The sequence below is a fragment of the Lycium barbarum genome, chromosome 9 (assembly GCF_019175385.1).
Source record: "Lycium barbarum isolate Lr01 chromosome 9, ASM1917538v2, whole genome shotgun sequence".
Classification (NCBI taxonomy): Eukaryota; Viridiplantae; Streptophyta; class Magnoliopsida; order Solanales; family Solanaceae; genus Lycium; species Lycium barbarum.
Genome location: NC_083345.1, coordinates 106,522,245 through 106,593,663, shown reverse-complemented (window position 1 = coordinate 106,593,663; position 71,419 = coordinate 106,522,245). Strand labels below are relative to the sequence as shown.

Below are 71,419 nucleotides of genomic sequence, written 5' to 3'. Positions count from 1 at the left end.
TATATATATATATATATATATATATATGTATGTATAAGCTGCAGGCCACATCAATCAACGTAGAACTGAAACTTTCAGAATTCTAAATTAAAATCTCTCCGTTCCTTACAAAGCAGCTTGTACATAACTTCTACAATATTTTATTAACATCATTTGCTGAAGAATATAATTAACATTTCTAAATATTTCTTCAATTTAAAGATCTAGCTAATTAATGACTAAAGCAATATCTGAGAACTGGCAACTCACATGTTGATGTTTTACTCAAACCAATGCATTCTTGGCGTTCTTTGTGGATCTTACAAAGACCATTAATCTTAATCTCGTGATCTTTCTTCTAATTTTGAAAAAATTATGTCACATTAATTAGCTACACATCCCCCAAGGATTCATCAACTCCATGTCCCACACATATTGTTTGAGTACGCGCAATGTATATTGTTTGAGTACGCGCAATGTACGTTTGACATTTGATTTATCACCTTAATGGTTGTCTCCATTGGATCCAAACTAAGCAAAAGAACTAATCTATATAAATGTACACATTACTAACCTTCATGCTCATTACAACCTTAAACTCCTCACATTACACTCCAAAACAACATGGCCAACTTCAAAACATTTTTCTTTTTCTCTTCTTCCATTCTATTATTGCTTATACCTTCTTGTTTAGCTTACAATGTGGTTAGTTTTGGAGCTAGAGGAGATGGAAAGACAGACTCAACCGCGCCATTTCTTCGTGCGTGGATGTCTGCTTGCAGCTCAACTAGTCCTTCCAACGTGTACGTTCCTAGGGGAACATACGTTATAAGGCCAGTGACATTCACTGGCCCATGCCGGAGCAGAATTGAGTTCCGGATTAATGGAACTATCGTTGCTCCGACAGATTATAATGTCATTGGAGGTTCTAGCTTTTGGATTTTGTTTTATAAAGTTAGTAGGCTTTCTGTCTATGGTGGAACAATTGATGCCAAAGGACATAGTTTTTGGTCTTGTAGAAGATCTGGTCATTCTTGCCCTCCTGGAGCTAGGGTACGTAATTATGTTTTTAATCAACTCATATATAGTTATCTTGGTTCCTCAACTTAAACATGTGTTTATCTTAGAATAACAATGTACAAGGATTTGTATAATATCATTTCATTTAAAATATGACAAGAGGAAAATATCTCATAATTTTTATGGGATAATTACATTTTTAGTCTGCCCTAATAAACAATAGCCAACATATGTATATGGTTTGAATATTATATATATAATCAGTATATATGGTTTGTATATTTTAACTAACACCCGTAATTAATTCCCGCCTATGGGCCAAAAAGGAAAAAAGAAAACCAAAGCTTTTTACATTGTATATCATATTTTATTTTCTTGGCTTATAAATATGTTTATATGTGGTAGATTTTTATTTGGTATAATATTGTCTTGACATGAATTTAAGTAAATATGGTCAGTGATGATTCATATACCCAACTCAATTTATTTAGGATATACCCAACTCAATTTATTTAGGACTGAAGTATAGTTATTATAATTGTATTAAAGAATTAAGATAATACTTTACAAAAGTTGCTATATAATACGTAGTACCATGGGCAAAGCTGGGGGCATAAGAGTTTTCACCCGAATCCTCTTTGCGGAAAACACATAACATTAACAACAACAACAACAAGCCCAGAAGAATCCCACCATGTGGGGTCTGGGAAGGGTAGAGTGTACGCAAACCTAACCCCCACATTGAAAGGTAGGACGGCTGTTTCCGAAAGACCCTCGGCTCAAGAGAGGAAAACAAGACAAAAGGTTAGATAGGGCCAAGCATATAAAAAACAATATCAAAACGAGGAATAACAAAAGCGAGGAAGTCATGGTAGAAAGGAGCATTAACTACCATAGATAAATAAGATAATCAAAGTACAAAGGCCTAACAAATATAAGCAGAAATCAAATACAGAAATCAACTGGCAATACATGAATGAGCAAAACTACAACTACTATGGTGAAAGGATAAGCAACCTAGCCTTCTATCCTAATCTGAGTCCTCCACAACCTCCTATCTAAGGTCATGTCCTCGGTAAGCTGAAACTGTGCCATATCCTGTCTAATCACCTCTCTCCAATACTTCTTTGGCCTCCCTCTACCTCTCCTGAAACCGTCCATAGCCAACCTCTCACACCTCCGCACTGGAGCTTCTGTGCCTCTCCTCTTCACATGCCCAAACCATCTCAGTCTCGCTTCCCGCATCTTGTCCTCCACCGATGCCACTCCCACCTTGTCCCGGATATCTTCATTCCTAATTCTATCCCTCCTAGTGTGCCCACACATCCATCGCAGCATTCACATTTCCGCGACTTTCATCTTCTGAACATGAAAGTTCTTGACTGGCCAACACTCCGCCCCGTACAATAAAGTCGGTCTAACCAACACTTTGGAGAACGTATAACATTATATATACAAAATCAAAATTAATTTTATGCATATATAGTAGAAGATGTTGAATTCCCTTAACACATCGTGTGTTTACTTATTTATATTTGGAATCTCCTTAGTAAAAATTTTGACTTTGCTATTGCGTATTACTAATTACTCCTATAATTTGATACTATTTCATATGTTCAATATTTTCTGACACTTGATTATCTCTTTGTTTGGATGCAGTCAATAACATTCTTGTGGTGTAATAATGTACTGCTAAGTGGATTAAAATCAATGAACAGTCAGATAATGAATATGGCAATTGATTACAGCAGCCATGTGAGAGTGGAGAAAGTGAGAATAAGAGCACCAAGTGGAAGTCCAAATACTGATGGGATTCATGTAGAGAATTCAAGGGATGTTACCATCACAGATAGCATCATCCAAACTGGAGATGACTGCATTTCTCTTGGCCCTGGATCCATGAATATGTTGATTCAAAAGATTGGTTGTGGCCCCGGACATGGCATCAGGTAAATTCAGAGACGCATTCAAAATTTTAAACATATACTAGTATATATTAGTGTTGACGTTCAAGGTTTTGCTGAGAAAATGACAAAAATAATCACTTATGTTTGGTGTGGATTCAAAGTAGTCTCTGAAATATATTCATGAGTAATTTTGATATTTTAAGTTTGCCAAAAGATAGTATTTTTGGTTTCTGTCAAATACTTTAACAAACTCTGTCTGTTAGATTTGACAGAAGCTATGAATAAAAATTAATTAGAAATATCAGAAAAGATCCATCAAACCATAAAAACTGCAACACCAAAAACAATACTATACACCAATATCTGTCCAAAAATATGTTAAAAGGACTACTTTGAACCTAATCAAACATACGAGGTCGTTTCTGTTATTTTCTCAGGTTTTGCTCGTCTCTTGATTCTCTATTTGGAGAAGTATATGCTTAGTCAAATTTGATATCTTATTCAAATTTGTGAATTTGAATTCATTAATTCTAAAATAAAAGATAGAAGTCTATTCTAATTGAGGGTCGGTTTTTGTTTTGAGAACTTCAGAACCAAAAAGAAATTTTAAATTCTTTTCGATATGAAATTATAGCCTATACGTTTAAAATTATGATTCAAGAGTATCTATAGGAAAAATAATAATCTTCGTCCATCTGTTTTGTAATGCAAGTTGACTTGGTCAAGTAGAGTTGGTAGATCTTCTAATATGGACAATTTTTTGAAAGTAGAAACATTTATCGAGAGAGTCGTTAGTAGATTTTGCTGCCACTTATAATGCATTTGCATTTTTTATTTTTATTTTTGCCCTTCTTCCGCTCTCTCTTTTCCTTTTTGTATAAAAGATAGAACTGTGAGCTCGGTTAGATATGATTATTTTTAAAATAATTTTAAATAATCTTTGGTCATATATAGAATTAATATTTTTTTTTTTAAAACCAAATTGAAAAATGAGTTTCAAGTTTAAATTAGAGATCTTGATCAGTTTTTGTGGTTAATTTTGTGTTTCGCGTACGAAACTTCTACTTTTTCCAAGTTAAATGCATGTTCAAACAAAGTTTCAACTTTCAAAGACATTTTTTTCACTTGTTTTTTTTTTTTCTAATATAACATTTTCTTACGTCCAAATGCCTACTATATATCTTGAAGATTTGGTTGTCAATTTGCAGCATAGGAAGTTTGGCAAATGGTTATAATGAAGCTGGAGTCCAGAATATAACAGTGGCAAATTCAGTATTCACCAAGACACAAAATGGTGTAAGGATAAAGTCATGGGCAAGGCCAAGTGATGGCTATGCAAGAAATCTCATGTTCAGAAATCTTGTTATGAGGAACGTTGGCTACCCCATCCTCATTGATCAAAATTATTGCCCCGATAACAGTTGTCCTCACGAGGTATAATTCTTTACACTATCGGTGTATAGAAATTAAATTCTATTACAAGTTATTATTCAAAAGATTTTGTTATTATTTATATCCATCTATTAGTTAAACTGTTAAAGTAAATAATATGAAATTAAAAGATGACTTTTCCCACAAGTGAGGAAGTCACTTTCCCACATTTGATAAAAAATATCTTCAAAAATACTTTTCTTATAATCAAAAACCAGAAAATAACTTTATTATGAAAACTATTTTGGTGGAAAATGACTTCTCCCATATACGCAATTACAAACAAAGGGAATACTCTATTATACATATGTTGTTTCTACAGGCTCTTATAAAGTTGAACTCATATTGTTTAATCTAGCAAATTTCAAACTTAAAAAGTGCTAAAATTGTAGTAGCAGTAATGTTCCTAGAGTGGACTTTAGGAACTTGTTTTAATAGTATTTGTTTTGATCTTACTAAATTCGGAAAATATTATTGCAGAGTTCAGGAGTAAAGGTGAGTCAAGTGACATACAAGAGTATAAAGGGGACATCTTCAACACAACAAGCCATAAAATTAGATTGCAGCAAAACAAATCCATGCAGTGGTATCACATTACAAGATATAAAGCTCACTTTCGTGGACTATCGTTTGAAAAGGCCAGCCTTAACCTATTGTAGAAATGCACAAGGGACACATCACGGCACAGTTATGCCCAAGAGTTGCTTCTAGAAACACCATATAATATTATATGGACTGGTGGGAGTAATGACTAATGATAATTAATTAGTTTTACTAAAATAGATTTGCGTTACGGAAAGATACATATACTTGCTGTGTATATATTTCCGACTTCCCAGTAGAAAAGAAAATAGGAAAAGAAGCTCATTTCTCATGAGTCTTATTTTCTTGTATTACTGGTCATTTTTTTCAGTCTTGTGGGGTAGTTTTGAAATAAAGAGATAATTGTAACTATTGATTTTCTCATGATTGCAGTAGGTAAGGAACATTTGGGTGACTTTTTTGTTACGAAAAATATCTTACTTATTTTGGTGGTACTCAAGTATTCCCTTCGTTCACTTTTATTTGTTCAATATTCTAAAAAATACATTTTTACTTTTGCTTGTCACTTTTAGCATATCAAGATAAAATAATTTTTTTTTATGGTTTACCCATAGGATTAATTACTCATTTCAAAACAATTTTTAAATCCATTAAAACTATACAATAATTAATATGGGTATCATGGTAAATTATACACTTTATTTATTATTTCTTAAAGTGTGTGCAGAGTCCATAGTGGACAAGTAAAAGTGAATGGAGGGAGTAATTATTAATTGAGTTTTATACCTTTTTAGTAACAAAAAAAAAATATTTTAGTGACCTTGATGCAATAAAATATAAATTGAGTTACACCGTTTGCTTCTCTCTATCAGTTTTAATGAGCTTGTTCTCGTTGAGAGTTGGTCTAGAAGCTAAGGTTTCTAGCAATTATTATTCACTAGCTAAATTCGATATAGTGAAATCTTCTTTTGAGGAGAAGCAATTGGCTTGTTATATACTCATTCACTTGGTATATATATAGTATCAAAGCTGATACATTGTAAAATGAATTCATACAACATTTCGAAGCCTATCGGTTAACAACATCCATCAAGTGAAAAATTCCAACTAGTTTGATTAGCCAACCACCCCTTTTGCACTTTGCCTTATCTAGCTGGTGATTCAGTAGTGGAGAAGGTTAATAAAATCTTGTTAATTAGGCATGGGGCTCAACAGGGAATGACTGACCAAACCAATAAGCATAGAACTGATAGGAACTTTCAGGTGGGGGATTGGGTTTCTGTCAAAATTCAACCCTACAGGCGGATCACTATGTCCCAAAGTCACTTCAGTAAATCGTCAGCAAAGTACTATGTGTTAGACAATTGGGATTTCTATTCCAGCTCATTGTTTTTACTGTTTTTTACTTAGTTTAATTTTATTGTTTTCCTATTTTCAATCAAAGACTTATCAGATGTAGTTGCTTAATTTTATGAGTTAGTGACCTTTTATTTCTATTAGTGGACACATTTTCTTATCCAGTTCTCAACCCACTTTGTAAGTGGCTGCTAGATAGGAAGTTGGTTATTTTTTTTTCTTGTTTAAGTTTTGAAGTTTCCATGTTTAATGATATACTGTAATTTTAACCCTTTCTTACTTTTTTTACTTTTCAATTCAATTTAAGAGCTTTTTATGTTCTAACAGTGGCATCAGAGCCATAGTTGATCTTATAGAGCCAAAAAGTTTTAATCTACCACACAAATGGCATCCAACAGCCTACCTTTAAATCCACCTTTCACTTTCACCAGTGAAAATTATCAAATTTGGTCTGTGAAGATGCAAGCTTTTTTGGAAGCCTGTGACTTCTGGGAAACTGTGACAGAGGATAAACCAGTAGCTATTCTACCAGCAAATCCTACCTTGGCTCAGATCAAATCCAACAGTGAAGTTCAGGCAAAGAAATCTAAGGCCAAGTCGTCAGAATTTTGTGGCAGATTCTGTGTTCTATAGAATCGTGGCTTGTAATACAACAAAGGAGGCTTGGGATAGATTAAAAGAAGAATATCAAGGCAGCGATAGAACACGTCAAACGCATGTGCAGAACCTGCAAAAAGAGTTTGCGTCTCTGAATATGCAGGAGGATGAAACAATCAGTAAGTATGCTGATCGAATCTGCTTAATTGTTAATAACATTAGACTTCTTGGTGAAGAATTTATAGACAAGCGGATTGTGGAGATAGTTCTTATAAATCTTCTTGAGAGGTTTGAATCTAAGATTTCCTCTCTTGAAGAATCCAAGGACCTAAGCAAACTCTAATTATGTGAACTAATTAGTGCTCTTCAAGCACAAGAGTAAAGAAGGACTATGAGACTGGAAAAGCTCATTGAATGAGCTTTTTCTGTGAAAAACAATATTCTGGTAAAGAAAAGCAGCAGCTCAGCCAAAAGAATAAGGGCAAGCATGAAGGGGAAACAATATTGGATATTTAAAGCAAAAGTTTCCTCCGTACAAATATTGCTAAAAAAAAGGAACATCTGGAAAAATACTACTGGTGGAGAGCCAATCCTATATGCGGCAATTGTAAACATATGGGGCACATATCTAAGGTTTGCAAACCTAAAAAAAAGGCCTCTAGAGCTTTACAAGCACAACTGGCAGAATATGTTGATGCACATGAGGAGCAACTCTTTACAGTTTCAAACTTTTCAGCCAATGAGTCCTCTGATGCGTCGCTTCTCGATAGTGGTTGCACACATCACGTGTGCAATGATGATGAAATGCTCAAGTTCCTTGATGATACTTATAAATCCAAAGTAAAGGTGGGAAATGGTGAGGTTGTAAAAGTCGAAGACAGAGGTACAGTGACTATTTCAACAATCTCAGGTATCAAAACTATTCCTGATGTTTTGTACACACCTGATATGAGGCGAAATCTGTTGAGCGTTGGACAAATGCTTGAAAACAATTACTCACTGCATTTTAAGAATCTCAAATGTGTTGGTTTTTACCCTTGTGGAATAAAATTATTTTGTGTTAAATGAGCAACAAAATGTTTTCATTTGATTGGGAGAAAAGAACCGCAGGCTTATACCAGCACTTCACAGACATGTACTGACTATGGCACAAAAGGTTTGGTCACTTCAATCGGAGAAGCATTGTAGAGATGAAAAAGAAGGAGTTAGTCGAAAATATGCCTAAAACTTTTTCTAATACTTAAGTTTGTGAAACCTGTCAACAGGGAAAGCAAACAAAATTGCCATTTCAAGAAAATCAAGCACGGAGAGTAAACCAGAAGCTTCAGCTCATTCATATGGACGTGGGTGGCCCAATGAAAACATAGCCCATGAGTGGTAACAAATATTTTCTCATCTTTATTGATGACTGCACCTGGATGTGTTGGGTTTATTTCATTAAACTGAAGAGTGAAGTCTTTAATGTTTTAAAACAATTTAAAGTTATAGTGGAAAATCAATGTGATCTTAATATTAAAGCTTTCAGATCTAGACAATGGAGGAGAATATATCTATGCTCAGTTCATAGAGTTTTGTAATAGCACATGTATAGAACACCAACTAACATTAGCATACATGCCACAACAAAATGGTGTGTTTGAAGGAAGAACAGGACTGTAATGGAGATGGCCAGGTGTCTTTTGTTTGAAAAAAATATCTCAAATCAATTTTGGGCCGAGGCAGTCGATACCTAGGTCTATTTGCTGAACATATTGCCCGCGAAGGCCTTGCAGGACATGACTCCATAAGAAGCTTGGTGTGACAACAAGCCATCAATACACCATCTCAAAATCTTTGGGTGTATATGTTATTACCAAGTTCCAGAACCTAACAGGATTAAACTAGACAACAAAGCTCAGAAGAGCATATTTATGGGCTACGGTTCATCATCAAAGGGCTATAGTATTTTCTATTTGAAAACAAAAAAAATAATTCTCAGCAGAGAAATGAAGTTTGATGAAGCAGCTGCTTGGGATTGGAAAAATCAAGAAAAACTCTCATTCTGATTTACTTTCAAAAGAGCAACCTCAATTGCGGAAGATAAACTAGTGGATGACGTACCAGTGCGGGACACCAGAACCTTAAAAGACAACTATCAGCGGTATAACTTGGTTATCTCTGAACCAATAAGCTACGTTGAAGCACAAGGCTCTCAGCATGGAGGAGAGCTATGCAAGCTGAACTGGGCATGATCGATAAGAATGGAACCTGGCAGCTCACTCACAAGCCTAGAAATCGCAAGGTAGTAGGTGTAAAATGGATTTTCAAGACAAAACTCAATCTTGATGGCTCAATTTGCAAACATAAATCTAGGTTGGTGGTAAAGGGATATGCACAACAATATGGTGTGGATTACCAGGAAACATTCGCTCCAGTATCAAGGTATGACACAACCAAGCTTCTTCTCACATTTGCATCTCATAATTCCTGGCAGATTCATCAGCTTGATGTCAAATTAGCTTTTTTGAATGGTTTGCTTGCTGAAGAGATCTATGTTGAGCAACCTAATGGTTTCTCACTTCCCGAAAAAAAGGATCAATTTTATCTCCTAAAGAAGGCCTTGTACGGACTAAAGCAAGCCCCAAGGCATGGTATGAAAGGATGGACAACCATCTCATCCAACTTAGTTTCAATAGAATTCAAAGTGGAGCTACTTTGTATATGAAAGTCACTAGTGGTGAGTCCTTAGTGTTTCAATTTATGTTGATGACATGTCTGTGATAGGAAGCAAAATTGAACTAATCCAGAGGTTCAAGGATGAAATGGAGAAAGTCTTTGATATGACTGATCTTGGAGTCATGAAGTACTTTCTTGCCATGGTAGTGTTGCAGTCCAGCAATGGAATTTTTATATGCCAGCAAAAATATGTTTTGGATATTCTAAACAGGTTCAAGATGCAAGAATGCAAACCAGTCAGTACTCCAATTTCTACTGGTGTGAATCTTGGCAAGGATGAGGATTCTAAAAAATTGGATGACAATATGTATAGCTTAATTAGCAGACTTTTATATCTAACTGCGAGCCAACCTGACATTCTATTTGTTGTAAGTTTTCTCTCTAGGTTCATGCATTCGCCTAGAGACACACACTTCATAACTGCTAAAAGAGTGTTAAGGTATATTAAAGGAACCTGCACGTTTGGAATTGTCTTCTAACATCTGCAGAAGAGATGATGAATCTGGTTGGTTACTTTGATTGTGATTGGGGTGGCTGAATTGATGATACGAGAAGCACTTCTGGATTTTTATTTTCTTTGGGCATAAGTTTTTTGTAGTTAGAGCTCTAGAAAACAAGAAACTACAGCTCAATCAACCGCAGAAGCTGAGCACATTGCTGCTGCATCTATTGTGACCAACCTATCTGGCTAAGGAAGATATTAAAAGACTTGGGCCATGAACAAACAGAAGCTACCAGGATCATGTGTGACAACATTTCAGCAGTCACAATCTCAAAAAATCCAGTCTTTCATGGTCGAACTAAGCACATCAAGATCAAGTTTCATTTTATTCGAGAAGTCCAACAATCTAATGAAGTGTTGCTTGTTCACTGCTCATCTGAGAACCAATTAGCGGATATTTTCACCAAGTCACTGCTAAAGGAAAGGTTTGAAGATCTGAGCCGAAGAATTGGTGTTTGTCAAAAAAAAATGCCAAGGAGGAGTGTTAGACAATGTTACACTCCGCCTTTCGCATACGTTAAATTTTCATCTTAAGTCGGTTGTCGTAGGCTTGTATTGGGAGTCGTTTGCAGAATTGTGTATGAGGCTTATGGGTGCATCTCGGAGTTATATAATCCCTTAAGCATGTTTGAACAAGATAACAGAGGTTACACGCTAAACGAATCGGAAAGAATACGTTTCATCGAAAAATCAAAAGAGGGCGTTTTCACGGTTGGTTTCACGGTCCGTGGAATATTCCATGGCCGTGAAAAGGAGGAAGCACCATCGTGAATTGGTGGTAGTGGGGAGCAGCCACTGGAATAATTTCATGGCCACTTTCACGGCCAGTGGAATAATTCACGGTCCGTGAAAGGAACTGTGGAATTTCCCCTTTTTGTTATAAATTAGGTAGCACGACTTGGGGCTAATTATTTTCACCAAAATAGATTCCTATGCCTCTTCAATCTCTATCAAACACCCATAAACATCCCAAATCATATTAAGAGGAGATCAAGCTCTAAAATCCTCAACTAGTTCATAGAAGTGTATGTTCTTGCTTCTAGTTGGAGTTGTGGTGACTAAGTCTTAGAGCAAGTTGTGTATGGCTAAATTTATTCAATTATAAGGTATGTTTTTCATCTTATTTCTTATGTTGAGTTGATTTGAAGGTTTATCAAGTCTTAAAAGTGAAGAGAATCATGGTAGAGAAGTCATAAGGTATTAAGTTGAAGTTGATGGCTATCGACTGATTTTGAAAGGGGGTTTGGACTGATTTGAGTCTAGTTTGAATATAATCTCTTGGTTATGGTATTTTTGATATTGTTATTGATATTTTTAGAGTTGTGTTGGAATTTGATGGAAGTAGACAATATAGGGGAAATGCTGCCCAAATTTCATTAACTCGCCTAATAGTTTAGTTTGACCTTATAAGCGTTTCAACGACTTAACCTTAGTTTAAATCATCTTGCATGTAGATTTTTCAAGCTCGGGGTGGATAGACGTTGAGTGGTTAAGTAGACAACGAGGTATGTTAAGGTTGTCCCTTTCTTTCTAATAGCATGATCATATTGGTGCAACACTTATACAAATGATATCCATGATGATCCTATTCCTAGAAATACTATAAGCTCATGTTTCTTGATGTTCTTATGATATTATTGATCTTTGTCTCATGAATATTGATCTTGTCTTATGGTTATTGATCTTGCATAGTGTTTTTTATCTCATCTTATGGTCATTGGTTCCTTCAAGGTGAGATATGACGATAGTTCCATAATGGTAATCGGAGGTATATCGACCTTACGTCACTTCGATAGAGTCATAACGTTTCTTTGAGCTCGTGCATGCTTTATATATATATATGTAGCTATTTGCTGACATCGAATAGTCGGCCGGGTACGGTACCTATTGTGCACACCACTGCAGTTGGGTAAGGATGACCACGTGCCTATTATGGCTGGGTACGGATGACACCGAGCCTATAATGGCCGGGTACGGTATTATATAAAAAAGGAAAGCAATGCATGTTATCCGCCTTAAGAAGAATTCAAATGTACAGGTTGTTTCTCTCTTATCTCATATTATTTTCATATCTTTATTATGTTGTTCTTTATGCCTTACCTACTCGGTACATTATTCATACTAACATCCTTTCATTTGTGGATATTGCATTCATGCCTGCAGGTAGACAAGGAGACGGATTAGACCCTTAGGCTGCCTTCTCAGCGATTGTACAAGAGCACTCCACTTGTACCAGAGTTGCAATTCAGTTCGGTATGATTCTTTTATGTACATATGGGCATGGCGGGGTCCTGTCCCGTCCTCATTATGGTATGCACTCTAGTAGTGGCTCGTAGACAGCTATGCATAGTTAGATGTTCTATGACCTTCTCGGTCCATATTGTGTTACATCATTTTGACATCCTTGCCGACTTGTATACTTGGGTTCAGCTTAATGACGTATACATAGATCTTATGGGCTTGTGTCCCTTACAGTTTATGATATTTATTAGTTAGCATTATGGCCCACTCAGATATGATTATGTGATGCATATATGTCATGTGGTGCTCGGTAGGTTAGCTCCGGGTGCCCGTCATGGCCCTCCGGTTGTGTCATGTCAGACAATTGGCATTTCTGTTCCAGCTTATTGTTTTTACTATTTTTTACTTAGTTTAAGTTTACTACTTTCCTATTTCAAGCAAAGACTTGATCAGATATAGCTATTTAATTTTCTAAAGTCAGTGGCCCTTTATATCTGTTAGTGGGCACATTTTCTTATCCAACTCTCAACCCACTTTATAAGTGGCTGCTAGATAGAAAGTTATTTTTTTTCTTGTTTAAATTCTGAAGTTTTCATGTTTAATGATATGCTGAAATTTTAATCCTTTCTTACTGTTTTTACTTTTCAATTCAATTTAAGAGCTTATTATATTCTAACACTATGGCCCATACTTGATTGAGCACAAGATTGGTTCAGTAGCTTATAAACTCACATTGCTTGCTGGTTTGAAGAGGCATTCTACTTTTCATGTTTCTACGTTGAAGCCTTATCATGTTGTTTCTTCTACTATTATTGCACACCCTTCTATTTTGAATGTTGCTAGTCCTTTTTGTGCTCATCCTCACAAAGTGTTGGATAGAAGAATGATCCAAAGGAGCAACAAGGCTATTGGTTAGTTCCTCATACTATAGTGGGATCAACTACCTGTTGATCAAGCTACTTGGAAGATGCCCGCACTCTCAAGCTCAGATTTTCTGCCTTCCTTCCTTGAGGAGAAGAAAAGATTGTATTGTTTACCTTAAAACGGCTCAGTGGGTTGGGTTCTCAAAATTGGGTGAGTTTTAATTATTCTGAAATTAAAATGTGGGACAAATTATAAAATGTCATGTGACATTTTAAAAGAGCCAAATTTGACCGGTTAGTTTAAGGAGTATGTTTGAGCCCAAAAATAAAGTTTAGGGTTATTTTTAGACTCAAAAGATAGAAGGAGGGGTATCTTTAGACGGGTCATTTGCACGATTACTCTTCAAAGGCACTGACCTTTAATTTTTTTCCCCACAAATTGATAGTCTTTAATTTTTGCCCTTCGTCTAATACCATGAGGTTTGGGGTTCGAATCTCGGCTTAGTCAAAAAAAAAAAATCGCAAGGCACAAAGTTAGGCCTAAGGTATTCAAAACTCTGCCTAAAGTTTTGCATGCAAAACCTTGCGAATTCCTTCTTTTTTTTTTTCTTTTTTTTTTTTACTGAGCTGGGGTTCAAGTCCAGAACCTCGGGGTATTAGGCGAAGGGCAAAAATTAAAGATCAATGCCTTTGAAGGGCAATCCGCACAAAAAGAAGAATATTTATGAGTCTTTTTTCATAGATTAGGATATTTATGATCTTTTCGGAAAATGTTTGACTTTTCAAACAACAACATTTTCACATATATTGGACGGGAGAGAGTATAGTTTAGAAAGAAAATAGCAATAGCCCATAATTTAAATATTAACTGATAAAAACATGGAGTAATTAATTTAAGGGGTTTTAAGTATTAACCCAATTTAAATTTGTTCAAAGCCGCCAGTCTACGTGCAGATTTCTTTGACCGGATTTTCTAGAAGTTTGACTGCTCAAATCATGAAAAAGATGCTAGTAGTCAAATTATATCAATTTCAGGACTCCTTTTTTGGTATGGGTCAATTTTTTTTAGTGAGGCAAATGATTATAGAAGTAGAAGCACTTACTAAATCAGTGGGAAGTTGCGGGAGTTTTACGGAATAAATTTCATATTCTTTTTAATTTGTGTCATATATTTTATAAATTTATTAATGAAAAATAATATATTTTTTATTTAGATTCCTCATTTTATTTTTAATATCACATAAATATTTATGTCTTGTTTTAAATTATAATTTCAAAAAATTTCTTAATAAGGTAATTTCTCAGTTAGTCACATGAATAAAATGGTAATACTGCAGTAATTAATTTCATAATGTCACTCCTCCCATTTCAATTTGTATATTCTTTTCACTTTTGGCTATCTAAAATTTTTTTCACACCATTTCTTAGATAGTTTTTCATTCGAATTCATTTACGCATCCAAATTTCAAACTTTAATGTGATATTTTATTTACTAATATGCTTTTAAAATTATTACTTAACGTTTTGTTTCACCACTCCTATTTTATACCGTACAAGTTTTATTGCATCTATCTAACTTTAGTTCGCCTTTGATTTTAATATCAGTGGCGGCCAACAATGTGCATCTTCCACTAACTAACTTCTGTACTTTAGCATTCTACTAGAAAAAGCAAAAAATAGTAAAATCTTATCAAGTGCACTAAAATATTAAAATCTTATCAATATAGTAACAATCACCTTAATTCAAATTAATTTTCCTAAGATAATTATTACTTTAAAAATTTAAGATTAAATTTGATAAGGCATAGGTTTTAAAAGGGAAAAAATAATTTATTTGATCAAACAGATAATAATTTAATGAAATTATATATTTTTAATGAACGTGAAGGCACGGAGGAATAATAGTAAACACTTTTAAGAGAGTCTGACAAAAACAAAAAACGAGAATAAAACAATTTTTTCCACTGATTGACTGGGATATGTATATTACTTACTTAAAAGCTACTTACAAGAATTATAACATGTGATTTTATATGTCACCTGGGACGGAAGTTTCCTCTTTAACTGTTTCTGATATTTTTGGTTTTCTCAAGAACTCAATAAAGTAGCAAACTATCCATTGCATTAATGACCAGAAATCAAGAATATCTCTGATTTTAGTTCTCGGTTCCATCAAGTGTTTTTGAGCTTAGAAATGGGAGAAAAATGTCATCTTTTTGCTTAACTTAGTGCTTCACAAAATCTTGATAAGAAAGAAAAAAAATTCAAGATTTCCAGCAATTTGAAAGTGGAAAGAAGTTAGTAGTGTCTTGGATAGAACAGTCATATCTTTTTGGTTTGCCCCCGGTGTCTGGTTACCTATATTGGGGCCGATCAACCCCAATTCGCGTCACGTCACGTGAGGCTCATTTTGAGGGTAAAGGACTCCTAACAAGAATTTTTTCCATACCTGCTCTTCGAACCTGAAACATCTGGTTAAAGTTGGAAGGATCCTATTCATCACACCAGGTTCCTTGTTGGTGATATATACATAACTCTTTTATGATTAGAATTGAGTGTGTGAGGTGATGGAGAAACAAGTTAGTTTCAAAGGTGCAAAAATGGAAAAACAACAAAGTTTTCGAAACGGGGTGATGGAAAAGCAGAAAAGTTTTAAGATAGTAATGGAGAGGCAAGTTAGTTTTAGTATTGAGAAGAAAAGGGGTAAAGAATCACCAGGGAAAAGAGGGGATTCACCTCTTCACCTTGCAGCTAGATCAGGCAACTTAGGAAAGGTGAAAGAACTTGTTGGGAAGTTTGATGGTAATAGCAATCAAGGGATTAAAGATTTGCTGTCTTTGCAAAACCAGCAAGGTGAGACTGCATTATATATTGCTGCAGAGAATGGGCATACTTTGATTGTTGCAGAGATGTTGAAACATTTGGACCTTAAAGTTGCTTCTCTTGTGGCAAATAATGGATATGATGCATTCCAAGTTGCAGCAAAGCAAGGTCATCTTGGTAAGTCTTCTAGCATTGAAAAAAAGATCATGTTTCAATTATTCATATGAAGTTCTGTTCAAAATATCTTTCAGATTTTGTTGTGATGCAATTAATCTTTCAGATAAAGTGTGTATACTTCATTGGGTTGGTGCTTTGCTAGTAATTTATGGACTGGACCTTGACACTTTGAATGCAACTTCATCCCGGATTTTTGCTTCTGAACCTTTAAATTAAGATTACTATTTACATAACTTTGTCTTCCTTTTCATCTTATTGCCAACCTTTGGTTAATTCTGTACCCCAAAAATATATAAAGTAGAAGTTTTCAAAATTACTTGAGTTTAGAATAAATAAAGCATTATTATCAGTTATGGTGATAAAGTCTTTGTTTTGCTCTATTATTCTCAATTACATGGTAAAATTTTTAGAAGAAGTTGTGAAACTGTATTGTTCAAGACCAATATAACAATACATGATGGCAGAACACATCTCTCTGCATCAAGAATGGGCTTGTACCTGCCATCAAGTTAATACTATTGCTCAACAGTCTTAACTCCAAATTATTAGAGCTTAGGTATTTGTTAGGACAAGTAAAAAAGAAAATTTCGGCGGTCGTTGCTTGAAGCTTGTTCTAGTAACACATGTTAAATAGGAAATTCAGAGCGTTCTATCCTTATTTCAACCCTAAGTAACTTTTTTTTTTTTTTGCTTTTCTGGTTATGACATTGCAGAAGTACTGAAGGAACTATTGCATTTATTTCCAAACCTGGTTATGGCCACAGATTCATCAAATTCTACAGCCTTACATACAGCAGCTGCTCAGGGACACGTTGATGTCGTAAATCTTCTTCTAGAGATTGATTCGAACCTTGCTAAGATAGCTCGGAACAATGGGAAGACTGTGCTCCATACAGCATCAAGAATGGGCCACTTGGAAATAGTTAAATCCCTTCTGAACAAAGATCCTGAGATTGGCTTTAGAACAGATAGTAAAGGCCAAAGTGCCTTGCACATGGCTGTAAAGGGACAAAATGTTGACATTGTGCTCGAATTAATCAAACCGAATCCTGCTGTATTGTCTTTGGAAGATAACAAAGGAAACAGAGCTCTTCATATTGCAACAAAAAAGGGACGGCCACAGGTTTGTCTCTTTGTATTTACGCTTCCTGTTAAGCCAGTATTACATAATTCATGTGTTTTTGTGGTGGATGAGTACTGTGTTTATGTATTGAAGATCAATGCAGCTAAATTGAGTCACAAATGTTTGTTACTACAGAATAAATTTACAATCTTTCCTTTCGAAAAGGTGGAGGGGCCGGAAGGAAGTTATTATATGTGCATCACAGAAAATGAGTTACTGATAGTTCCAACAAAAAGCAGCATATCTTTAATTATCACACGTCAAGTCTTCATAGATAAGATCTGATTTCTCTGTTTCATTTGCGGTCTCTGTGTGATTTTAATTTTATTTGAAGAACTTTATTGAAAAGACAAAAACACTCTTATAAACTGTACGTGCCTATCATTTTGCTTGACTTATGTGACTGACTCCTCGTTCATAAGTAGTGACACACGAGCAACCAAAAAGTTGTTACTGCACAGGGATAGCGTTGTGGTTTAATTTTTCATTAAATAAATTCTTATTTCATAATTTTTTGCTGAAGGTTGGATAACCGTTTAATTTTATGTTGTTTAGAATTTTCTAATTCAAAGTGAAGCCATAGATCTATATTTTAGGAGAAAACTAATGTTCAACTTGCTTTGTCACCATAACGTCCTTTTCCCTTCAAAAATTTCTTTTGTCTCAACTTTCACTTTCTGACTTAAACCTAGAATCCAAGATAGCCTGAGCTAAATGGCTAACCAACTTTGATGCCTCCTAAAACAAGAAAACTCACAAGTACATTTGCAACAGGCTGCTATTGCGGTGATGCTAACAAGTTTTTATTTTTGCTGAGATTAAGAATCACACTACTTATTGTTGTCAATAGTTGAGTTTGATACTCCCCATGTTTAAGAAACAAAATATTAGGTTCTTTTGTTGATAAGTGCTCCATTTAGGCAATCCAGTGTCCTGCTCTTGCTCTCTCTGTTTTAGCATTCATGTTGAAACTCTGTTATGTTGCCACTGCAGATGGTACAATGTCTGATATCACAAATTGGATCCATCGAGTTGAATGCCATTAATAAGGCTGGAGAAACAGCTCTTGATATTGCTGAAAAGTTTGGAATGCCAGAGCTTGTTTCCATTTTGAAGGTGGCGGGAGCTGCCCATTCCAAAGATCACGGGAAGCCCCCAAATAATACGAAGCAACTCAAGCAGACTGTCAGTGATATAAGACATGATGTTCAGTCCCAACTCCAACAGAGTCGTCAGACAGGCTTTAGAGTACGGAAAATTGCAAAAAAGGTGAAGAAGCTACACATTAGCGGTCTCAACAATGCCATTAACAATGCCACGGTTGTTGCAGTCCTTATTGCTACTGTAGCTTTTGCTGCCATCTTTACTGTGCCTGGCCAGTATGTTGAACAGAGAAAAAATGGCTTTTCGCTTGGTGAAGCAAATGTAGCCAATAAAGCAGCTTTCATTATCTTCTTCTTGTTTGACAGTATGGCCTTGTTTATTTCCATTGCTGTTGTTGTTGTCCAGACCTCTCTGGTTGTGATTGAACCGAGAGCAAAGAAGCTACTCGTGTTCTGGATAAACAGGCTCATGTGGGCAGCTTGTCTCTTCATCTCAGTGTCCTTTATTTCGCTTGCTTATGTGGTGGTTGGATCAAAGGAAAGATGGCTTGCTATCTTTGCAACTGTGATTGGTAGCACCATAATGATCACTACAATTGGCTCCATGTGCTTCTGTGTGGTTCGACATAGGCTAGAAGAGTCAAAGATGAGGAATATAAGAAGAGCGGAGACAAATTCACATTCGTACGCAATGTCTGTGGCATCAGATACAGAGCTTTACGGTGAAAGCTACAAGAGGATGTATGCAGTCTAGGAACAAATAAAAGTCAGCTAACTTTTTGTCTATGGATGAAAAGGACCAAGCTAATATATGCAGTTCTAAACCATGAAGTTTGATGAACTTATATCGATGACACCAGGTTCCAAAGGTCGAGCATACAAAACATTTATGCTAGTTAGGAACAAATAAGGAGAATATTTCAATAGTGCATGCAATAATATTGCAGTAATATGGCAATTCTCTGATATGGTGTTCTTGCAACCACTGGAATGTTGCAACTGAGGCAAGTCTTGGTAGAAGTTCAAGATAGAGGCTCTAACAAATCTCAGTTTTGTTTCCTTTAACATTTAGTAGTTCAATGGCAAGTTGTCATGGAGTTTCCTGTCTATATGGTTAAAGCAGCTTGGCAACAAGAAGGTGCAGATGGCTAATATTATTTTCTTTTTCCTGTATACAACCAACTTCTTAATGAAAATGTACTTCATTGTAGTTCTTCTCTCTTCATAAAATACATGTTTCTTCAGTTTTTTAGTCACTGTTCTTCGAGGCGATGAAGTAGAAATATTTCTAACTCCAACTTGACAGTAGCATCTTTGCATGATCAAATACTAACTTCTCACTCTGCTGACCTTTGATTTCGTAAGCTTCTGATCAGTAAAAGATGAGAAGTTAGTCAAAACAAGAAATACCACCTAAAGTGACAACCCCAAGATACACAGTAATTCGATCTTCTAATCACTCATTTTCTGGAAAACCATTTTCGTAAGAGAATTCCATAATTGTGTAATCTATACATCAATGTCCTATTTATATCGACTGCTAACTCAACTAACAAACCGAATTAGTTTCTAACAACTTTCCCGCTAATTCTTCCTTCAATTAACTAATATGTTGAACTGCATCGTTAGCTGGGCTTTTGTGTATCAATTATTGTATTTTATTTTTGTGGCATGCATATGTCCTGGCATGACAGAGATTTCAATCACAGGTTGGGAAACAACTTAACCAAAAATGAACTGCATGATTCAGAGTCATCTAGCATTATGCATATCAAGAACAAAACTGTCTTTCTGATAATGCACAAATAGATCTCGGATGATCAAACTGCAAAATTGATCATAGAAATTTTCAGTTAAAAAGTAGCATATCAATACAGAAATTTAAGATATGATTCTACAAAAAATGGGTGGGCGACTTTATACCCCTCTATCAAGATTTGCGAGGTGGAGCCTCAGCTCCATACTAAATCGTCTATGAGTATTTACATCAAGATCCTATCAAGTAGTAATGCCAGCAAAGAAATCCCTACGCTCAAAACATCTGAGCAATTTTTGTTTGTCAAGCAGTATTTCATGTAGCTATCAAGGACCCCGAAGGCTTTGATGGTCAGTCATCATTTCAGAGCCACTTCCTGCATGTCGAAGTGCAGATCTATGGTGGGAGCTACCACCACCTTGGCTTCTTCTCGAACTGCTTTTTGAAGTTGTGCGAACTGCATTAGCTGAGAAGCTGTGGCGAACATGCACCTTATGTGTTCTTGCCTCTGTCGAGCGACTGGCTGTCACATTGATCAGCAAAATCACCTCCTTATCTCTGGTGTCCTCGCACCACCAGCTTTGTGGAATCCCATCAACAGTTTCTTCTAATTTATTGAACTCTTCATGACGTATCAAGATTTCAGCTGATTGATCTGGTTTGATGATGCCAGCAGCAGGTGTTACCTGAATAACAAAATCATAAGATGGCATTGCTTGCAGAAAGAAGCTTATTTGAAGTTATTTTTATTAGTTTAAGAGGAGAATCGAGGTGAAGTCAGATTCTCTTAATGATACCAACGAAGGAACAGATAGATTTAGGCATCAACCAGGAGAAAATGGCTGCTTGGCTGATCAGATTGGCCATTGCCTTCTCCATCAGTTTTAACTGTTGTGTGACGTTATATCATGCAGTAGTATATAGCCTTTCTCCAAATTATGATGCCAAAACTCTCTGGAATCAGTTATGGACAACTATCTAGCTTGCATTTTCTTATGAGGGCTTTCCTCGCATTTCTAAAGGATCCGTGCTTTGACCAAAATTACAATAATAATACTCCCTCCGTCCCAGTTTATGTGACACTCTTTCCTTTTAGTCAGTCCGAAAAGGAATGACATTCTTCTGTATTTAGTAGTAATTTAACTTTATACTTTCTATTTTGCCCTTAATGAGATGATTTATAGCCACACAAATATCTATGACTTATTTTAGACCACAAGTTTCAAAAGTCTTCCATTCATTCTTAAACTCTGTGTCCAGTCAAACACCTTCATAGAAATTGGGACGGAGGGAGTAATAACGATGATAAAATAAACTCATTGGATACAAGAACAGGTGTTAGAACTTGGTTAAGCATGGACAAACATGGTCTTCCATGGCCTTGAAACATGTAGAGTCCAGTAGGAAGAGAGAGTGTAACCCTGACTTAAGAGAATCAAATCTAGGAAATCAAGAATTACCTCAAGCCACCGGGGAAAACCAAAGGACACTCTGGGACGATATTCTGATGCTTGTTCATCCTCTTTGATGGTGGATTGACCTCCACAGGTTATCTGGAAGAAAAGTTTGTCTTCTCTGCTTCTGCTACTGATTCTTAAGTTGTATGTGTCTTGATTCTGAAGAACTATCTGGCTGGTGCTAACCAGAGTTTCAGGAATATAACGGAATTCGTCTAGTAAAGACTTGATTTTTTCGTTGTTCTGGAAAATCTTCCCAAACAGTTGTCTCCTAACTGATCTATCAACATGGGCAATTTCAACATTAAACTTGCACCTTACAGGTTTATGGTCACTTTCTGTCACCTCCATGCAAGCCTCATACCTATCCATGAGAAAAATAAAGTTTCAAGATGAAGCGAGAAAGGTTGATGTGACGAAAGCTCTGAGGAAACTTACTGTATAATGGAGGCAACTACAGGGCATTGTAAACTGCATTCCACGGAAGGAGTTGCCCTGTTGTCTCGATATAGTACTCGGTCACACCAAGCCGGAATTCGTTTCTTCTCCCCAGAATCATATCCTAAAAGTGAAAAAAGATATGTATCTTTTAGTTCTTTTTAGTATCTCATCTATTAAGTTGGACATATTCCACAAGGGAAATCTCTAACTGGTCCTCGAAAACAACTGTTTGGAAAGGAAAAGTAAGAAGATGAGTTACTTGTTTAATTACAAATATGTCTCACCTCCTAATCCTGGTTTCCCCCTTTCAAACTTGTAAGTTGGAGGAAATCTGATGATTGCTTCCCGCATTCCTTGGAAAACCTTACCAGCTTTCATTTCTGCTCTCAATTGATCTTTTTCTCGAAGCCAATCGAAGCATCTTTGTGAGACGAAGTCCCTTGCTTCATCATAAGATATTCCAAAAAGACGATAATTGAAATCACCGGTGAATATCACCAAGTCAGCTTCACCAAGCTCAGGTTTTCCCTCATCAGGGTTAATTTGTGCAGTCTGTTATAATAAGAAGGGTTAGTTTTACATGAACTAAATTAGACAACAAGATGTGATAATCACTAAAAGAACTTCAGGCCCAGACATTTGCACCACGAAGCATCTGAGCAGAAGATGAGACACCAGCTGCAAGAGAGAGGATCCATGCAAGTCAGATGAGTAAAGAGGCAAAGTAAATACATGGAGAAGCTAAAAACAGGTAAAGGCATACCAACAGAATTATTTAGAAGGTTCGAGGATTTGGTGAAAACCATTGTTCTAAATATATGGTTAAAATCAGCATTGCGACGGTTGACTGCTTCTAAATGTGCAGCAAAGTGACAGTTTGTAAAGCACATTATTCGATCAAAGACTCTTAACCTCAGACCAACTCCACCCTGCATTTTAAATGTGTAGCCATGAGACAGTTATACCAGACATTTTATTGTTCCAAGGGAAAAAACAATAGCTTCTGACCAGTTTGAGACATGATTTATTAGCTAAAGAAGCCAAGCTAATTTAACATCAATCTGACATATATCAGCTTTATTACAAAGTATGTTCACCAGTTTGACGCTGAACATTTTCAAATGAAAATCAAAATGAAAGTATTTATGATCCAAGTTAACATAGAGAATAAACTTTACCTTATTACCAATTGCACGTCCTATTCCACATGCAACTGCTCCAACATCTAGGTCCCCCACATGATTCCTAATAGATTTTCTCACCCTGATTTATAGAGTACAATCAAGATTATTAGTATCCATAGGTAGGAACCAATGGGACTGCTATTTCACCCCCATTTAGTCAGAAAGACAAAGCTTAACGAAGGATGAGTTTCCATGCCGTAGAGTATGGACTTCAGCCAAAAAAATAGAGAATCTTACCATATAGCGATAAGCAAGGCAGCTAGTTGCCTTGATCCTACTCGTTCAAAAGTTGATCCTTCGTTCAATGCCTTCCCTATAGCATCCTGCCACCATTGTCCAACAGAACTTCCTTCCAGTCCTACCTAAAGTTGACATGAGTTATTAGGATACTGCTACATACGATATACAAAATGAGGAAAGCAGAAGGTCACAATATCCAGATTGGCCCTATGTATCCCCGGTGATCAGCCCAATCAAACACAAAATGGAAACAAAGATAAGACTTGATCTGGAGTCAGGGAAATGGCCTACCATATCAGATGTATTTTATGCTGCCTTACCTTGCATTTATGGGGAAAGCTGTTTCCACAGTTTGAGAACTACTAAGAGAGATGCAAAACTTTGAACCTAGATAATTTCTTGCAATTTACCATTTAGTGCCCCACTTTCTGCAGTCAACTAATTGTTTCTTGAGTTGCAAGGTTCCTTGAATGGATTTTGAAGTTCTATTCAGCCCATGAAGCATATATCCGAGTAGAGCATCTTACTGGTCAATTGCCTACCAATCTCTTGAACAAGTTTCAGGTACTTATTAAGCAATCAGATGCAAAAATCTTGACACCAATAGTAATAAGACTGATAGAAAATCCAAGAAATTGGATATCGCATCTAGATTATTGAACCACCTGCAACCCTTATTTTCTCACCGAATTATGCTTAGTGAAATTCCCAGTTAATAGATACCTAAGATTTTTTCTACCTACAAAATGGACGGATCACCTAATGCACTGCAAGCAGTTGTGGAAGGTGTTTGAATTTGTTAAGCAGCTACAATCCTAAAAAGATGTAAAGAGTGTTAGTTGATAGCTTACAGTTTCTTTTGCAGCAGACATAGCAAGAAAACCTGCTCCCATTTCTACTTCTTGCAACCCAACAACTATAATCCCGACATCTGAAACTGTAGAACCCAGCCATGTGGCAAGTGCTTCCTGTGAGGCTCTTCCTTGACCAACATTCCAGGTTCCAACTAAAACCCTGACATTTTCTTGACTAGTGTATGAATATTCTTTCTCGGCTAGTTCTGGTCGTAATAAATTGTCAATAGGTCCTGGAGACGTAAGGTTCCATCCACGTATACCACCATGGTTTGCCAAGCTAAAAACATAGTCATTCCCAACTGCCATTTTTATTACAGGCCCGTTGTGTGCAACCCAACCAGCTAGTAAATTCCCATCTAGGTCCAGCACCTGTACCATTCCACTTACATAGCCAACCCAGATTCGAGAACCATGAGCGCATAAGCACAGAACTGCACAACGGTGGTGATGAAAATCTTGCAAACGGTTTCCATTCCCATCCCACTGCACAAGTAAGCCACTTGAACATCCACTCCAAATCATTCCATCAGATGCAAGCACAAGAACTTCTGTTTTCTTACTATCTTCTACAAATGCCCCCTTTGTCGCAACTCTACGAACGGCATCTGCAGCTCCCATTATAGCATTACGTGACCGCTGCAAAAAGCTACTTCCTTGTGACTTTTCCTTTTTAGATTTAGAAACAAACTTAGCATTCAGATCATCTTCGGTTGATTGGTCTTGCACTGATGATATATCAACCCGGTTCTCAATCTGACCTTCTACGTTGTACACTTTCAGGAGTTCCCTACTCCGTGCATCCCTGCAGTTTCCCAACTATCGGAGTTATTAGGAGTGACAATTAATCTTTAAAGAAACTCTTGACTATTTACCTATGAATAAACATCGAAAGAATGCATTGCATAAAGAAGCAACAATGAGGAACATACCATAATGAGAAGGATAAAGAACCAGCCGCCCATACTTTTGCTCTTACATGATCAGATAACAGACACTTCACCTCAGAAGATGAGATGTTACATACCCCATTAACTGTAACTAGGCTCCTAAGGTCAATCGCTGACCTTTCTACGAGTAAAGCAGCCATGTGTCTTTCTTCTGGTGATAAAGAGAGAGATTTTTCAACAGATTCCCATGGCCAGACCTTTATGATTCCACCCTCAGATCCAGACCATATATCACCTGGATCAACAAGCAATTAAGTCATAGTTGTCATTTGGAACACAATTACAAGCAACAAATCATTTAACATTATTTAATAAGCTGATATAAGTTGAGTGTCACAACGATCTGTAAAACAGAATAACATTGAAGAAATTTGAAACTCAACAGTCCTTAATACCCATCAAAGAGGTATGAGACGGCCATGGAATCATGCGTTCAAGTTACAACAATTTCACCTTGCATAACTGTACTTTCATCTTTAAGCTTATTGTGAAACTTCAGGCACAAAACGTACAGCTACTCTGGATATACAAAGCAGAAAGACCAGGTGATGCTTAGAAGTTTCTAGTTCAGTGATGCATCAAAGGACAAACAAAGAAAAAAATATCGGTTGTAAATTTCCACCAAGATACTGGATTGGCCTTACATTTCGTATTACCATTCTACATAATAGTTACATAAATTCCTGGAAACTTCCATCACATGCACCATAACAAGCATATTTAACAGTTAAGATCCAGAATCCTAAGTTCATCATAACTTATATAGGCATCTCTTTAAGAAAATAAATGAAAGAGCATACATTTCCAAGAAAATAAGAATATCTCGTTGGAGCATATGCATTGAGACTGTTAAGTATATCCCAACCTTGAGCTCATACAGAGGAGAACCTTTCTATAAACTGAGTTAACAATAAACATTAATCATGATCGTATATACTCATTTCATAGACGAATTACAAACAAGTAAAGGGAACTTAGATATTACCATACGAAGATATCACCATCGAAAGAACTGAACCGCGATGAGCCTGCCAAGAGAGGCCTTCCTTAAAAGGAGAATCATCAGAATTAGGTTGGTCCATCCTCCAAGATCTAATCTTTCCATCCTTATGTCCAGTCCAGACCAACTTACTCCCACTATCAACTATCAAGCATATAGCAGGAGATGTATTTACTGACTCGTAAAATGGTGCTGCATCCTCGTCTCCTCTCTTTGCTCTTCCATTAAATCCTAATCCTGCCTCATATTGATCAGAAAAATTCCATACTCTTACACCACATTCTTGCCCTGCCCATAGTTGTGTGTCTGTGCAGGCAATGGTCCTCAAAAATCTTCCAACCTGAAATTAAGTTTCATTCATTACTAGATTTGAAAGAGGAATTTAAAAAAAAAAGAGGAAGAACATGGGGAAAATCAAGAAAAAGACATCCACTGTTCATCAAGACATCTCCTTCCATTTTAGATATCGTTCAACTTAATTCTATTTGTTCCATACAATGGACATCCTTGGACAAATGTAAATCAAGGAGGTTTTAAATATGGCTGCTCCCATTTCACTCATCACTTCCTGTCATTTTGCCACCCAGCCTAGAGCTCCACTTGGATCAAGGGCAACTACGAGACGGTTTGGTAACATAAGTGTATGAATGGCCTCAGAGTACAACGAAAGATAAAATTAATATATTGCGTATAAATGGGGATATCTTTCCCCCTTTCCCAAATAAAAACATGGACATAAAATGAATCGCGGATGCAGAGTATGATGTACGGATTCACAAGAACCCAATAGCTTTTGTCCAAACTCTATATATGTCTTAATAAATTCACTAAATATCAATAAATATTTGACTGTGAACCAAGTTAACTATTGTTGTATTACAACAACCAATAAATTTCAAATAATCCGCCTGTGCAAAAATTAAACCAAAAAACAAAAAATAACATTACAAAATTGATAGAAGTTATAGAGATTTTGTCACCTGTGTTTCTCTAAGGGGGTGAGGTCTCAACTCATGACAAGTTGGACGTGAAGGATGTACAGCAGCACGAGTAGGCACTTTAAACATCCCAACTCCACCACCGGACGCAGCGAATTCCGGTAAAGGAAGTTGTTGATCATCATCCAAACAATCAGGGATCACACCAAGCCCAGAAAAATTCTGGTTCAACAAATGGAAATCCTGTCTATCACTTCCACCAACAACAGGAGCACCAACAGCACCAGGAACAACAACACTACTGCTACTACTTATAATGTCATTTGTATTCGTCGAATAAGGATAGAAACCTTCGTCTTCCGAGGAGTCTTCGTAGAGGCCGGAGTTATTAATGCTGTTTGGCATGTAATCATCATCCAGGCTGTGTTTACGGATTTGGTGGTGTCGTTTGTGATGTGTTCCTGTATTTGTACGGAGTTGGTGGCTGTAGGAATGTGCTTTTCGACGTGGTGGTGGTGCTTCGCTAATAGCTTCTAATGCATTCTTCTCGTCGTCTTCAAATTTGGTGTTGTCCATTGTATTGTATCAAATAAAAACTTGGATTAATTACTTCGAGATAATCAGAGACGGATCAAGAATTTGATCGTTGTAACAATAGAGGTGGAACATATGACCTCCTCATACAATTCTACAAATGGTCATTGATAAATTAAAGTTTCATTGTGTAGGCGTTAAGAGAAAGAGATCAATGTTAGAAAAGGGAGATGGAGAAAGAAGGAAAACTGTTGTTGTACCAATGGAGGTGGAAAACATATCCATATACAATTCTAGAAACGGTCTTTGTTATGGGAAAGAAAATGTTGGGAAAAGAAGGAAAAATGAACGTGGAAGAGAGAGAGAAAAATGGGAAATGTGAGTGAAGAGAGGATCGGAGAGTTGGTGGAAGTAGACATGCATGGAAAGATGAGACAATTGAGGAGAATTAGGCGAACCTTGCTCAAATTGTACGGATAGAAATATTCTCATGAGAACTGTCACTCTTCCGTATTTTCCAAGAGGCAATGAAAAATAGGGAATATTGGTCTGCATATCTCCTACCAAAATAACACTCCCTCCGTCCCAAAATAAGTGTCTATCTAGCCAACAAAAATTATCTCAAAATAATTGTCGATTTAGAAATTCAAGAAAATGTTTAATTACTGTGTTTAACTATTCTTTTAATAATGCTCAATTCTCAAAAAATATCTACTAATAAATATGGGCAACTTAGTAAATGATACATTGTATCTATTATTTTTCTAAATGGGCTTGAAAAGAGCTAAATTGACACTTATTTTGGGGCGAAGGGAGTAGCCAGTAAATGTATATTTCGATATATTAGAGATAATGGTCAAAAATACACTGAAGTGTCATTTTTTGTGAGTTTTCCTACCTGAACTATCAGGTGTTTGCGTTTCCTACCTGAACTATCACCAACTATTTATCAAAACACACCTCGATTAGTATCTGATGGTGCTGGAAACTCGCAAAAAAGTGATACTTCAGATGTGTTTTCGACCATTATATCTTAATCTTTTCAAATTGTCCAATTAATCGCTTTAATTATCCATGTGGAGTGACATTTGGCACCATTTTTAAACCAAAAAAAAAAAAAGTACATCACGTACCATCAGATACTAGTCAAGGTGTGTTTGATAAATAGTTGGTGATAATTCAGATAGGAAACTCACAAAAAAATGATACTTCAGGTGTGTGTTTTTACCATTATCTCTATATATTAACGTATAATATATGTGAAATATACATATCTTATATAATATATGTGAAATATACATATCTTATACTCCCTCTGTTTCAATTTATGTGAACCTATTTTCTTTTTAGTCAGTGCCAAAATGAATGACCTCTTTCCTAATTTGGAAACAAATTCACTTTATGAAGTAATTTACAGTCACACAAATATTCAAGACTTATTTTGAACCACAAGTTTAAAAAGTCTTCACTCTTTCTTAAATGTTGTGCCCAGTCAAATGGATTCAGGTAATTGAAACGGAGGAAGTACATAATAGTATATATTTTTATATATTTAGTTAGTAGGTGCAATTATCTTCGATCCCGGCCATGTAACTTCCCTAATATAATACTCCACTTTGTTTGTTTCAAAGAAAATGGTTGTTTGACTTTTTCTTTTTCGTATACGGAATTTTGTAGTCTAAGTTTACCGATAATTGATAGTATAAAATATTTATACAATCAAGTCATTTAAAGAGCAACAGCAAATAGCTATAATTAATTGTATGAATTGATAACTTAGAGTTATATTGGTAAGTTATAACAAGTTAAATTACACAAAAATTATTATGTCTGTTGGTGCATGTATATATCTAATTTTATATGACAAGCTTGATATTATGATATACCAAATTCAACAAAGGAGAACTTGTATGGAAATTATGGACATATAGAACATCTAAAAGCACAAAATAATCTTGATTTGATCTTTCAATTTTCTAATATACTTTAAAAAGGTAATTGTGAAGTCTTATATATAAAAACATATATCCCACTTATATTACATATACATCCTAATGAAGAAACATTTATTCTCTTCACCCCTTTTTCTTTTGGTGTTCTTTCTAAGGGAAATTGCATTATTTGGAATTAGTGGTACATGCCGAAAGTCGCTGAAAGCTTCATAATTTAATTCAATAGAAATGGAAGAAAATCAACCAAAATAAAAATCAATTTTCTTTGAAGAAAGAAAGCATTTGCATTTACTATATCAATCTCTTATAATCAAGTTATATGTGAAAGATTCAAACGTCGATCTTTTTTCTTCTTCATTTTCATTTTCCTATTGACTCTTGTCTCACTCTTATTTCAAAAAATATACTTAAAATAATTGATAAAGCATTTGTATTTACTCGAGCAATTTCGTTAAACTCAAGTTGTAAAGATTCAAATCTCAATCTTTTTTCATCTTGGTTTTCATTTTCCTAATGACTATTGCTCCTCTTCTTTTCACTTTCTTTCAAAAAATTATACTTTAATTTTTTTTAATTAAAAGCATTTGTATTTACATTTTACAATAGCAATTTCGTTATACTCGATTTGTGAAAGATTCAAATCTCGATCTTTTTTTCTTCTTGGTTTTCATCTTCCTATTGACTATTGCTCCTCTTCTTTTCACTTTTCTTTCAAAAAAAAAATGCTTTAAAAATATTAAATAGTAAAGATTTGTATTTACAATAGCAATTTCGTTATACTCTAGTTGTTCAAGATTCAAATCTCGATCTTTTTTCTTCTTGGTTTTCATTGTCCTATTGACTATTGCTCCTCTTCTTTTCACTTTTCTTTCAAAAAAATACTTTAAAAATATTAAATAGTAAAGATTTGTATTTACAATAGCAATTTCGTTATACTCTGGTTGTTCAAGATTCAAATCTCGATCTTTGTTTCTTCTTGGTTCTCATTTTCCTATTGACGGTCTTTTCACTCTTCTTTCAATAAATATACTTTAAAAAAGATAAAAGGAACTTATCAACGTATTAAGGAGAAAAAAACTACAACTTGCTTTCGTCTTTGGCTTATATCATGGTTATCACTAATCTCGCTGACACTGACTGTTCTAACCTTTGAAAATATCTCCTTTTTCTTTATGGTATTTATTCACTTATATTCGTTGTGTTCAATTGGCTTTTGGAAGACTTAAAGAGAAGTCAAATTGACCACTTCCCTAAACAGAAACAGACACTGGAACTATGCTGCTAAATGTTGGAACAATTGGAGGTCCATGTTTCCATTATTTATTATTTTAACAAGGAAAGAGGTTCACCACAAAGATTATTTTATGAGAATAAACTTCAACGTGCATACTGCATAGATGTTATCGGGCAGTGAATTAGATAACACTATTGTGAATATAGTGAGTGAACGTCTTTAATTTTGTTAACCAATACTTATCCAACTAGTCCATTTAGTTTTTACTAAGAATAATAAACAAATTGACATCTTACTCGCACGATATTTTGTCAATTTAACTCATTGACATTTCAATTTATTCACCAGTTAAACTGCCAATTCCATAGGGAGGACGAGGAATGGGTGACAGATTAAAGAGGAAAAAGATTTGGGGAGTGTTTATAGAAAATTGAGTTTGTGAGAAATGATTTTGTGGGTGGAGTTCTTCAGAAGAGAGGATAGGAGCAGTTAAGCATATTGCGCTAGCAGGGTCGGAGGAAGGATCGTATCTCAAGGAGTGTGATGTGGACAACTTACCCTAATGCAAGCATTATGATTGCTTCCACGGCTCAAACGTTGCATTAGTGTTACACAGAGACAATTTTACTATTGCTTCAAGACTCCCCTTCACCGAAAGAGAGGATAAAAGGAAAGAAATTCACATTTAGGTAAGTGTGAATCTCACGCACTTTGTCCGATTCAATGAAAGGAACACCACACAAACATGATCAACCGTCATGTGTGTTAAAACACGTATTTCTATCCAACTAGATGTGTTTAGTTGGGACATCATAAAATTAAGTGTTCGACTTTATCAAATCGTAAGAAGGTGTCAATTCAGGTATTATGCTAAAAAAAAAAAAAAAGATAAACCTTGAGTCTAATCAACCGAAAGGGCTAGCTCACAAGATGAAGATTGTTTCATGTCATATGAGGAAAGAATAAGCCTTTCTCTTAATCAAGGTAGGATACTGTAACACATCCTCACGTTCAGGGTTGGATGTCTAGAGCATGGAAAACATAAGGCTCTAATAATTGGTAAACAGAAAATATGAATAGATTCGACTCTGATGCCATTTAAAGAAAATGGACACTTTCAATCGAACTCAATTTGAAATGCCAAGTCGTGAAGGATTACCGAAGATCAGGTAAAGAGATAACATCTCATTCTCTTCACCAATGGGGAACACTGTAGCAACATTTGTACATAATGTAAGCAAGTTAGATATTAACATGTACGGTATGGACATAGTTACACTAATAAAACCGATTCTGCATAATACGAGTATCTTTTTACCTTTAAACAGAACCAAAAAATTGCGCGGATTGTCCTTTGGTCTTTAATTTTTGCCCCTAAGTCAGTGGTCTTTAAGTTTTGTCCATACTTCTCATTTAATAAAAATTTGTGGGCCAATGTATCCTTAGTCGTGCGTTTACGAGACCAGAGGTTCGGATTCGGACCGCAACAGCCAAAAAAAATCGCTAAGCAGGATTTTCATAGAAACTATACCTATTCGGGATTCTGTCTACAGAACTATGCCGGACAAGGGGTAAAGTTATGCCTTAAAGGCATAACCTCTATATAGAAACTATGCCTTAAGTCGTAGTTCTGTAGGATAACTTAATTTCTACAGAACTATGTCTTAAGGCATAACCACTACATAGAAACCATGCCTTCAGATAACTTAATTTCTACAGAATTATGTCTTAAGGAATAACTTTACCCCGAATAGGCATAGTTGCTATGAAACCTTGCCTTCTGAATTTTTTTTTACTCGATACTACCCCTAATAGGCATAGTTTGCTATGAATCTTGTCTTGCGAATTTTATTTTATTTTTACTCTAAAGGGGTACGAACCCAGAATGTCAAGGTATTTTCGACCACTTTTTTAGCCGAAGGACAAAAATTAAAGACCGCCCTTCCTGCGAATTGCCCAAACAGAACACTACTAATATCTTCATCTTCAGCTCAAACAATTGAATACAGCACTAGATGGACATAAATTTACTACCCAGGAGAAGTTGGACATGCCTAACAGAACCAACACAATTTGGAGGCTGGCTTATTAATGGACAAGTAGACTGTTTGATTTTAGTGTTAACAGACAGCAAAATACAGAACAACTCCCGCCCTTCCAAACTTTCCTCTCTTCAAACAATGCATTGTGTTATTAGTTCCGGAGAGGCCTTTCTGATTGGATACTCGGTTGATTTACCCTTTATTACTATTACAATCAACATTTCAGATAGTTTAAGAAAATTATTCTCTTCATCTTTTGAGAATATCTAAGAATGAATCACAGATCATTGATACACAAATATACAAATACCAGAATCACATAGCAGGTGGAACAATCGGAGAATAAACAACCCACAAGGTGGATGATATTCAGAGCAAGGATTTGTATATGGTGGACCTTTTCCACCTTCCTAGTTTCTCTCTTCCCTGCAAAGACAAGAAGAAAAGATTGTACTCAAGACTCCTATCACAAGGAGAAATCGCCTCGCAGAAAAATACAAAATTCCAATAAGATTATGATTAGTGTTTGCATAATTTCATTTTCAATGGCATATCATTATGCGGAAATCACAAGGTTCCAGTTTCACATATACACAAACAGCCAACCAACTGTTGACCAAGTATCAGTCTTTAATATGAAATGGTTTCTAATGTTGTGCTTTTGGGCATGCTCAGGAAGAGCTAAAACTTTTCTCAAAGAAATATGCAAATCTTGCACAGTGAAGCAAAGGAAATATGCAAGTGTCACTGCCTAACGTTAAGCAAATGTACTCACTCTCCGAGGTGGAATAGCCAAGTGATTCTCCACAATCGATTCTGCCCTGATCCCCATGGGATGCAAGACTTCTTCATAACTAGTCAGAGAGATAGTAAAAGTTAGTCATTCATATCAATGAACTCAAGAAAAAAGCTAGCTGAAACTAAGCGACATTAACATAAAAAAATGAGAAGTCTCTGAGGGGCATATCTAGAAATAGATTAAAAGAAAATAGAAATTACTCGGAAACTGATACTTTATACGGAGGTCCGCCTTCATGGTCGCTTATCTGGAAAACAACAACAATCTCAAGACCAAGGAAGAAATAAAAGGAAATAATATCAAAAATGGCCAATCTACCAACTCATGGTAAATTTTTACAGTGAGCTACCGATCCTTTTAGCATATTTGTAGGTGGGAACTGCAACACAACTATCTTTTGCCCCTTCCCCATTGGGTTAAGAGGGCACGTAAATGATGTTTCCATCAATCAAGGAAAACTTTAAAGACTAACAATTTCATTGACATCCTGTAGGATACTGACTTGGAAAGCTGACGAATCCTCTATTGGATCTATTACATGAGCATAACATAAAACTTCCTATGACATTACAAGAAAATTCTATCATATTGGAGTATTAGCTCTTTATTCCAAAAGAATTTAAATGGTCACAAGTGTAAAGAAGAAGGGAAGAAACTTAATGGAAAGAGAACTATTGACAAACCGGAAAAATCAGTGTAATAAGCTCCCCGTCAGGTTTTAGAAGATCTCGAATTCTGCTGGCCCATTGTGATCTCATCTCTGGCTCAATGGCACAAAAGAAACTGCCAATTTGAATGTAATGCTATCACACAACTGGTCATTTCGTAAGATGAGAAACACATGGTCGTGCCAACCTTACGTGTAGTCAAAGATAAGATCAAACAATTGAGTGGGACGCCAGGTGAAGAAATCTGCCTCGACAAAAGCAAAATACTCCGCACTTTTTGATGATGAAAACAGCTACCTTGTGCAAAAACAGATGTAGATACTTTAAGAAAGCGTCAGAAGGCATGAACCAGACCAACTAAATTACTACTATAAACCTGTCCTCTGAACCAATTCAAGAAGTTAGAACTAAAGATTGAAATGGGTCCTCAGGAACAACAGACAACATATGAAGCATAAATGTTATTGTTGGCTATACACTATTACTCTGAACTGCATTTCCTTTACCCAAAATGATGGTGGAAGAATTAAATGCTGAGTCTCATGGTTGGGGTTCTGTGTCACTCAAATTTCTGGACAAAAAGGTGAAACATCCGAGATGAAAATTTACAATTTTCAAAAAAGGATCACTATCAACAACCAAGCTGAGAAAGACATAGCTAAGGGGTCGAAGAAGCTTATAACAGACCAAAAGCTAAAGGTCCTTCAAGTGAAGAATGTAAATTTTATGCACCCAATAAAACAAAATAGAAGGTAATGAAAATACATATGAAAGAGAAAATTTGAGAGTTGCATTCTGAATTATGTAGCTGGCGACTTCTAGCTCCTAATAAGTTGCTATTATACAGCATTTAGTTCCCAAGGATCAGATCATTCTTTCTTCCTAAAATAGATAATTGAAGATTCCAAATTACCTAACCAAAGCCTCCTTCCTCCTTACACCACGATGGAGGCTCCTAGCAAATGTTACCCTCAAACATCATCACCCCCAGGGTAGCTCAACAAAGACGAACATCAAGGGACACAGTCAGAAGGGCATTGAGTGATAGTTTAGGCGCTCTGCAACCAGCTAATCCTGGAAACTGTTCCCAGCACATTATCTCAAATGGTTACAGAGTTAGGACCTTCAATTGGATTCTGACAAATGGCATTATCTCATTAGTCAGGATTCTTTTAGTCCACAAGAAACAGACTTCCAATATAATCTTTAAAGAGATGTTCGTTCAGGTCTTGATCCTTGACAAGGGAGATTCAAAATTTTCAACCAAAAAAAAGGCAGAGCTACAGAGGAAACCAGAAGACGAATATCGTTTGCAGAAGGGAATATTTCAGCCAAAGATGCACCGATAAGGCAATAACAGTCTGGATGTTATTTAGTTTCCACTGCACATTGGATTGAAAAGTAAACTATACCTCAGGGAGAGTAAGTAGGGAATAATAAGCAGACAGGTTGCAATAATACTGCAGTTCTGTAACATAAATCTTTCAAACCGTATAAGAAGGTTTTGCAATAGCAGATCAAAGTGACTAAAAGTATCAGCTCTTACTTTTGTAGCTTGCTTAATAGCATTTTCTGATACATCCAAGCCAACAACAAAGCGTTCAGGGCACGCAATTGCAACCACATCATGACCCTGCACGACATATACTTCAACTAAGCAAAAAGAAACAGTACCAAAACAGTATTTAAAAAAAAAAAAAAAAAAAGAGAGAGAGAGAGAGAAAAGAAGCTTTTCTCAATAAAGCAGTAGAATAAAGGTGGTGGTGCATATTATGAAACAAAAGGAAAAAATTGAAGGTTGATTATACCCAAGAATGTTTGAGCGTCCAACAGCCTTCTGATGACAATATCAGAACCATGTTTTCTACACATGATTGATCTCATGTCGTGTGTGTATATATATATATATATATATATATATATATATATATTTGGGATAAAGTGATAATTGATTGAAGTTTTGGCAAAGAAATATGTCTGTATACAAGAAGTATACGAAAAAGTAGAAAACCTATAAAAGGATATGGTTTTCTACCATCACCCAATCTACATTAACCCTATGGGTGCACCAAAAATTATTGAGAGATAAAAGACTACTTCTACAACTGAAGAAAGCTCACTTGCACCCCTCAAAAGCTCTCTTATTTCTTTCCCTCCAAACGACCCAAAGGAGAGCTAGCAGTGCAAGCTTCCACTTGAATTTTCTTTCGAGGAGAACTCAGAGAAACTATAGAATTCAGCCGTCCTTCCATAATTATGGAAATTAGGCATGCATGGCCTCTCAATTTCTGGATATAACCAGTAAACAAGCTGCAAAGAACCCCTAACTTTTGTCTTAATTTTCTTAAAAGACAAATCATCAAGTATTATACTTCCTCCGTCCCAATCTATGTGACACTTTTTCCTTTTTAATCTGTTCCAAAAAAGACACCTTTCTATAACAATTTGACTTACAACTTCCTATTTTGCCCTAAATGAAATGATTTATAGCCACACAAATATATACGGCTTATTTTAGACCATAAATTTCAAAAGTCTGCTTTTCATTCTTAAACTCCGCTCCCAGTCAAACACCATCACATAAATTGAGACGAAGGGAGTAGTAAAATTGCCCCAATAAAGGAGACACAACCAGTGAAGCAAGATGTAGAACATTACTATGCAATTCGATACACATGGAAGAATCAGTAGGTAAAAGAAAATAACTTACACTGCCACAACCAGGGACCAGAACTCTGCCTTTTCGAAGGCAACCTGTTTGATGAAGATGAACAAGAATTGGGGTAGGCTGCCCTAAATCCCAGGGCGTCACTCCCTTCTCCCAGCATTTCTCCCAACCACCTATCATTACAAATAATGAATTTATATACTAAAAAAAAGATTTATTTTTCTTGAGGTCAATGAAAAATTACTTACTATGGGAAGAAAAAGGTCAAACGGAGCAAAACACATACTCCCTCTGTCCCAATTTATGTGATACAGTTCAGATTTCGAGAGTCAAATAAGAAATTCTCTCACCGCGATTCCCTTTAAATATTTTAAATTGTTAATTATTGTGACTCTACCCCACAAAGGTTGAGGTAAGGTCCGCGCTCATCCTACCCTCTTCAGGCCCCACTTTACAATGGGTTGTTGCTGTTTGTTTGTTGTTTGTATTGTGACTTATAGTACTTTTTATATAGTTTCTAAATATGTAAATTATTTTTCAGAACACTTAAAGATTGTATGTCCGAATTCACTGTACAAATAAATAAAGAAGTTTAATTCTTGAAATCCGAACTGTATCACATAAATTGGGACAGAGGGAGTAGTAGAACATGAGCATCCATTGATATCACCAGTAAACAGGTTGCAGATAACCCTATTTATTTATTTTTCTTAATTTTCTTAAAAGACAAATCATTAAGTATTATAGTGGAGTAGTAATAAAATTGCCCCAATTAAGGAGAGTGAATTAAAGAGTTTGACAGAACAATGAATGAAGCAACTAGTACAACATCAGGATGCAGTTCTATACCCATGAATAAAATCATATAGTGAAAATTATTAAATATTGGACAAAAAACAGGTCAAAATGCAGTTAAAACAAATAATGAAAATTACTATAGCCAACTCAAACTAGCTTGAAAAAAAAAAGAGAGAGAGAGATTTACCAGAAGGGTCAGAATGAATTAGCTGTTGCAATTTGTTGACTTTAGGCTTTGATGTAGTATTGGTTCTTGACATTGTGAGTCTACTGAGTGGACAAGTTAATAATGGCAAAGACTTGAAGAGAGACATATGGGGTTCTCATTCATGAATTTTTAACTGACTAATTACCATCACTTCCTCTGTCAAACGTGGTTGTTCTCATACGGGTGGGGTCGGGTCATTGTTCGGACTGGTTTTTTTGGAGGGCTTTTTAGCGGTAAAATTCACAAATAACCACTCTCACCATAAGATTGGGCAAAAGTGCAAAACGACATAACGAAGTACTCCCTCCGTCTCAATTTATTTGATATAGATTCATTGGACATGAAATTTAAGAAATAAAGGAATATTTTTAAATTTTATGATTTAAAATAAGCTAAAGATATTTGTGTGGTCTCATTAAGCGTAAATGGTAAAATTTAAAATTAAATTGTTATCAAATAAGAAATTGTATCATTCTTTTTAGGATATATTAAAAAAGAAAGTGTATCACATAAATTGAGACAGGGGTAGTGTCACGACCCAACCCCGTGGGCCGCGACCAGTGCCCTAGTTGGGCACCTATACGTACCCGATACCCAAATTAGCATATTATCAGAATAATAATATAATAATAACATTAGTGGATGCTACATAATTTAGCCGAAGAGCAGACTTGGCACACAGAAGCCGATAAGGCTATCATAAAACAAAACATCCCAAACATATGTACAGAACCCACACAGATGTATCCACAGACCTCTATAGAACATATCATAATCATAAGACGGGACAGGGCCCCGTCATACCCTGAACAAAGTACATATCCCGATAGTAGTAACAGACTGTACCAAAAGATGGGCTCTGTAGAAGAGAGCGCCCCAAAATAGCAGAAATGGGATCCTAAACGTGTGGATCAGCAAACCTGTCGTCTGTACCTGCGCGGCATGAAAACGCAGCCCCCGAAGAAAGGGGGGTCAGTACGAAATATGTACTGAATATGCAAAGCGGAATCACAGAAGTCAAATCATAATGGTTACAGAAAATGAGTACAGAATCCAGAGTGTCAAATGCATATTTCCAAAACAGACAGAATGCGTACAGAAACATATGTCATATCATATCATATCCGGTCCCTGCCACGGGACTCGGCAGACAGAATGTGGCCACCCTCCCGACGCTGGTGCCACTATACAGAGAAATCAGAAAAAGGGGCGTGGCCCCGTATCATATAATGTCATATCCAAAATGGCCATAACAGATCAGATCAGAATAGGCGGACATGGCACATCATACTCCACAGACCCATGTACGCGTATACCTGCCCCCTCACATCGGGACGCGGCGAACAATGCAGAGAATTACGCTTGACAACATATCCTGGCCCGGGCTCAGTGTGGGAAACATTGGGACATCCACGAATGGAGTAGTGAGAGACTAATGCAATTTAAAAATATCATAAGTATTTTCAAAGACTCGATGAGGCGTAGCAAAGACAAACAAATCAAATGGAGTCGGACGGAATCATAATAAATGTATTCCAGATATCATAATAAATTACAGAAGTCTAACTTTCCCGAAGTCATTCCGGGTGTCAAAATAATGTATAAGGTTTAATAGAATATTTAAAATAATATTCGTTAAGCGATTAGTAGGGTAATTAAAACATTTCTTTCAAAAATCGCTTAAAAAGGAAGCTTTAGCATATTAGGGGCAAAACCGTAAATAGTGGGCCCGCCTCGGGACAAATAAGGCGGCGGGCTCAAATTGTGCCCTCTAAGCATATAGTGTCACCTAAAGAGGTTATACAGACATTCTATGACTTTCTGAATAATTTAGAGCAAGTTTGCATAATTTCAGAAAAAGCGTATCAAAGAGGTTCAATTCTACTGAAGGAAAAACTGAAATTTTGTCTTGCGGATTCCGAGGGCCAAGAGGTCCTTCAAGGCCCGGATCCGACCCTAATACACTAAAGGCATGCCAAGGGAAGAATTGGGTTTGCTTTACATACCTTTCACGCTCCTTAAGCCTTTCCAATCTCACTTCCCGTTTCGTCGAAAAACTGCAATTGGTCAAGTTTACCAATTGTGAATTATTAATGCCATTATTTCAACTTAAAGCATATTTGGCTACCGAAATTTCGGCAGCACTTCCCCTATACATATGACACCCCGAGAATTCAACTCGGCTATAAATCATCAACAACAACCCAAACGACAACAACAATATCAACAATGAACATTAAAAACACAAATATCCTTCAACTAGTCATTTTTCTCACAAGTTGACATAATCTTCAATTCAACCCAACTTTCAACTAAGATCAATAATTTCGTATTCAACAACCATCATGATCATCACCATATAAATCTAAAGACATCTCATACCATTTCCCTTAGGATATACACTTGATATACATGATATACACTTTTCCGCCAAAAGCATAACTTATGCAAAACATCAAATCTTTGGCATATAATTTCATAACAAGTTTCCAACTTCCAAATTCATCAATGAACATCATAATTCACAACCAAACACTTCATTTCCTTAATGTCGGAAAATCATACTAAAACGACATAAGTGTTCACATTCCAATTCAACACAAACTTATATCATTCTAGCTTAATTCACCTTACAAACATCACAATACCAACACTCCAACACATTACACAACTTGATTCATATTTATTCCAAGACCATTACACCACACGGCCATATGCTCATTTTGCAACATCAACTAAATTCATCCAACTTTCAATTCCCATATGCATTTCATTACAATCATGACTAGATTATAACATAAATTCAACACATAGAGGCTATATATGTAGTATATACCCACGGCCACACACTCACACACACACCCACTTTGCAAACTTCTATTTCTTCATACAATCAACACATTTCCATAAACTACAACACAATCAAAACTTCATAACACCAATAAAAGGTAGAAATTCTTACCTTTTCTTCAAGTTTTCTTCACTTGGACTTGTGTTCAACTTGGAGATTCTAGAGCTCCCCACTCCAAACCAACTATACCAAGATGCAAGGAAACCTTGAATTAGTAGGAAATCAACAAGATTTGAATTTTTGGGACAAGATTTTTGAGGGCTATTTTTGCCCCTCAAACCCGAGAACCTCACTTTCTCTCCTCTTCTATTTTTTTGCTCTTGCTTGCTTCTAATGGATACACATGAAGACTTTGTCTTCTTATATAAAGTTGTCACATGCCATGCACATGACATAATTAATTTGGGCTTGGGCCAAGGCCTACTATGGCCGGCCACCCTTGTCTCTTTGGGCTTCAATTTGTTTCACATTTTGCAAGCCCAATAAGGTGTGGATCGTATTTTGTAATTCCCGAAACTAATTTCCAAAATTCCAAAATTACCCTTAGCCTTGTCCCACGCTTTCATGATTCTATTCTTTCATGCATAACTCCTATGTTCAACAAAATATCAAATTTGACATTATATCTCCAAAAATCCAATATTTCCAAGTTTTTCCAAACGTGTGAAAACACGAGATATAACAGGGAGGGAGTAGTAATTTTCTTTTATTTTTAAAGATGTTAGTATTCAGCCGATTACTTTAAAAAAGGGCAAAGGTATAGATATATCCCTTCTTAATTTTCTGTTGTTGCACGCGAGAGCTTCTTAAGGATGAAGGTCATAGGTGGGGGGCTATGACAACGAATGTCTCCGAGTCTTACAACGGTTTATTGAAGAAAGCTCGTGGATTGCCCGTTACTTCCATGGTCAGTATGACGTTTAAAAATCTTGATGATCGGTTTGTTGAAAAAAGCTCCCTTGATTGCGGATAATACTGGGAGAGGACCCGAAAGCACACTGACATGCAGCAATACAATTCAACAACTGGAGTCTTTGAGATTCAGCCATTTGCACACGAAGGTAGGGGCGAAAATATTCATAAAGTCTCTGCTGAAGGGAAAAAGTGTTCGTGTGGAAAGTGGAGAAACCACCATATGTCATGTTCACATGCCATTAAAATTTGTGATATCCGTGTCATTCAACCAAAGGCCTATGTTTGCAAGTACTACAATTGCAGGTTTTACAAACAAACGTACAATGAAAAAAATTTCACCTTTGGGTGATGAGGATTGGCCACCTTCTCCATTCAATTTTATTGCAAACACTGAATACGAGCGAACTTCAGAAGCGCGGAGTACAAGTAGAAGGAGGAATGAAATGGATATAGCACCTGCTCGCATGGTTAGGAAGTGTAGTAGGTGCAAGGAAACAGATCATAACAAGAATCGTTGCCCCTTGGGGGATCAGTAGTTGTTGTTTTTTCGTTATTATGTTTTTTCTCAAGTTGTAAGTCGTTATTTCCTTATGTAATCTTCTACGAATATGTTGTTATCTTTATTGTGTGACGTTTTATTCAAATAATGTGTGACATTTATTAAACTTATTTTTTGTGTTTTTTGTATGTTCACATATTATTTCACAAATTTTTAATTATTGTATGACTTTGTTTGGGTTAAAATATTCTTGAATCAAATTTGACAACAAATGAAAAACCAAAAATAAGTCTTAATAACATCAGGAAAAAAAACAATTAAAGGGTAAATCGTGTACATGTCCACGATTTGCCAAAATTGATTTTGCAAATCATGTGCCTTTACACGATTTGCAAAAAGAATTTTGGCAAATCTTGGACCGGTACACGATTTTCCCTTAACTTTTTTTTTTAAGTTCACAGACGAAAACAAGGAACCGTTAATGAAGTGGGGTAAATCGTGTAGCAGTCTACGATTAACCCATTTTGGTCTATCACAGATCCCACAACCCCTTTTGGTATTTTTGACACAAAAAAGTGCCATTTTGGCGCTGGACACTCATGGTAAATGTAACGATTCATTTGTTTATTTAAGTTCTAGAATCCCTTTTTCTTATTTTGATAACATTTGTAAAGTCAAATTATTGATTGTCTAATTCAAAGTTAGTCTAAAATTAAGAATTCAATCTCTTAAATCTCATGTTTTTATGGTTCAAATTCCATAAAAATTATATATAATCATAAGTCCAATGCAAGGAATCAATATCTCAAATATGTGATTGAAACTCCACTTCTTTATGACGGACCGAGAGCCTCTCGCTCCAAAATATCCCAATTTCTTTTTAAAAATAATGCTGAAATTCATAACAATTTTTATACTGCTATAGTCCTTCTTTTGCGATCTTGACCTTGGGTCTTGCGTTCGCAATGCATTACTTGACCGGTGACTTGAACTTACTCTTCAGGGTTGGCGTCCTCTTGTCCCGAGATCGGTGGACCTTTTCTCTATGTTCTGTGATCGCAACTAGTGCTGCACAATTGTGAAGAAGGCACCGACACTTAAAAAAAATTGAAACTTCTACTATCCTTAAATGGTGCCGAAATATCCTGGAGCTCCTCAGGTTCAAACCCGAACATGCCATAGACCAGAAATATCATATGAACCTATATGAAGTCTCAAATCATGCATCTAACACTATGATTATAAAAAGAAAAATATTCCATTTCTTCAATATTTTACTTCCTCTATGAGTAATTCTTTTTTGTCGTATAGTTAGGAATACGGAAAAAGACCAAAAATACCCCGAAACAATTTGAAATAGGTCAACTTTATCTTTTGTTGTGTTTTTGGCCAAAAAATAGCTGGCCGTTATGTTTTTTTCGCTCAAAATGCAACTAGCCAAATATCTCGAAATACTATTCCTACTCACATTTGTTCCAAAACAAGAGAAAATAAGCCAAATTAACCCTTGAACTATTCGAAATAGGCAGTTTTGCCCCCACTATGAATTTCTCAGATTTGTCAAAAACGGCCCCCAACTTTACTTTTATCTAAACAAGGCCTCTCCCAATCTCCAGGAGATCAATTACGATTTTCAAAGGCGGGGGGCATTACATTACATTTTGGAGCAAAGGGTTTTGCTCTAGACATGCAAAACCTCCCAATTTTAGCAGACTCTTCAGTTTCAAAACAAAAAATTCATTCTTTTTACTAGCCTTTGAAATTCTGTTTGTTAAATTTGGAAGATGGGAAATTTATTTGTGAAGAAACCAAAGATCACTGAAGTAGATAAAGCAATTCTGTCTTTGAAGACCCAAAGGCGTAAACTTGCTCAGTATCAGCAACAGGTATACCCTTTTATTCTTGTATCTTGTATATAACATTGACAAAGGTTCTGTCTTTCTTGTTTTTCTTTTTTGTTGTTGTGCTATTTTTGTGTTTAAATGCACAGCTTCATTGGAGGAAATTAGTTAAAAGGGGTCTTTGCAACATGAATAGAGGTATGTGACCCTCTGTATACATGTGCGATTCTGAAATAACACAGAAGCCATCTGTCATTTAATCGATTCACCCGCTTTGTTGTGCTATTTTTTGGGACTGCCTAGTTTTATCAACTCATTTGCTAGTAAAAAAGACAAAAGATAATACAAAGCATGAGTAGTTCTTGATGGTTGGGAAAATTCAGGAGGTTGGAATTATGAAGTTCTTGATAATTAAAACTCTGGGATGCTATTGACACTAGGTATATGATCTTCAGCGTAAGTTGTATAGCTCAATGTTCTTTCTGAATTTGGTAATCTGTCTTCAAGTAATTCAACACATCTTTTTTTTTCCTGGCCCCTTTCGCGATATGAAGGGTTTAGTTCTCAGTTTTCTTCACACGCGCGCGCGCACACACAGATATTCAAACATATATGTATATGTATGTATATGCGTGTGTATGTATGCATATTTCACACACACACACACACATATAGAGTTTGGGTGTACATGCTGAGCTATATCTTATCAATATTACTGCTTGCATTGCTAAGCATGTTTCTCTCACCTTGATCACTTCACCTTTTTTCTTTTCAAGTTTCACTGAATAGGGAGGTTCCTCGAAGTTGGTCTCTTTTATTAAGAAGCAGGAGTTTGTTACTCTTTCTATTCAAATCCAAGATTTTATGTCCGGTGATTAACAAGAGAGTTGCTCAACCTTCTATCTTGGATCCTGGTTTATCCATGGTACAAGATAACCTCCACAATAGATCCCTGAATAGGCATATTTGATATAATAAACTGAAGAAGGTTTACTGTTTTTGTTGCACCTGTAACAGATTAATCATCATTTTGGGCCTCGACAACTGCAACGGCTCAGTAGTGTATTTATTTCCACAATCAGGGGTCATGTTAAAAGCTTTTACTTCGGAACGGGCCTTAACTTTCCTTACAACAGTGTTGCTACCCACAAGGAGGATGAGAACACTCCCTTTATTATCAACCATATTAGATGTTGTAACAGTACTTTGTTATCTCTCCATAATCTTTGCTGTAATGCAGTGGGTCAGGATGTACAGAAACGTTAATTTATTTGAAGTAGGAGAACATTTTGAAGTTCCATAAAATGGAGATTAGTTGGTTATTCACTAGAGCTTAAATGATCTCCATCTTTTTCTAGAATCTTTTTTTAGTAAGTGCATATTTCTAAAATCTTAAGCTTAGATAAAAGAATATTTAGTGAAAATTGCTTGTTGGTTTCTGACCATCTACAACTTTCTGTTATTGCTTTCAGTTGGAGGCTGTTATTGAAGCTGAAAAACAAGCTGCAAAGTACTTGCTGCTTGAAAAGAAGAAAGATAGAGCCCTTTTAGCATTAAAAAAGAAAAAAGTGCAAGAAGAATTATTAAAGCAAGTTGATGTTTGGCTCATAAATGTTGAGCAGCAAGTAAGCAATTCCTATTAAATGCACTTGGTTTCTTTCTTTTAAGTATTTCATTTGCTCTCTGATTCTGCTTATAAATTTGTTTAGTTGGCAGATATAGAACTGACAAGCAAGCAAAAGGCTGTGTTCGAGAGTTTGAAAACGGGAAATAATGCAATTAAAGCAATACAAAGTGAGATCAACCTAGAGGATGTTCAAAAGTTAATGGATGATACAGCAGAGGCAAAAGCTTATCAAGATGTAAGCTCTTTCACAATATGCTTCTTTTTAGTCTTGCGGGATTTGGGAAATTCACTTATACCTGTAAGTTATAATGTTTGTCATGCTAGTGGTAAAAGATAAAACGAGAAATAAGAAACTTCCGCTTGATATATTCATGGTCTACTTTTGGAAAATGTTACACACTGCCGCAAAGTGCAGGAAACTTAATCCTGAAAGTTGAAATGTCAAAGAAATTGTCCATCTGATATCATATACATTTCATGACATCCTTTTTCTTTTCAAACTTCAGAAATGTCTATTTTGATTGAAATGATATAGTGGTAGTATGAGAAAATGAGCTTATTTGCCATATAACCTTTTAAAAAGGCTACTTGCTGTATATAATAGCCAAGCAACTATTGCTCTGTGGTATGTTTTTATGGTCATAACAGAATTATATTCTGTCAATGTTAAATAAGGGGTGGGACTTTGGGAAGGTAAATTAGATAATTTGCATTTTCGATGCAATATATATGAAGCAAACTTGCATTTATGTATGTAAATAAATCCCACCACCTCTCTCTTATCTTACCTATTTCCCAAATTTGCTTTTCCAAACAGTATTATTGTCATCGTTAGTCTCATACCTATGGACCTGTTCTTAGAAGGTTGAGGTACTTCAAATAGTTTGCTGACATGGGCATCTCTCGGGAAACCTTTGAAATTATTTCATTCTTGAACCTTGGACATATAAGATTGTCAGAATCGGATCTCTTTTGAAAGAAGATCTTTTCTCTCATGCTAGCATGCTCCAGTTCCATTACGATACGGGTTAGCCATATACTTCACATGTATCTAACGATTCACATGGCATCATGAAGAATCTACAATGCACTTATATCCTTGTTGGCTTCAATGGGAACTTGATTAAGGAGCAGACCTTTTTAATTACGGATTTCTATAGTCTGAAACCGAGAACTCGTTTCTTTTATTGCATGTTCTCATAATTCTGGTAAGGTCGTCCCAAGGAGTTGTTGTCAATCAGAGTCATTTACACTTATTACATAACCTTTGCATGTTCTCATTGTTTCCTTTAAGGTCCCAAGTAGCTGTTCTCAATCAGATTCATTCGCACTTACTACCTGACCATGTGATAACCTTTTCCTTTTTTTCTCCTTTTCCCCCTTTGCTTAAACTAGTTTGGATCTGTATCTGTGCTCAATTGATAATTTTGATAGGTGAAGGCTCATGATTCATGCACCTTGGTCTTTTCGCTTGTAATTTCATTTCCTGCAACGAATGAAGTTCATAATTTCCTGACGCTTTGTACTGATAAAAAACGATAATTCCTGTGACACTTTTCTTGTTAAGGGGTTGATTATTTGAAAGGTGAATTCACCCCTACACTTAAGTTTACATTTGATTTCTCCACCTCTAAATTATGTGTTTTTCTACTCTCTTTTCTGAATTTACATTACTCAGTTCGAGAGACAGAAAAAATATATTCCATATGTTCCTCGTGCTTGCTTTTTCCTTAATAAAAAGTGCTGTATCCATGTCAGCTTATTGTAAAGAACTCCTTTTCCTAACTTACCTTCTTGGCTGATTTACTCCTATTCCCTTCTTGCAGGAAATTAATGCAGTTCTTGGAGAGAAGCTATCTGCAGAAGATGAAGAGGAAGTTTTAACAGAATTTGAGAATCTGGAATCCCAGGTCTGTTAGCGCAAGCAATTTGTGTTAAAAAGTTCTTGTTTATTTTCTTTCCCAACCATTTGTTTAATAAAATTAAAAATACACAATTTTTAACTCCCAACTCCTGTGTACTAGTTGTATACCACAAAGTAGAGAACCTACAAAAAGATATGACTCTACTAAACTAAAATCTTCAATACCAATCGGAACCTCATTATTGCACTAAAAGGACATTAAAAATTAGAGGTTATTCCTCAAATCTTCAAACGTGCAAAGTCATTCTCTATCCAAATACATCTCTTTCTTTTCATATAGCCAACGTGAGCGCTAATGGGCGTCTTCTAAAAGAAGAATGAATAGTGCTTGCATCATAGTGTTTGACATTGTCCTTTGTGTCCCAAACCATCTCAAAACCTCTCACCACAAGTGTGTGGCTAGCTGCAGGGACGAAGTTAGGCTCAGGCAAGGGGGTTCAATTGAATCCCCATCGCCGAAAAGTTATACTACATAAATAGGGCAAAAACAATTTTTGTGTGGTATATAAACTGTGATTCCCTTTGACATAAGGGAAGATTCTAGTATGGTGTCCAAGGGGGTTCGAAAATTTCTTTATGGCATAGGTTTTAATCCTAGGTATGTCATTCTAGTATTTTTTGGAATCCCCTTATATGAATTCATTGCTCTGCTACTGGCTAGCTGGTAATGCAAAAAGGAGGTAATCCACATCCTTGCTCGTGTTCTTGCACATAAAGCACAAACTGACATAGGTAATCCTTCTCTTCCTCAAGTTTTCCACTATCAGGCACACCTTTCTTGGCATCCTGGATATTCATTACCAATAGGTGCGTGGAAGCAGGATCCTCCCTAATTAAAGCTTATCGTAGTAGGACTTTTACCGAGAACAATCCAATATTCCCCAACCCCAGCCTCCGTGAGTCTCAGTTCTGAAGCGACGTATAATGTTTATAAAGCATTTCAATCAGACTTTAGAATCCTGCGACATCCTATTCTTGAAGGTTTGTATGAAATTCTAGATCTTAAAGAGAACTTCCCTCCTATAGCCTCTGTACCTACCGGAATGCCACCTTTTTAGGAATGTGAGCCTGAAAGTGTTATCTCCACACTATCTGTGCTTCTAAAAGTTGATGTTGCTCCCGTCCCCTACCCTAAACGCGATGTTGGCAGTGAACTCTTTCTATCCCTTCATGATGCTCCTTCAAAGGCCTCATCCAAAAAGGACAGCGAATGTTTTTGATCCTCTAACCCGCTTCCATGATTCCATGTTTCTCCGTGGTCACCTCATTCCATAGACAAAGAAGTAACTTACTACACCTTACCTCCTTGTTCCCATAGCTTGAGTTTCACCTTTTTCTGTCTAACAGATGCCTTCCCTTCCTTTTGCGTGCTTCTCTGCCCGTAATCTTTTTTTGGACAAGGTAACAAACTGTATATAAATCATCAAAACAAAGTTTCAGAAACCAAAATGAAGTGTTTAAATCGGGGGATCCAAACTAAAAGAATAAACTAGAGACAAACCAACTAAGCCCTATATCATCTCATAAGGACCCTAGAATGTCTATAACAGGAACTGGGTCATCTATATACTCTTATTTACACCAATAACAAAACAAAAGAATACAATTCATCTTAATCCTTTGTAAGGAACGACTAGTATCTTCAAAACACCCAAGAGTTCCTTTCCTTACATTGTCCACCAAATTGTTGCAGGGACAATTCTCCATCTATCTTTGTTTGTGCTGCTATTCCCCTCTGAATTCCAGCTTATCAGTGCATCAGAGGTTCTACCTGGCATTGTCCACCTTATGCCTCTAAAGCTTGTGAACAAATCCCATAACTGACTGGCCATCTTGCAATGTAAAACCAGATGGTTAACTGTCTCTGAGTTTTGCCCACATAAATAACATCTTGAGCACAAATGAATTCCCTTTCTCCTTAACTTCTCCTGAGTTAACACTGAATCTTTCACCACCAACCAAGTAAAAATAGCCACTTTATATGGAATTTTTACTCTCCATATTAATTTCCATGGCAGTAGATTCAGTTGTGACCCCACCTGACTCAGATCCTTGTAAGCAGAACTTACCTATAAAGGCCTTCCACTTGAGTATCATCCCCTTCCTGTGCTCCCTTATATTGATCTAATGTGCCATAGAAATCTGCCAAAGTGTCAATTTCCCTGTCTTGTATCAGTCTTCTGAAAAGTCAGGTTCCATCCCTACGTGGAACAAACTTCGTTCAAGGTGGCACCCTACTGTTTGGTTCAAGTTAAAAATATCAGGATATAACTGTTCCAGGCTGCCATTTCCCAACCAGTTGTCTTCCCAAAACATTATCCTCTTACCATCCTTCACATTAAACCTGAGCTTTTGTGCAAAACTAGGCCACAGATTCCTCATTGATCTCCACAAACTAGTTCCATTAGGGGACTAGTTAACCCTTTGGTCTTCCAAAATCCCCCCTCATAGTTTGCCATCTGCACAGTAGCCCATAAAGTTTGCTCCTCCTTTGGTAATCTTCAGAAGCCACTTCATCAGGAGACTTTTGTTTTGTTTCCTCAGGTTTCTGATTCCAAGCCCACCACTTCCTAACAAGGCCATGTTATAAACACAGGATTCTCACCCTGAGCCCCTCCTGTCTCTCAAGGGCCAGAATTACCTCCCACATCACCCTCAAAATTTGACTCCAACTGGTTTCTTGAGCTACTGTCAGTATAACTGGCTCTCAAGCTCTTGAGCTCCTCCTTCCTCTCTCTTTCATCCTTCTCCAGCTCCCTATCCTCTTCCATTCTCTGCATCTCCCCCAAATTATTCATAATCTTCATCTACACCTCTACTCTCCCAAAAATATCCATACTCCACGCCCTTGTATCCCCCTTTTAGCATCTTTATCTTCTTAGCGAGTCAAAATGGAAGTTTATCTATTACCTCATAGCTATTTCACCATCCTGCTATTCTGTTTTTGATATTTGCCGCCTTTAACCATATTCTTTCGAAAGTGAAAGGGACTCTCATGCTTGTATCTCTGCTTCCATCTAGAATGATAGTAAGTGATTTGAGGTCACCTAGTCAATAGAATTTGTAGCACATTTAGGATGATCATGGGACTCGAAGAATCTGTCAAGTCTTGATCTTGATGCTGGGTCTTCAGCCTTGATCCGTTTGAATCTTTTCCCTGTTAATGGAAGGATCAGCAAGAAGATAAATATGCTTGAACTCTGAGAAATCCTCTATTGCCCTAGTTACTGTCCATCTCATCCTTTCCTATGGAAATTCCTTGTAGTATTGAAATACCCTCGTAACACATAAGGGATATCACAAGAAGTAATTTTTCATAACAAGTTTCATATGATAACACGAACTAAGGTTTTCTTTTTCTTGTTTCAAGAGTCAAGCATCAGAAGCTGCTAGGAAAGCCTTTATTCTGCACATTTGGTGTTAATCATTATAGGAAAAGAGGCCCAGTAAAGGAAAGGTCTAAGTGAGAAAATAAAAGAACATACAAGTAGAAATTCTACGTCTGTACTATGTAGAATTGTTAAACGGCTTCTCTAGACTGAAGTTACTAGGAAATAAGGTATTAAGTTTGTGAAATATTTTCTTTTTCCTTTTGTTCCCAAGTTTTCGTCCAATACTTCTCAGTTGATCACTTTCTATATCCACTTTCCATTTTCCGGCTGGGACATCGTTCCATCTTTTACTTGAATTGACATTTACCTAATGGCTAAACTTTTTTGCAGTTATCTGTGCAAGATTTGCCAGAAGTTCCTTCTGCATCACCATCTGCTGAAAATGTGGAAGAGAAATTGGATCTTCCTGATGTACCTACAAAAACTCCAGTCATTGCGGATGCTGTTAATGAGGATGCTCAAGATACTTCAGCTGGGATTACTGAGCGGAAAAAAGGTTTATCTCTTTCTCTTGTTTATATCTTTCTAATACAAGCATGCTTTTCTTCATAAATGACGTCTTCTGATATTTTTGTTGTCTGTCCAATTTTGCACAGTTATAGAGGAACCATTACCTGCATGATCACTTGTGTCTTGGTTCAGAATGTCAAGTTTCGCGATGCTATTGAAGTCCTTTTTAAATGAAAAAGGATTTCTAACTTCATGTAGCATGTACAGTCGTCCTTCGGTTATTTTTTTGGAGGTTTCTATATTCTCTCTGTGACTGTACAGATCGTCGTCCTATTTCTGAGATCATATTCGAGATATCATATTTGTACAGTGTTCTCCGTCATGTAGACGTATTCTTGGTCGTTGAAGTATTGTTCATTGTCATGTGTGCGCAATCTCCCTTCTGTTTATCTGGATACTATGCACTGAAGCTAACTGGTTCTGCTTGTATTTGATACTGATATATCTGAATTTGTAACTATTCAACTAAGTCTCTTTTTTGTGATTGACGTGGCTATGTTGCATTCTTAGCCTAGTATCCTTGGACTGATATTGGATAAACAAAGATGTTGCTCTCCTTTTTTTCCCACTGAATGAAGAGGCTTCGAAGGTACAAGGGCAAGTTTTGGATGAGAGGGTGAACACCAAAGGGACAAGTGAGCCTCACCTCGGTTTTCTTTTATTCACTTACGTAAACATTAATTAAGTAAAGTGGGGTTAAATTATAATATTTGAACGTTTAAGGTTGAAAACTAAAAGGGACAAATGAGTTTGGCAATTAAGTGAGTGAAGTTATAAATATTGGGTAGAAGTAACATGTAATTATTAATATTAATGAGGACAAATTTCATTAAGAAACCTTTTTTGAGCAACTTTCAAACATTTATTTTTACACATTTACCTCAACATTTATTACGTTAAACTAACTAAAATTATCAAAACATGCAAAAACCCTATTTATCCTTTTTCCCATTCTCTCCCGTTGCCACTAGTGATCATTCTCCTTTACCGCTCATCATCTTCCTCCTTATTCTTTAGGAATTTAATTTTTTTAAATAGTAGATCTGCGATTGTATTTGTGTTTTTGTTGAGAAGATTTGTAGAGAAAACGATTTGTGGGGAAAAAAATTCAAAATATTATTTGGTCTTTTTGGACTGCATTTGCTTCACTCTTGAGCTTGAAATTATTTCAAAGGTTCATTAATTTTTTGGTAAGTAGAAAAGGATTAAATTGTATCGATTCATCAGATGGGTTTAGCAAACCCAACCTGGCTGTTTCGACCAACAACTCTAGTAGTTGTCCGAACAACTACTAAAGTTGTTTGAAAGAACAATTGAACATTTGTCTGACAAATACAGAAGTTGTTCCAATAACTACTACAGTTGCCCGACAATTGTGTGTAGTTGTTGGACAACTGAATAGTTGCTTCAACAATTAATGCAATTGTGGAAAAACTTCTATAGTTGTTGGAAGAAATAGTTTGACGATTACATAAGTTGTCCCAACAACTACTAAAGTTGTTCGATAACTGTGTTTAGTTGTCGGACAATTCCTTAGTGGTTAGGACAACTAGTGAAATTGTGGAACAACTTTGTAGTCGTTGGAATAAATAGTTAAACAGTTACAGAAGTTGTCCCCACTAAAGTTGTAAGACAACTGTTGCTAGTTGTGGGATAACTAAAGATGTCTAAGGACAAATAATCAAGTTCTTTAAAAACATTAAAGTTGTTGAATGAATCTCTCTCTTGTAAGGACCACTGAAATACGTATCTTTGTGATATCTTCTGGTATTGTGATCATCAATGGGAGTAAATAATAATGGGAGTTGATTTACATGGTGAATGGGTGCAAAATCCTACTTGTTATACTTGGCGTTTAAATGGTCGAGAGACAGTATCGATAAAGAAGCAAGGATGTACGTACAGTGAGTTGGTTGAGAATATCGTTTCTAGGTTTGGGTAAAATTGTAATAAAGATGATCTTTTCATTAGTTACATGCTCAGCTTTGCCGAAGAGCAAAAGGGAGCTCTTTCTAGGATAAGATATGATCGTGATTTGCAGCTTTTTTTTAGATGTTCGAAACATGCCCGTTCTAAGGGTATCTACAGTTGAAAAGATGGTAGAAGAAACAAATTCAGTCCAAGTGGAACAAAATATGAAGAACATCCTGTGACTATGGATATTTTGATAAATGAGGGAGCTACACAACATCTTATACCAACACAAGGCAGTCACATAGATGACGACTACACAGATTTTTATAAGAATTTAACTTTCAAGGACAAACAAGGATTGATTAAATTGTTGAAGCATGCTTCCCTGAAGAAAGATCAAAGATTCAAACCAGTGAAGAGTGCTCAAGATGTATACTGAGTTAGATGTGTAGATTCAGATTGTAATTGGTGGTTGCAAACTATGAAGATTAAAGTTGTAATAGGTTTGAAATTGTTAAGTACGCAACATTCACTCATGTGGGGCACAACATCTTACAAGCTATCATCCACATGCTCCAGCGAATGTCATTGTATAATACATGAAACATAATTCTTGAATGGAAAAGGTCCATCCACAAAAGAATAAGAAATACAATTCTAGCAAATCTGGATTGTAAGATTACTTACTAAAAGTACTGAAAGAGCAGTGAGATAGCAAAGGCTATGATAAGAGGGACACCGGTCCACGGATATGCAGTTCTAGATGCGTACTGCTATATTTTTAGGACTGTAAATGAATGAAGCAACACATTGTTCAAACTTGAAAACTACGGGAGATTCAAATACTTTTTGTATCTTATGGAGCTTGAATTAGGGGATTTGTGCATATGAGAAAAGACTTAGTCGTTGATGGGATATTCTTAAGACAGTTTTGTTGTCTGTTGTGCACAAGATACGCAGAATCTTCTTTTTTATGTTGCATTTTTCGGAGTGTAATGTCTCATATCAATACTTTTTTGAGAAATTATTAGACATAGTCCCCAATACTACGGAGTTGTTCATCTTTTCTGATAGGCATCTCAACATAGCAAAAGTGATATTAAAGTATTACGTTGAAGCGCACGGATGTTGAACTAGGCATTGTAGCTGAAAACGCCCGTTGGAAATTTCATTGTGTAGATTTCCTTGATCATTTTTATCATGCAACAAAAGCATACATGAGAGACGCGTTCAATGACCATTTCGAACAAATCGAAAATATCAATGCGGGAGTCGCTGATTATCTTGAGAATGTTGGGTTTCATAAATGGAATAGACCATACTACCCAGAAAACAGGCAGACTTTCTTACTGGTTCAAATTCAATATTGGAGGTTCTAAACAATTGTTAGAGTTGTTAGAAAAACTGTTGAAGTTGTTCTAAAAACTGCAATAGTTGTTCCATCAACTGCATAAGTTGTGGGACAGTTAAAAATAGTTGTTCCAGTAACTGCAATAGTTGTTGGAAATCTCCAGTCGTTTGTATTCTAGATTCTTATATTTTTTACTTTTGTATTATAGTTGTAATGTATTGACCTCAAACTCTGTTGAGTCTGCTAACTCAATATTTCAGGAAGAAAGAGAATTTTTCATTACTGTCCTATTCGATGTTATAAATGGGAGGTGGTCAGCAAAATTTCATGCGAGGCAGATGATATTCATCAACTTAACAACTATCTTTGTCTCGTCAGTTGAAAAGAAAATAATGACATGAATCTGGACAATAAGTTATTGGTCCATCAAATAAATGAAGACACGTTCATCATCATTGGGCACAGTAGGATCTCAATGATCGATTTACGAATCAAAACATATTAGCGTCGAGATTTTGACTTGGACAAAATATGGTAGCGCTTAAGAATAAATTCGAAGATGAATATCAAAAGATGAATTACGAGTACTCTTCTTCATATTATAAGGTAGAGTCATACTTGTTTGCATATGCAAACCCAATCTTTTCAGTGTCAGCTGAGATGAAGAATTTTGAAACCCTCCTCCGGAGATTTTTAGAGCGATGGATCTCCACCTCAAAAAGAATGCAAATGGAACAGGAAGCGACCTTCAATTAGGAAAGTATTTTCAAAGAAGAAAAATAAATTATCCTTATGCAAAAGGCTTAACCACAAAAGAAGTACATGCCTTACAAGGTCGAGTGAAGATGTAGGAACAAGCCATGATGTAGTTTCATGAGTTTGGTTTGTATTTATAATGTGTACTTGTCGTTGCTCTTACTAGTGATCTTGTTTAACAAACAATGTTAAAGTATATTTTTGAGCTTATGGTAATCTCACCATGATAAATTAAGTTGTGCTAACAAACTCATTTTATTACAGTAGTGACCACGTGTTAATTGTTGAGTTTCTGTAGTGACTACTGTAATAAAATGAGTCTGTTAGCACAACTTAATTTATCATGGTGAAATTACCATAAGTTCAAAAATATACTTCTAACATTTTTTAAAAGTTCAAAAATATACTCCTAACATTTTTTGTTAAACCATGATCACGAATAATAGCAACGTAAACCACACATTATAAATACAATACAAATTCATAAAACTACATCATGGCTTGTTCCTACATCTCCATTTGGCCTTGTAGGGCATGTCAGTTTTTGGTGGCCAAATTTTTGCAAAAGAAGCATTTATATTTCTTTTTTGAAATTACTTTCCCGACTGAAGGTATCTACTTCGTCCGCTTTCTTCCCTGTTTGCATTTCTTTGGAGGTGAAGTTATTTGTCTCTCTGAAATTTCTAGAGGAGGGTCCCAAAATTCTTGAGTTGGCATTAGAAAAATTGGGTCTGCATATGCAAACAAGTATGACTTTATCTTATAATACGGAGAATAATACTCAGAAATCATCTTCAAATTTATTCCTAAGTGCTCTCATAGCATGTGGACAAGGTATTTTGTCCAGGTCAAACTCTCAATATGGACATGTTTTTCTCCTTCAATCAATCATTGAGACCTCAATGTGCTCAGTAATGGTGAACGTGTCTTCATCTATCGATGGACCAATAACTTTTTGCCCAAATTCGTGTTAGTTGTTATTTTATTTTCAATTGAAGGGACAAATAATTGTTAAGTTGACGAATGTCATCCGCCTCTCATAAAAAATTTCTGACCACCTTCTATTTATAGCATCAAATAGAGTAGTAATGGAGACTTATGTTCCTTCCTGAAACATAGAGTTAATAGATTCAACAATGTTGGAGGTCATACATTATATCTTAAATAAAAAAAAACAATAATTATTAAGAATCTAGAATACAAACACGACTGCAAGTCCCTAACAACTATTGCAATTGCTGGGACAACTATCTTTAAATGTCACATAACTACTGTAGTCGCTGAAACAACTATTGGAGTTGTTGGAACAACTTCAACCGTTGTTCCAACAACTGCAATTGTTGTTGGGGACCTCCAATATTGAATTTGAACTGGTAAGAAAGTCTACTTATTTTATGAGAAATATGCTCTACTCCATTTATGAAACCCAACATTTAACCAACGACTCCTGCATTGATATTTCTGATTTGTTCAAGATGGTTATTGAATAAATCTCTCTGTTATGCTTTTGTTGTATGATAAATATAACCAAAGAAATCAGTAAAATAAAACGTCGACCGGGTGTTTTCAGAAAAGTGCCTCATGCAATATTCGTGGTTGCTTTAGAGTAAAATATTAATATTGCTTTTGCTATGCTTGGATGCCTATCAAAAATGATGCTCAACTCTATAGTGTTGAGGACTATATCAAGCAATCACTCAAAAAATTATTGATATGAGGCATCACACTCCGAATCTACTACACAAAATACAACAGAAAAATATTTTTTTTCTCATATTTTGTGCCACAACAGACCACAAAACTCCCTCGTAAGATCCCTTTAACCGTCAATGACTAAGACTTTTCTCATATGCACAAATGTCCTAATCCAAGCTCCATAAGATACAAAAATAAAAATAAAAATTGAACCTCCCATTGTCATCAAGCTTGAACAATGTCTTGCTTCATTTATTTACAGTCCTAATCATCTAACCGCACATGTCTAGAACTGCACATCCGTGAACTGATGTCCTTGTTATCATAGCCTTTTCTATCTCATTGTCCTTCCAGCACTTTCAATAAAGAATCTTACAGCCTAAATTTGCTTGAATTGTATTTTTTATTTTTTTTGTGGAAGGATCTTTTTCATTCAAGAAATTATGTTGCATGTATTCTCCAAAGACGTCCGTTGAAGCATATGGATGATAGCTTGTAAGATGAAGTGTCCCGCATGAGTGAATGTTGCGGTACTTGACAATTTCAAACCCATTACAATTTTTAATCTTCGTAGCTCGCAATCACCATTCATAATTCGGATCTACACATCTAACAAAGTACACACCTTAAACACTCTTCACTAGTTTGAATATTTGATATTTCGTCACGGAAGCAAGATTCAACAATTTAATTAATTATTGTTTGTCCTTGAAAGTTAAATTCCTATAAAAATCTGTGTCATCATCATCTAAGTGGCTGCCTTGTATTGGTATAGGATATTGTATAGCTCCCTCATTTATCTTAATATCCATAGTTACAGGATGTTCGTCATCATTTGTCATATTTTGTTCCACTTGGATTGAATTTGTTCCTTCTTCCATCTTTTCAACCACATATACTCTTAGATGGCATGCTTCGATCATCCAAAAAAATTCCGCAAATCACAATCATCCCTTTTCCTAGAAGGAGCTCCCTTTTGCTCTTCAGCAAAGTCGAGTATGTAACTAATGGAACGATCATCTTTATCACAATTTAACTCAAACTTAGAAATGATGATCTCAACCAATTTATCGTACGTAACATCTTCGCTTATCTTTATCAATACTGTTTCTCGACCATTGTAATGCCAAGTGTAATGAGTAGGATTTTGCACCCATTCACTATTTAAATCAACTCCTATTGTTATTTGAACTTCATTGATGGTCACAATACCATAATATATCACAAAGATACATATTTTGGTGGTCCTTACAAGATAGAGATTCATCAAACAAGTTCAAATTTTCTAACGAACTTGATTACTTGTCCCTACACTTCTTTAGTTATCCTACAACTTTTGTAGCTGTGAGGATAATTTTTGTGATTGCTTAACTTTTTTTTTTTTTTTTATAGAAGTTGTTCCACCATTGTACTAATTGTCCTAACAAGTAATTTGTTGTCCAACAACTAAATATAGTTGTCGGACAACTTTAGTAGTTGTTGGAACTATTTTTGTAATTGTCCAACTATTTCTTTCAACAACTACATAAGTTGTTCCATAATTTTATTAGTTGTCCAAGCAATTATGTGGTTGTCCAACAACTTCACACAGTTGTCGGACAACTATAGTAGGTGTTCGACGACAAATGTTCAATTATTTTTTAAAACAACTTTAGTAGTTGTCCGGACAACTATGAAAGTTGTTGGCTGAAACAACCAGGTTGGGTTCGCTAAACCAACTGAAGAATAATCATCTTCCACTTACCAACGATTAATGAATGATCCAAGCTCAAGAATGAAGCAAATGCAGTCTAAGAAGACTCAATAATATTTTGAAATTGTTTTTCCACAAAAAAAATTCTCTGCAAATCTCAACAAAAACACAAATACAATTGCGGATTTACTGTTGAAATATATTTTGGGGAGATTAGATTCCTAAAGGAGGAAGAGGAAGATGAAGATGATGAGCATCAATGGCAGCTAAAGAGCATGAGAAGAAGAAGGTTGGATAGGGTTTTTGCATGTTTTGAAAATTTTAATTATTTTGAGGTAATAAATGTTGAGGTAAATGTGTGAAAATATAAAATTTGAGGGTTGCTGAAAAAAGGTTTCTTAATGAAGTTTGACCTCATTAACACTAATTACTTTCTTGTCACTTCTACCAAATACTTATTTAAAACTTGAAGGACCCCCACTTAATTTCCAAACTCGTTTGTCCCTTTTAATTCACAACCCCATGTTTGAAAGAGAGAATTCTTTTGTGTGTTTCCAAACTTTAACGTTCAAATATTATAATTTGACCCCATTTTACTTTATTAATATTTAAGTGAATAAAAGCAAAAAACTAAGGTGAGACCCACTTGTCTAATTTTTTCTTCCAACAATTACAGCAGTTGTTCCACAATTGCACTAGTTGTCCTAACAACTAATTTTTTTTTTTTTTTTTTTGTCCAACCAGACAATTTTGATAGTTGTTGGGACAACTTCTGTTACTGTTCAACTATTTCTTCCACAACTATAGAAGTTGTTCCACAATTGCATTAGTTGTCCCAGCAACTATTCAGTTGTCCAGCAACTACACACAGTTGTTGGGGCAATTTCTATATTTGTCAGAGTTTAACTGTTTCTTTAAACAATTGTTGGCTGAAACAGTCAGGTTGGGTTCGCTAAACCCAGCTGAAAAAATGGACACAAACTAATCTTATTTCACTTACTAACAATTAGTGAATGGTCTTTGAAGTAGTCTCAAGCTCAAGAACGAAGCAAATGCACTCCAAAAAGACCCAATAATATTTTGAAATTCTTTTTCCACAAAGCTTTTTCTCTACAAATATTCTCAACAAAAACACAGTTGCGGATCTCCTATTGAAAAATGTTTTGGGGAGATTAGATTCTTGAGGAAGAAGAAGAAGGGGGAGGAAAATGAGGATGAGGAGGAAAGGATAATGAGTATCAATGGCTGCTGGAGAGCATGGAAAGAAAAAGGTTGGGTAGGGTTTTAGCATGTCTTAGTAATTTTAGTTATTTTGAGGTAAACCTGTTAACCGGTTGGGTTTAACCGGTTAAAATCGGTAACCGGATCGGTTAAACCGGAATCGGAACCGGAACCGGTAGAACCGCTTAACCATTTAAAAAATTATCGATCCGGTTCCGATATTTTTGAAACCGAAATCGGTTAAACCGGTAAAATCGGAACCGGACCGGTTAAACCGATTTAACCGGTGAAATTAAAAAAAAAAAATAGCTGTTGGGCCGCCTGTGCGTTAATGGACCATTGGTAACGGTCCATTTGCAAAAATGGCCATTGCCAAACGGTCATTTTATTAATTTTTGGCCCCCAAATTTTTTTTTTAACACTTTAACCCATTCCCCACCCCTATATAAACCCTTCTTCATTTTCATTTTAATTCACACCAATTCGCTCTTCTTCATCTTTCTCTCAAATCTCAATCTCTCAATTATAGTTACTTTGCAATAATTAGCCACAAAGTCTTATTATAGTTTCAACTTTCAATTATTAATTTTGCAATTATAATATTGTTGGTGGAGTTGGTGATTTTGCAACAATCCGAAGTAGCTTTGGTGGATTTGCAATTCTAGCCGCCTTCACTTTGTTGGAAATTAATCCGGCAATTTGGTACCTTCGTTCCAACTCTATATTTATTTTTCGCAATTTAATTCTAGCAATTTAATTTGTTGTAATTTATTTTCTTGTGATTTATTTGATTGTGATTTAAATTAATTATATTTAATAATGTCAAAGAGATTAAGACGTGGTGCCGGTAGTAGTAGTCGTATTGTTAGGGGTGCGCTTAATGAGGAAACATTTGTAGAAGAAACACCTAATTTAGGTATTGATGTTGGTGGAAATAATCCACTTTTAGGTCATGAGCCAATGCAACAACATTTTACCGACACTTTTAATGAAGACTTAGATGATGATGATGATGATGATGAAACACAACCCCCCCAAAAATCCCATAGGAGATACATGTCCTGCCCAATCACATACACAAGACAAACCGCCTAGAACTCGTAAGCCAACAGCTAAAGTTTGGAAATTTATGACTAAGAATAGGGAAAATCAATTAGCTACATGTACCATATGTGGACAAGTATTTAGTTTTAAGCAAGGAACTGATAAGGATGGTGGAACGGGTACACTAAATGCTCATATGAGAACCAAACATATGGATGTTTGGGGAGAGCAAACGGGTTCAAATGTGTGTGTGTGGGGGGGGGGGGGGATTCAAATTACTATAGACCCACGAACCGGTAGAAATTTTAAGTATGACAAAAAAAAAGAGCGTGTAGAAATAGCTAAAATGGTAGCTTATGATTATTTACCATTTTCCTTTCCCTCAGGTTTGGGATTTGTTACTTACATTCAACGTTGTTATAATCCGTTATTTGAGGGTATTCCTAGAAGTACTTGTAGAGCCGATGTTATAGATTTGTCTAAAAAATATAGATTTTATTTGCGCCATGTATTTAATTTTTTAAATTGTAATGTTTGTCTTACCGCTGATTTGGGTCTTAGTCTTAACAAGTTAGATTTTTTTGCTATTACATGTCATTGGGTTGATGACAACTGGGTTATGCAAAAAAGAATTATAGTTTTTTTATATGATGAAGGAAAAGGTCGTCACGATGGAAAATTTTTAGCCGATTCAATGTCTACTATTATGAGATTTTTTAACATTTATAGATAAACACTTTGTATTGCTTTAGATAATGCTTCTAATAATAATACAAAGGCGATAGGTCTTATAAAAAGAGAACTAAACCCTCCGCTAAGAAATATTTTTCATGTAAGATGTAGTTGTCAGATTTTAAATTTAATTGTTAAAGATGGTCTTGTGCATTTTGATGATTCTGTTCAAAAAGTTAGAGATGCTGTTGCGTTTCTTTTTTGTAATGTTAATAGGAGAAGAATTAGAGATTTTAAGATGCTTGTGTGGAAAATAACCTTAGACCTAGGAAAATTCAAGTAGAAATTGAGACTAGGTGGAACTACACTTACTTTATGCTACAACAAGCATAAGAGTATAGGATTCCCATACAACAAGTTCACAACAAATATAATATTAATAGTGAGGATTGGTTAACTTTTAGGCATTGGGAAGATGTTAAAGAATGTGTTGAACTCTTAGAAATTTTTTATAATGCAACTCTTGCTTTTTCTAGACAATTCTATCCCACGGTAATCGAAATTTTAGCCTACTTAGCGGAAATAGCTAGAGTTTTACAAGAGTATAAATATAAACCCGATTATCAAGTGGCTATTTTTGAAATGATAATCAAATTTAAGAAGTATTTTTTTCCCATCCCAACTTTATTTATATTGGGTTCCCTTTTAAATCCTTGTTTAAAAGTGTCTTATACTAAAAATTTGGTTAGTCAAATTTATACATTTTTAGAAATTGAAGAGGGAGTTCAACCATCTTTAGCTGAAGCCGAACTCGCTATTGATGATGAGTTTAGAAAAGTTTTTACTCATTATTCTAGTTTGGAAGAACGTGCTACACCCGTTGCTCCACGCCCTACTACTTCTCATAGTAGCAAAAAGGGCTTGTCGGGTTTAAAAGTTTTACATTCACAGCCAACTTCTTCTTCTACTGCAAACTTTGATGAATATAACTTTTATTTGATGCAGCCAAATGTGGATATCAAGGAACTGGATGAGTTTGACGTCTTAGCATGGTGGAAGAAGTACAAGGCAAGTTATCTGGTACTTTCAAGAATGACTCGAGATATCCTTACGGTTCAAGTATCAACCGTGGCTTCGGAGAGCGCATTTAGCCAAGGAAGACAGCAAATTGGAGACCATAGACATTCATTATCCGGCTTTAGCTTGCAAGTACTAGTGTGCATTCGCGATTGGATTAGATCGGAGCGACGCAACCAAAACTTAGTAGCGGAGGAAGGCGAAGAGGAAGAAATTGAAGATTTGATAGCTAGTGGACCGGACCAAATGGAAGACTTTGAAGATATTTTCATGACCGAATATGATGTGGGGGAAATTAACGAAATGGTTCAAAATTGGTGATTTTATTATTTTACTATTTTTGTACAACTCATGTATTATTTGCAAGTTAAAAAAAAATACAACTTGCAAATAAATGTTATCCAAGAATGAATAAAATATATGGCTCATTGAGCTTTCTTCTATTTACTTGTGTTCATATTTTTACTTTTATTAAGTTAGGAATATACTTAAAATATACTAAGAATATACTTATAATATACATCTACTTAAATTAAAAATTAGAAAGTTATATACTTGAAAAATAACTAAAATATATTAAGAATATACTTATAATATATATATATATAGTATATATATATATATATATATATGTATACGAAAAGCACTATTCTGTATTGCTGACTTGTTGTTAGCCTGTTAGTCAGTAAATATTTAAACTTTAATTATAAACTTGTATAACATATGTAAACATACCTACAATATACTAATAAATACTATAATATATATATATATATATATATATATATATATATAATACAAAAAATAAAAATAAAAAGGTTTTAACCACTTTGAACCGGACCGGTTCCGGTTTGAGATTTCAAACCGGTAAACTGAAACCGGTTAAGCGGTTCCGGTTTTTTAACCGGAAACCGACCGGTTCCCTAATCGGTTACCGGTCCGATTCCGGTTAAACCGGTTAACAGGCATATTTTGAGGTAATAAATGTGGAGGTAAAAGTGTAAAAGTAAAATTTGAGAGTTGCTGAAAAAAGGTTTCTTAATGAGGTTTGACCTCATTAACATTAGTTACTTACTTGTCACTTTTACCCAATATTTAAAACTTAAAGGACTCCCACTTAATTGCCAAACTCATTTGTCCCTTTTAGTTCACAGCCCCAAGAAACAAGTTATCGAAGGATTGTAATAAAAATATAATGTAGATATTAGCTTTTATCAAAAGTTTGATTCTTTGTACTGAAAATAAGCATACAGTCAAATCTCTCTATAACGACGTTGTTTATCCGAATATTTTTTTGTTGCTATTATGAATTGTTATAGAGAACAAATAATATGACATAATATGGAAAATCAGGTTAAAAAAAAATTGCTCTGCTATGGTAAGATGTTATTAAAGATCTGACTGTATGAGTAAAAATCTTAAATATGGGTTTATTTTTAAACTTAATAAAACTGAAAAAGGTTTTGACCACGTATTTCAGGAAAAAATCAAACCGTAATTTTTTTTTTAATCCAATTTTTATTAGTTCATGTTATATTAAGTATAAAATAATACACCGGTTGATATATTAAATTTTACCAGGATTACATATGCAAGACTTAAAAAACCAACCAAATACAGAATAAACCAATACCAATAGGTATGATTATTTTATCCAATACGTCAAACTGAACAATTCTTATTGTGGATTTGTCTGTGCTATGTTGGCTGCTGTTGGCCCCAAGAAAGAATGGTCTTATAAACGAAGACTAAGACAAAATTCTTAGGATACTACCAATAGATACACAATCAAGAGAAAAGAGATGCCGCTCGAAATTGGTTGCATTTCAAGAAAACTTTTAGCGTAGGCCAGAACCTAGTTTACTATAAGTTAGGTGAAGTCAACAATGCATTCCTTCACTTTCAACAGGGCAATCTATCATGTCATTATTTTTTCAAGAATAACAATGGTGTCTAAGCCAGCTTGCATGCACCTTAACTATTCCAAAAGGGTACCTATAATCTCCCACCAGTGTTAGGTACAAAGTAACTCCACTCATCAATGCTTAGGCAGATGAGAAGAAATTAGATTGTTATATGCTTTACGCCTAGGTAACACAAAATCTGTATGTTGATTAACCTTATTTGGTATTCCATTTATATGAACTTTTCTTTACATTGCCAGATAAATGTAGAGTTCTTCAACTAACTAGAGCAAGACATATGTGGAAATACAAGGATGTGTTGCACCTAAAGCAAAAATAAATACATCTATAAATTATGTTTCAATCGATGAGACATCTACTCTATTAAATGAATATGGCATGAGTATGAACATTCTGCATTATGCAGTAATTCCCATACACGCATAGCATGTGTATACCCCCCCCCCCCCCCCCCCCCCCCAATCAACGGAGAAAATATTCAATAGCAAAGAATCTATGAACAAAGGTTGTTGCTATTCATTAGTCCAAGTAAAAGAGAGTAACAATCTTCCTAAGATTCTTGGCTTCTTGACATGTTTCCATAAGCAATCTGCTATCATGAAAGGCAAAGCAAATAACTTGCTGCACTTGGGAAATGATGTCCATGTTACACAGCCTACATCAGGAAAACCAATTCAGATAACCCAAGCCGTGCTAGTAAAGTACCTTAATACAAAGGGGATCAACCACCAATTAGTATTAACCATGGATACAGCAACAGAGAAACAAGAAATACAATTTGCATTAAGCTGATGGTATGTGATAAAAAGCTCCTTCAAACCTAGTTGCCATTTTAAGGAAAAAATAAGGAGAAAAGCTATAATATCACTATGTTATAAGGTATGATGATATTTTGTTCGGCACGTCTAGGGATTGCAAACGTGCAACATAAACCCATAAAATCATGGCCTGCTCATCCCGCTTAAGGTTTGGGCGGGTTAATGACCCACTCATCTTATCAACTCAACCCAATTTGACCCGCTTAATTCAGCCCATTTAAAAAAACTGGGCTGATATGCAGCCAAACTGACCCATGACAAACTGTCTAAATATTTTTAAGAAGACATTTTTTTTAATTTGCTATGTTACATATAGCATAATATAAGGAAAAAGAAAAAGGCTTTATTAGGTACTTAAACGAATTATAAGAAAACAAACAAAGAATTCAAAACCCGCAACGGTGGCTGAGTTGGTTCAGAAGGGGATCTCCCAAATGGAGGGTCTTAGGTTCGACACCCCTGCATGCTTTCTTGGTCGAGCTCGTCACCCGAGGCTTGCCTAGTGCGTTTACCTCTCCTGTATGGTTTGTGGGCAATTACACTGGAGACGGGGTTTACCCTGTGCACACCCGAAGGGTAGCGGCTGCGGGTTTTCTTGTAATAGAAAAAACAAAGAATTTAAACGGCTGCGGGTTTTCTTGTCATAGAAAAAACAAAGAATTTAAAACTTAGTAAGAGTTGGGCAGGTTGAGTTATGACCCGGTTTTTAGCCCTTTTTTTTTGTTGGGGGGGGGGGGGGGGGGGGGGAGGGGGGGTGGGAGGGGGGGGGGGCAATGACCCACTCATTTATTAACTCAACCATTTAACCCGCCCAATTTCAGCCCAACCAGTCCATTTGACACCTCTAGGCACGTCACTATCATACAGTTCTGCACAAAGTCAGGGAGCTTCATAGCATAGAAAGCAGTTTCTGCCAAGAAACACATACAAACCAAATGGAAGAAAGACTATTGAAGGCCTATAGACGTTTGAACAGACAAGTGTACAAGAAATCAGATGTTCATGTTTCCCTGCTAAAACATACAAGAGAACTAGTTCAACTTGAAATGGAGATTATATACCCAAATTACTGAAAAAGGATGCTCTTTTGCATACCTGCTAGCTTCTAGCAGTGAGAGATGGTCATTGTGAGGTTTCTCTATCACATGTTTCACCTGCAATCCAAGTAAGTCAAACATTATGATAATGTTTGGAAGCACCAATAACTACCATATTTTTGTTGCATCTAATGATCAAACTGGTTGGAAATCAATTAGAAGATTGAACTCTTCTTGTTGCGTTATAAACTACTGATGGAGACCAAATTCAGCTGGTACATTCAATCAGAAGTCACTATAAAGTAGTTCTCAAATGTTTAAAATGACGAATTAGTCTAAACTACATTATTCAGAACATTAACATGACAGACTTAGTCCCTCCCCTAGTCAATACTTCTGTGTATCAAATACTCAAGTCCACTAAAAGAGCAACAGAACAAGCGCATTTTAGTTTTCAGCATTTAACTACTATGAAGCCATTTGACGACAAATCTTAACTGAGGTTTATAGAGATGCAGAACTTGATTTGTTTGAACCTAGAGAAAATTTTAATTCAACTGGATTTTGAGCTTAAATCAGAATGTGGTAAGCTTATATATTGTGTTAGCTCTATATGGAAAAGGAAGCAACTAAACATCGAAAATCTAGCATTCAACTTATAATGACAAGAGATAGATCAACTACTCAACACAAATGACGAGGATAGCTTTACAGACAAACATTAATTACACTCGTAGAATTAGTTAAACAGTAAAGGATGCCATGAAATTTTGGAGTAGAAAAGCAAGTAGGATGGTATCCCTATAGAGGCTTGGAAGCTCTTGAAGTGGCTGTGGTAGTATGACAACAAGAATTATTCATGTACATTAAATGTAAATGTGGAAAGTTGCCATATAATTAGAGAAAAGAGTACCTTCATACTAATATATACTCCGTTGTTTCATTTTATGTGAACTTAATTGACTGGGGATGGAGTATGAGAAAGAAAGACTTTTGAAACTTGTGGTCTCAAAACATGCCATGACATTTGTGCTGCTATAAAAGCATATCATTAAGGGTAAAATAAGATGTTTAAAGTTAAATTATCTCCAAATATAGAAAGGTGTTATTTTTTTAATCGTCTAAAAAGGAAAGGATATCACATCAAATGGAATAGTGGGGGTAAGAACAGAGAAGATGTTCAAAATTTTGCAAACTGCCATGGTACAAACTTATGAGTCCTATGAGAGAAAGTGATAGAGCATAGATGTAGAGACAACTAGAAGGCTGACAGATAGATAGTTTTGATATTGCCCGTTAGATCAACAACAAAACAAAAAAAATTCTATAAAGATATATGAAAACTTATAGAGAGAGAAAGAAGGATCTTCAAATGATATTAGCGTCAAGAAATAGTTTGTTAATGGATTCTTGAGAAGAAAGAAATTCATATCAAATATAGAAGATGATGAACATTTGTACAAAAGAGCAGTCACAAGTGTAAGATCAATATAAGCTAAGGAGTTTATCATATCTGTAGGTGTATACTATACTAGGGATTTGCCTCAAATCTATACATGCTTACCTAGATAGGGTGAGCTAACGAATATGAAGGATAAGATTCCAAGGTGAAATGCTATTCATATGATATTGAGTTAATGGAAGAACTAGTGGGAAACTCAACCAAACATTGGAATTCTGGAGAAGCACTCTAAAGAGAAAGGTTCTTAGGACAAGTAGAAGTAAGACATAATATATACGCCGCAAGTTTAGCTCCCCATAAGAATACCAAAGGTATAGTGAAATCAAACAGGATTATGATGCATATACGCTCTGCCTTCCAAGATAATAGCATGATAGATGAAGATTTAATGCATAGAATTAGAAGATGATAGCTAAAACAGACGAGTGCTTACTTTACGGAGTATGGGATGGGAAAATACCCTTACTGGGTAAAAGGTAAGTTCAACATAACAACTGAAAGCCCAGTAATATTAGCACTAAATATATGCATGAGATGAATATTGTACAATGCCTATGTTAAGATGGATGCGGTCATAAAAGATTGGACAAGATTAGAAATGATTACATCAAACAAAGGGTGCTAGAACACACAGAAGATAAAATGCGAGAATGCGACATGAGGCGGTTTGGCCGTGTCTTATGTAAGCCTCCATATGCACCGGCTCAAAGGTGTCACACTATGATGAACAAAGATTATAAAAGAGGATGAGTCAGACCTAAAATCACACAGAAAGAAGTTGTCTCATAGACCTATAATCTTTTTTAAAAAAAAAAAAAAAGTGGACTTAGCTAAGAACATAATTTAATGGATTCAAATGAACCATATATATAATACCAACTAGTTGGGACAACAGTATGAGTTAGGGAAATAGTTTATAGGCTATAGAGAACCCCTAAATTTCCTTCAAAGTCAAAACAATATAATATTGGAATGAAATGGACTTGAAAAAGAGTTGAATGGTAACTAATGATACATATAACCGACTCCAACTAGCTTGGAACTAAGGTGTAGTTGGCTGTATGTTGAATCTATGAAATTAGCTCCACCAACCAATACATAAGAAATTAGCTCTTGCAACTCCTCATTCGTCTTTCTTAGCAATAAGGAGTACGAGTACATTTTAATATTAGAGCACCTAATGGTAGATGTTGCCGCAAATCTGTTCTAACTAATTTTTCCAATTCCTGATTGCACCTAAATAAAATAAATACATACAGCTTCTTTCTGTGTCAACTCATAAACAGCTTAATAATATGCAGTGACATGCCCGTCAACTTTCAGGTCAACAGCTTCAGTTATTTAGCCTCTGAAATGAAATATTCCAAGAGATTTTGACTCCAAATGTTTCAGTATATAACAATTTGATTATTAAAAAGTACATATAGTCATAGAGAAGATCAGAGGTTGCAGCTCTCAGGAATGATTCCTTCTATGTAAGAAAGGATTGCACAAAAGGAGGAAGACTTATTTTCTGGGTTACGTAAAAAGCTAATATTATTTACAAGATACTTCTATCTCCTCTACATCTAATAACGTACTCCAAAAACCCATAAAAAAAAAATTCCTCTTTTTTAAGATAATTAAATCCAGGAGACGTGGTGCAATAACTGTGGTTATTCAAAAAGGGGAAGAAAGAAAGAAGCATTCCAATGACAGGAACAACATAGACAATATATCCTTTTTGGCGCAAATTGTTTCGCATGATACCATCAATGACTTTTCCCTTTGATAATGGTAAGATAACCATCAGTGACATTTCTGTCATAATGAAGCGCAACTTTTATGAATAGATGCAACCAAAAAGAAAACGTAAATGTATTACTTTAGACAATAACTCCTGACTTTCCGGTGGTTGTTTTTTCAGGCTCTGCGGCAATATTACAGTTAGCAGCTCTGGCCTCTCAGCACGAAGAGCACCTCTTATGACAGCAGCATTGGTGCCTGCTGCTCCAGAAGTAAAGATGTGATTTTTCTGGAAAAAGAAGAAGTTGAATAAACATTGAAAAGCTCAAAGTCATTAATTCACTGTCTCCTTCAACTAAAACAAGAGAACCATACCGTAATGACCAAGGCATAGCTTAAAATCTCAATAAGTTCTTGATGCATAAATCCCATGTTTCGTGTCCCAAAAAAGCCAATATTTCTCGGACCTTGTTGTTGAATTGCTAACAACTCCTGATAACATGAAAGGATTAATGTCTCTCTCATAAAAAAGGAGCAATATCTCTCTTATTTACATACATAGACACATCTTTGATAAGTACATTTATACACACGTTAAGAAACATCAAACTAGTAGATACATTTATACACGTGTTAAGAAACATCAAACTAGTAGATTTTTGTTGGCTCAAAGTGACACTTGAATTGGCCTGCCAAACAGCTTAAGCCCTCAAGCGAGGCGCAAAACATGTTGAGCGCTTCGCCTCACTTTATGGCCGCTTCAGTGTCACCATCAAGGCATACTTTTCTATGCCAATGAGCGTGATCTTGAAGATGCGACACTAAACAATTGACATTTCACTTTATCATAATCTTTTCAATTTGTTTGTCCATATATTTGTTATTCATGCTTATGATCATTAATCTTGGACTACAAGACATATTTGTATTTTTAATCCATTGCGCCTTTTTTCATTAAAGCCCACGCTTTACTTGCGCTTTGCGCTCAAAGCCCCAAAGGACCTTAGAGCTTTTTTGCGCTTTTCGCTTTTGATAACACTACTTGCTTGCAATTACTTTTCAATGCAGTTTCAGCAGACCACCTACCAAAGAAGAATGGCTCATAGATAGCTGCCTAAGAAACTCCTTCCCAAGATTATATATACCAAAGGTTGAGTTACTCAGGATTTCGCAAAATTTAAAGAAAAGAGTGAGTACAATCTAAGATTTTGATCCATCAAAGCAAAGAGATAATAACCCAAGCACAATTAGGTGCAACTTGTAATTTAGTATCAAATTATTTGTGATTTGATCTGATCTGTCATATTCATTTAGTTGACTAAATATGTAAAATGTCAAATGGAAGATGCCTTTTTCAGGTAATAAAT

At 35.7% G+C, this 71,419-nt stretch overlaps 6 protein-coding genes across 8 annotated transcripts in view; 3 read left to right on the top strand and 3 right to left on the bottom strand.

Moving 5' to 3' along the window:
* Positions 1–585: 585 nt before the first annotated feature.
* On the top strand, positions 586–5,270 carry LOC132611364 (polygalacturonase-like). The gene is made up of 4 exons (XM_060325797.1): positions 586–1,032; positions 2,659–2,948; positions 4,115–4,340; positions 4,818–5,270. Exons 1-4 carry the CDS (start codon positions 604–606, stop codon positions 5,046–5,048), a joined length of 1,176 nt encoding a protein of 391 aa, XP_060181780.1. The 5' UTR covers positions 586–603; the 3' UTR covers positions 5,049–5,270.
* A 9,921-nt stretch (positions 5,271–15,191) lies between these two features.
* Positions 15,192–19,581, top strand: LOC132609281 (ankyrin repeat-containing protein At5g02620-like). The gene is made up of 3 exons (XM_060323176.1): positions 15,192–16,154; positions 16,868–17,277; positions 18,271–19,581. The coding sequence occupies exons 1-3, from the start codon at positions 15,722–15,724 to the stop codon at positions 19,132–19,134; spliced, it is 1,707 nt and encodes a 568-aa protein (XP_060179159.1). The 5' UTR covers positions 15,192–15,721; the 3' UTR covers positions 19,135–19,581.
* Positions 19,582–20,220: 639 nt separating this feature from the next.
* On the bottom strand, positions 20,221–28,239 carry LOC132609280 (type I inositol polyphosphate 5-phosphatase 12-like). Its single transcript, XM_060323175.1, has 12 exons — positions 27,243–28,239; positions 26,248–26,602; positions 25,245–25,497; positions 24,310–25,117; positions 23,456–23,580; positions 23,213–23,297; positions 22,798–22,963; positions 22,672–22,712; positions 22,319–22,586; positions 22,032–22,155; positions 21,597–21,957; positions 20,221–20,822 (listed from the first exon to the last, which is right to left on the bottom strand). The coding sequence occupies exons 1-12, from the start codon at positions 27,774–27,776 to the stop codon at positions 20,463–20,465; spliced, it is 3,480 nt and encodes a 1,159-aa protein (XP_060179158.1). The 5' UTR covers positions 27,777–28,239; the 3' UTR covers positions 20,221–20,462.
* Positions 28,240–33,090: 4,851 nt separating this feature from the next.
* On the bottom strand, positions 33,091–38,346 carry LOC132609279 (probable thiol methyltransferase 2). The gene is made up of 8 exons (XM_060323174.1): positions 38,083–38,346; positions 37,140–37,270; positions 35,976–36,062; positions 34,622–34,722; positions 34,445–34,544; positions 33,962–34,008; positions 33,738–33,816; positions 33,091–33,388 (listed from the first exon to the last, which is right to left on the bottom strand). The coding sequence occupies exons 1-8, from the start codon at positions 38,207–38,209 to the stop codon at positions 33,332–33,334; spliced, it is 729 nt and encodes a 242-aa protein (XP_060179157.1). The 5' UTR covers positions 38,210–38,346; the 3' UTR covers positions 33,091–33,331.
* A 5,615-nt stretch (positions 38,347–43,961) lies between these two features.
* Positions 43,962–52,145, top strand: LOC132609277 (vacuolar protein sorting-associated protein 20 homolog 2-like). Its single transcript, XM_060323173.1, has 6 exons — positions 43,962–44,254; positions 45,682–45,834; positions 45,919–46,071; positions 47,663–47,746; positions 51,483–51,648; positions 51,749–52,145. The coding sequence occupies exons 1-6, from the start codon at positions 44,153–44,155 to the stop codon at positions 51,772–51,774; spliced, it is 684 nt and encodes a 227-aa protein (XP_060179156.1). The 5' UTR covers positions 43,962–44,152; the 3' UTR covers positions 51,775–52,145.
* Positions 52,146–65,193: 13,048 nt separating this feature from the next.
* LOC132609276 (uncharacterized) overlaps positions 65,194–71,419 on the bottom strand; it is an 8,003-nt gene continuing 1,777 nt past the window's right edge. For 2 of the 3 annotated variants that reach the window (XM_060323170.1, XM_060323172.1), the window contains exons 3-6: positions 70,428–70,544; positions 70,192–70,341; positions 66,924–66,982; positions 65,194–65,665 (exon numbers count right to left, since the gene is read on the bottom strand). In XM_060323170.1, coding sequence (XP_060179153.1) covers positions 65,530–65,665; positions 66,924–66,982; positions 70,192–70,341; positions 70,428–70,544 — 462 coding nt within the window. In that variant the 3' untranslated portion in view covers positions 65,194–65,529. Of the gene's footprint in view, positions 65,716–66,923; positions 66,983–70,191; positions 70,342–70,427; positions 70,545–71,419 lie in introns of all 3 variants that reach the window. The other variant, XM_060323171.1, reaches the window with a different exon arrangement.

Excerpts from the sequence above, each read along its gene's own strand:
- LOC132611364 (XM_060325797.1), top strand. The coding sequence starts at position 604 with ATGGCCAACTTCAAAACATTTTTCTTTTTCTCTTCTTCCATTCTATTA. Across the intron at positions 2,949-4,114 it reads GGCCCCGGACATGGCATCAG|CATAGGAAGTTTGGCAAATG; the intron begins GTAAATTCAGAG and ends GTCAATTTGCAG. Across the intron at positions 4,341-4,817 it reads ATAACAGTTGTCCTCACGAG|AGTTCAGGAGTAAAGGTGAG; the intron begins GTATAATTCTTT and ends ATATTATTGCAG.
- LOC132609281 (XM_060323176.1), top strand. The coding sequence starts at position 15,722 with ATGGAGAAACAAGTTAGTTTCAAAGGTGCAAAAATGGAAAAACAACAA. Across the intron at positions 16,155-16,867 it reads AGCAAAGCAAGGTCATCTTG|AAGTACTGAAGGAACTATTG; the intron begins GTAAGTCTTCTA and ends ATGACATTGCAG. Across the intron at positions 17,278-18,270 it reads CAAAAAAGGGACGGCCACAG|ATGGTACAATGTCTGATATC; the intron begins GTTTGTCTCTTT and ends TTGCCACTGCAG.
- LOC132609280 (XM_060323175.1), bottom strand. The coding sequence starts at position 27,776 with ATGGACAACACCAAATTTGAAGACGACGAGAAGAATGCATTAGAAGCT. Across the intron at positions 23,581-24,309 it reads TGTCTGCTGCAAAAGAAACT|GTAGGACTGGAAGGAAGTTC; the intron begins GTAAGCTATCAA and ends TGTCAACTTTAG. Across the intron at positions 21,958-22,031 it reads GTAGTTGCCTCCATTATACA|GTATGAGGCTTGCATGGAGG; the intron begins GTAAGTTTCCTC and ends TCTCATGGATAG.
- LOC132609279 (XM_060323174.1), bottom strand. The coding sequence starts at position 38,209 with ATGTCTCTCTTCAAGTCTTTGCCATTATTAACTTGTCCACTCAGTAGA. Across the intron at positions 37,271-38,082 it reads AATTCATTCTGACCCTTCTG|GTGGTTGGGAGAAATGCTGG; the intron begins GTAAATCTCTCT and ends TTGTAATGATAG. Across the intron at positions 34,723-35,975 it reads CTATTAAGCAAGCTACAAAA|CTGTTTTCATCATCAAAAAG; the intron begins GTAAGAGCTGAT and ends TGCACAAGGTAG.
- LOC132609277 (XM_060323173.1), top strand. The coding sequence starts at position 44,153 with ATGGGAAATTTATTTGTGAAGAAACCAAAGATCACTGAAGTAGATAAA. Across the intron at positions 47,747-51,482 it reads TTGAGAATCTGGAATCCCAG|TTATCTGTGCAAGATTTGCC; the intron begins GTCTGTTAGCGC and ends ACTTTTTTGCAG. Across the intron at positions 51,649-51,748 it reads GATTACTGAGCGGAAAAAAG|TTATAGAGGAACCATTACCT; the intron begins GTTTATCTCTTT and ends AATTTTGCACAG.